The 53,303-nt window shown below is 49.5% G+C and overlaps 1 protein-coding gene, 1 long non-coding RNA gene and 4 pseudogenes across 2 annotated transcripts; all 6 read right to left on the bottom strand.

The window, feature by feature from the left end:
• Positions 1 to 640: 640 nt before the first annotated feature.
• Positions 641 to 2,183, bottom strand: LOC147349689 (myeloid-associated differentiation marker-like). The gene has a single exon (XM_086365010.1). The coding sequence runs from the start codon at positions 2,048 to 2,050 to the stop codon at positions 1,085 to 1,087; it is 966 nt and encodes a 321-aa protein (XP_086221136.1). The 5' UTR covers positions 2,051 to 2,183; the 3' UTR covers positions 641 to 1,084.
• Positions 2,184 to 6,544: 4,361 nt separating this feature from the next.
• Positions 6,545 to 12,164, bottom strand: LOC147349688 (uncharacterized). Its single transcript, XR_015150078.1, has 2 exons — positions 12,030 to 12,164; positions 6,545 to 7,129 (listed from the first exon to the last, which is right to left on the bottom strand). It is a non-coding gene; the product is annotated as an uncharacterized LOC147349688 (long non-coding RNA).
• Positions 12,165 to 13,428: 1,264 nt separating this feature from the next.
• LOC147349687 (myeloid-associated differentiation marker-like) lies at positions 13,429 to 14,584 on the bottom strand (annotated as a pseudogene).
• Positions 14,585 to 19,742: 5,158 nt separating this feature from the next.
• LOC147349686 (myeloid-associated differentiation marker-like) lies at positions 19,743 to 20,742 on the bottom strand (annotated as a pseudogene).
• Positions 20,743 to 34,049: 13,307 nt separating this feature from the next.
• LOC147349685 (myeloid-associated differentiation marker-like) lies at positions 34,050 to 35,093 on the bottom strand (annotated as a pseudogene).
• A 49-nt stretch (positions 35,094 to 35,142) lies between these two features.
• On the bottom strand, positions 35,143 to 51,824 carry LOC147349684 (myeloid-associated differentiation marker-like; annotated as a pseudogene).
• Positions 51,825 to 53,303: the final 1,479 nt, after the last annotated feature.

The following is a 53,303-nucleotide window of genomic DNA, read 5'->3' as shown; positions in this document are numbered from 1 at the left end:
TGATGGACAGGGAAGCCTGGCGTGCTACAGTCCATGGGGTTGCAAAGTCAGACACGGCTGAGAAATTAAACTGAACTAAACAGAACCACTTCAAGACCTTGAGCACATAGCCCCCAGGCCTCCTGGAGGTAAGGACTCATAATCAGAGCATTGCATAGTAGCTGCTCGCTATCCTGAGACCCTCCTCCCTTACCTGGCCTTTAAATATCCTGATACTCTTAGGGGAGTTAGGGCTTTTGGACATGAGCCACCTTTTTCCTCCCATGATCTTGCAGTAAACCTTTTTTTCTACTCCAAACTCAGACATTCCGGTATTGCTTGGCCTTACAGTGCACAAAGCACAAGAGCTTGCTTTCTATTACACTTGTTTGATACCCAGAGAGCAGCTGGGATGGAAGGCATCCACCCCTGGCTTCCTCTAAGATACCCTCTAGGCAGCAGGTATTTAGTGAGCTTGCAAAAGTTCTGGAGCCAGTCTCAGGTGGGCTGAGCAATCCAGGTGGGGTCTCAAAATCCAGGGTCCCTGCTCTAAGCCTTCTGCCCACTGGAAATTATTGACCCCCTGAGTTTTATTTTGCTTTTTTTCAGTTAGAAGGGAAGAGCACTGTACACTGCCCACCACTGGGAGAAAGCAGACACAATCACTAGGTACCCACCACCACCCCAAACCACCCTCCACACACACACCAACTAAGGCACCGCCAAGGGGACAGATGTGCTTTGGCAACAAGGCCCCCCTAGAGGCCCAGGCTGTCAACAGCTGCACAGATGGCTTTGTGCCGTGGAGTCAGCACCTTAGGAGGTGGGAGGGGGCGGTGGGCAGAGAAGGAAGGAGTCTCAGGTCCTGATGGATCAGAAGAAGGAAAATGGGGAGAGGTTGTCAGGACACCAGAGATGAGAAACCAAGGATGACCAGAAAAGGGGCAGAAAGCAAAAAATGTAGGAAAAATGAGAAAGAGGCAAAACGGTGTGGGCAACCACACAGAACAGGAAGGACACAGAGCAGAAGGAGGGAAGGAAACGGAAAGGAGAGTGAAATGAGTGGAGAAGGATGTGATGAGGGAGAGAGGGAGCCAGGGAGACATTAGACGACATAATATCTCCATAAGTATAGGGAATCTGGAGCCCGTGGGTGGAGCCTGTCACTGACCAGGCAGCTCGCGATCACCAGGTCGGCCACATAAAGCAGCAAGTTGATGGCTGTCAGGACGGCCACAGCCAGTCGCTGGTCCCAGTTGCACACGTAAGTAGTGAACTCATCTCTGCAGGTCGTATCACTGGATCGCTGGGACTGGCCGCCCAGCTCCTCATTGAACTGATAGAGCGGCCAGAGGACCAGAGCGCTGATGTAGAGGAGGATGCAAAACAGGGTCAGCCCAAGCTGGGAAACAGGGAAGCGGATGGGCAGCCAATTGTCACAGTAGAGCAAGCCCAGCAGGATGGCCAGGGTCCCCAGGATGAAACAGGTGGAGTACACAGCCACGCACCACACCAGGGCTGGCTGGTGCTGGTACAGGGAGGTGTTGCTGATGAAGGCGAAGATGATGCAAGCCACAAAGTTCTCCAGCAGCTTGAGCAGGCCATGCAGCGTATGCACATAGGTGATGATCCTTCTGGGCCGGTGACCCACCCAGGTCCCGACAAATTCGGTCCCGTAAGCCACAGCAGCGATGCAAGAGAATGCTGTGGCAGTGATGGCGTGGTTCCGGGTGGGGCCCTGAGGCAAGAACGGGACATAAGTAGTGGCAGAGATGATGGAGGTTGAGAAGCAGAAGAGAGCGGCATAGCAGGCGTAGTTGATGGGGAAGTTGTACCAGTGGGAGGAAAAGTGGGACCGGAGGTTACTGTATTCCACAATGATGATGAGGAGGGTCACAACGTAGCAGAAGCACCAGAAGAACATGAACCAGTTATCTACGCCCACCCGCTGAGTGCCCACGCTGGCCACCAGCGAGGAGGCCACACCGGTGGAGAGCAGCTGCAGCAGGCGGACGGAGCAGCCCATGACAGTCCAGGAGCAAAGGCCTGGGGATGACGAAGTGGTGGACATGGTGGTTCATTTGGTCAAATTGGTCACTGTCCCGGGTAAGGCCTGGCCTTCGCTGAGGACCCACGAGAGAAAGATCCAGCTCCGGAGGTGGATTAAGTCAGATACCAGGGAAAGGCTCAGGGTCCTGTGATGGATGAGGCTCAGGGTCCTGTGATGGATGAGGCTCAGGATCCGTAGAGTTAGAACCAGTGGCCCAGACACCTGGGTAACAGTACAGCTGCTCCAGAATGATTCTCCTCACCCATCACCCTTGGCCTTGTCGGGAGACCTGTCTTATCCCAAACCTCACAGCTGGGTTGGGTCTGGCACCAAACCGTGAACGTTTTTCACCTCTTTGTGCTGCGTGCCATTATCTACGGAGACACATGGTCCTTATCTGCAAGACCAACCCTTCAAGGCTCTGGAAAATGTAGAAAATTTTTTAAAAAGTCATTTGAAACAAATTTGATCTGAACAGACATGAGACAATTTATGGCCTTTATTTATTTCACTTAGTGTGAATGTTCAAGTTTGGTTGAAGAAACACTACTGTGTTTGGTTGCAGGATGCTTTCAGACCCCAGTGGGGTGTGAGGTCATATAGAGTAGATGAAACATGCCACCTGCCTAAAGGTGAAAAATTCTGAATTTTGGAGTATATCTGACCCCAACAATTTCATAAAAGGCATTATGGATTGTACTGCTAACTCCATTTTACAGATAAGAAAGCTAATGCTTGAGGGAAAAAAATCTCTACCCTAAGGTCCCATGCCTAGGAAGTGAGAACTTCAGATGAAAATGCCAAAGCTGTGAGTTTGAGCCTTTTGTTCCACTGCGCACATGTCAGCAGGGCCCGCGGGTGGGAGCCCAGGACCAAAGCTCAGGGCTCTGGGACCCAGGACACACCTTCAGGGCCACGGCCTCCTTCCACAGCATCTGAAGACACACGTGTCCTGGCCTCTCCTCCCTGCAGCATCACTAGAAGGAGCTGCCATCTGAGGGGACACAGCCCCACCCGGAGGAGGGCAGCTCCAGGGCTGAACAGGGAGGAGCAATGGGGTGAGAGCAAGGCCGTGGGGACGAGATGACATGGGAAGTAGGAACTGTTGTGAATCCTTCCCACCCTGGGGAATTTTGCCTTAACATGTGACTCTTCCCCACATGGAAAGGGAGACCCCAATCCAGCATGACGCCCAGGTGAGTGTCCTGGAGGAACCAAGAAACAAATATTAAAATGCCAGCTTTATAAGCTCCAAAGCTTCCATCCACGTGAGAATCTAACCCCTTTTAAGAGCAGGAGCTGAAAGAGGAGCTACCTGCTAGACCCCTGGGAGGCCCACCCGGGACCGGGTGGGGGCGGGGGGCAGAGTGGAGATATTGGGGGCAGCTGGGGTTGGGGGGAGGGATTGCAGGGTCCCAGTGGCCCTGAGGCAGCCCAGTAGGTGTCTTCTGACCCAGAAGGGATGCAGGCATGGAGCCAACCTTCCCCGTGGAGGAGGGGCCTGGACTGGAACTGAGAGAGGAAAACAGGGGCCTAAAGGTGTTTCAGGGCTGTGACAGGGACACATGGCCAGAAAGGCAGGAACCCTGGAGACCATGGAATTGCCCAGGTCACCTGCCCAAGACAGTCCCACCAGCCAGGGCTGCAGTCCTGACACACAGGGGCTCCTCCAGGGTCCAGTGTGGGGGAGTGAGGCCCCTCCCAGCCCACCCCCTCCACAGGGACAGCTGCCCTGCTTCCAAGGGACTATTTGCTGAGAGGCCCCCAGGGCAGAAGGGCCAGCAGCCTGAGCCCCAGCCAGCTTCCTGCCATCAGGGGCCTTGTCACCTTTGCTGATAATAAACCCTGGGACAAGCTGAGGCTGGAAAGAGAAACACAGAGCAAACCCAGAGAACCTCTCTGGGCTCACAAAGCTCCTTCAGCCCCAATTGCCAGTGGAGCCCTGGAGCCTGCGGGCCTCCCAGTGGGCACTGCCAGGGTTGGGAAAGGGCACTGGGGTGAGGGAGTCTGGAGGTGTCATGCTGTCTGTTCCCCAACTGTCCCCCGACCAACCTCTCCAAAGTCACCCTTGATTCCACCTAAGGTTAAATGACAGCTTTGGATCCATTTGATGGCACAGAGGGCTTGGGGAAGGAGAGGCATGGGGGTTCCAGCTGTGTGGCCCTGGGTAAGGCCTGTGCCCTCTCTGGGCCCCAGTTCCCCCACCTGGAAATCAGCAGGTTTGCCTGAGTCTCCCAGTAGCACCTCCTCCACTCTAATCCATGAGCCTGTTCATGGTGCCCCTGTCAGAGCACAGCCTGGATGTGGCTGAGCCCTGCCTGCCCAGCAGCCTGGCATGTGGACTGGAAGACAGTGAGCTGGGAAGGTCAAGGCCAGAAAAGGAAGGAAGGAAGAGGTGCCAGAGAAAGGCAGAGTAGGAAGAAGGAAAAATGGATACTCAGAGTTACAAAGAGGCTCTGGAGCTTTGGCAGACACTTATAGCTAAATGATCCTGAAGTTTCCCCACCTGTGCAATGGGCTTAATACCTACTTTGTGTTAAATAATGAATAAAAACATGTAAAGGGCTAATCAGAGGGCCTGACGCATGGCACACTCAATCCAAGCCAGTTCCCGCCTTCAGCTTGAAGCCACTTAACTCCATCTGCGCCTCCACCTTCACGCACTCATCCTCTCTCAACTCTGTGTGTGCAAACCTCTCTGTCCTTCCTCTTATGAAGACACCAGTCACTGGACTTTGGTTTCACACTCCACCCAGGATGTTTTCCATCCCAGAGGCCTTAACTAAATATGTCTCCAAAGACCCTATTTCTAAATGAATGTGTTTTCTGAGTAGAAATGACATTTTCGGAGGACAATCTTCAATCCGTTGTGGTCCTCACTCAGATCTTCCTGTCCTTTTTTCACTGTGTCTTTTCCTGATGTGTCTATCATACTAAGTGAATTTGTTTTCTTTTGCAGATTGTTCTGTGTTCACTGGAGTTCTTGGGACTCACAGTGGGTTGATCCCTTGTGTACTTTGTCATTACACTGTGACACCCCTTCTACAGGATCCCTTTTCCTGGCAGGATCCTGACATCCATGTTGGGAGTTTCACGAAAGTTTCACCAAAGAATAATTGCATTTGCTTCTGCTCAGGACCCTCCACGCCAATCACCTGTTTGGCACCTATTGTGTTAATTTCCCCAGTTTGTAGAGCCACTGGACCTGAGGGATTGAGAACTTTTGGGCCCAAATCCACAAGTGAAGACCTGAAGTTTCTATTTCTCTTGTGGAGACAAAAAAAAAACCTCCCGTGGAGGTAGGTATCAGCCTTGACCTTTCCTCTTTCTGAAGGGCCTGGTTTTCCTTGTCAACCCTTGCTCCGAGGCTGCAGACCACGTGATCCTGGCTTTAGGGAAGTGTCTGAGCTCCAACTCCTCACCTTGTGCCACCCCAAAGTCTCATTCCTGACCCAAGTGGACAAATAGGCCAGCCTCCAGATATCTATGCTCAACTCTCCTTTCTCCTCCCTCCTACAGACAAGCAGGGGCCACATCAGTTCTGCCACTGAAGATTCAGGAGAAACTTGAGCAAATCAATTAATTCTATAGGTTCTTTCTCTCTTCTTTTCCTCCTTAAAGACTTGACTTTTAATCACCCCCTCCAGGAAGGCTTCCAGAATCTCACCAGCTCCACGTCTGATTGCTCCCAGATTGATAGTTTTCGGTCTTTGCCCTTCTGTGAAGCAGCCTGGTGTGGACAGGTCATCACAAGTTCCTGGGTCTTACTTGGGCCAAACAGGTGAAGTGGGGAGGAAGGGAGGTGTTGCAGGGGCAGCAGACAGGGCCCAATGTAGATGGACCTGAACGCCAGAGACATAGGTATTTAGCTGTAAGTGATGAGGCCTCACTGACATTCTCTAGGGAGGGGCTGATCCATCAGAGGCCCACTTTGGAACTGACACTCTGGCTGTAGGAGGAAAATGGAATGGAGGCCAGAGCGTCAGGGAGGCAGCCTGGGTTCCTGCCTCCGCGTCTCCTGGAGGACCCTCCTGACACACGGGCTCTTCCTGCGCCTGCACCTGGAGGCCTGGCTCGTGCACTTCATGAGGGGTGGAGCTGATCAAGATAGGAGAATTCTCAGGCAGACTAGCCCTCCCTGGTGAGTGACCGCACAGTCAAAGGTGACAAGGGTCCTTCACAGGCCCAACTGCCCGGAGCTGCCCAGGCAGCCAGATGCAGCTCCTGAATCTGCCCCTAGTAGAAGGTCAGCACCTCACAGCCTCACTTTGCCCTAGGATGTCTGGCTGAACAGTGACAGGAGCATTTATGATGAAATGTGGGAGGAGAGTCTATGTGGTCCAAGATGACAAGACCTCCACGATCGATTTTTTTTTTAGTAACACAAATGTGTTTCTTTGTAATGTATATCCATATAAAGCTTATTTTTACCTTATCATAATTGTAATATATATTATTTTGTCTTTCCAAACATTATATTTGATTTTTATGTTACCATGTGGGGTTCTTAACTACTTTTTTATGTTAGCTTTTAAAAAACTTCTTTATTTAGATATTATTGATATGAAACTGTTCTGTATACAACTCAATGAGTTTTCAGATAAATATACATTTCATGAAACCATCAACAGTCTCAAGGCCATAAACTGTTCCATCACCACCCAAAGTTTCCTCCCCATCCACTTTATCGTAATAATTATCACTTTGTCTACATGTGATAAGAACACCTCCTTTTCCAATGATCACTGATTCCAGTTGTTCATTTGTCCAAACTATGCCCTGGATGGACTTGGCCCAGAGACCCAGAGGTGACCACAGACACTAGATGCTTATTTGCATGGAGCTCTGCTCCAGTGGGTGTGTCAGATGACAAATCCATAAACTAGTTAAATCCTCTAACAAGGTAACCTCAAGAAGTGACCAGCACGATGAAGAGAACAACGGTCCCGGGACGAAGCAGATGACTTTTGGAAGATCCTCCTACGCAGGTGGCATTTCAGCTGAGAACTGAAGACTGACAAAGAGGTGGCCACGTTGAAGGTAGAGGGAACAGCTTGTGCAAGATCTTGAGCAGGGAACAAGTCGCCATCTCGAGATTACCTATAAGAGAGTTGCGGGATCTGAAGAGTTAAGGGACCATAGAACAACGAGCACTGGAGACCGAATGTCCCTGGAAACATGTGAGGCACCATGTGTGGCTCCACAGCACTTCATCGCAGACAGCCAGGAGCAGGGAAAGTCTGGAGATGGGGGCACAATTGTGGTTGTATGAGCAATCTGGGAAGACTCTATGCACTTCTGCTCTAAACAGTGATTTACCGCATGTTTGCTGTGTGCTGGGCACTGCAGACCCCACAGCAAAGCTAGTTCCTGTCCTGAAGGAGCATCTGGCTTAATGCAGAGACATTTAGTCTAGGGGATGTGAAGACAGAAGATCCAGAGACATAGCAGAACTTTCAGAGGACTCTGAAAAAGAAAAGGGTTGGGTCTATTCTGTTCAAACTCCAGAGAGCAGGGCAAGTGGGCTTTGCACCCCCTAAGGAATTAAAGATGCCCCCAAATGAGATGGGCCACTGTGGGAGGTGATGTTAGAGCATTAGAGCCTTTCCAGCCAGCACTGCTGGATCACTCCCAGCGAAGGCTTGAAACTAATTGTTCCCAAAGGATAGTCCATGGAACACTAGTCCAAGATGCTGCATGGAAAGAGTTCCCTGATTGTGCAAGTAAGTTTGAGAAATACTTCCTGCTATCGGTAATTTTATAATGCATACTGCTCTATAAAAGGTCCTAGGAAGTCCTGCAATAAACAAGTCTGTTTAACTTTTTAATATGGTGTTAAATGTATTTGGCCATATGAAATTTTTGTCTTGCCTTAACATATGAATTTTATTTCATTACTTTTTAAGAATACCTGCCATGGGGATCACCTCCTGGGTGCCCGCCCCATCCACCGCACCTGCCACTGGGTGAAGATCACATGGTTCATCCCAGTATAGGAGTGAGGGGCACAGTGGGGGTCCTTCCACTGCCCTTCCCATAGCTCTGCTTGCCTGGCCCCTCTGGCCCTGGTGACCCTAGAATGCAGGGCTCTGAGGCTTTGTTCTGACACTAGGAGAGGAAGAAGGACTGTGGTGCGTTTCTGGCCACCGGTTACTGTAAAGGGCCATTGATCTCAATGCATGGGTGTGCATAGATGGACACACACACACACACTCTGAGCAAGCACGCAGGCACACAACTTTGAAGACAGGTGTTGAGGTGCTGGCAAGGGACCTTTAAGAGCTACAGGATGAGATGTTGGGCATTGGGGTGGGGCCCAACCCCTAGTTTCCCAGGGATGAGCCCTAAGACTCTGGGCTGGGGAGGCAATAGCAGGGGCTTGTAAAAACCTTGGTTTGGGTAAAGATTGACACCTGCTCAGTTGATTCTGCATTCTAAGCAAATTTGGGTAATCAGGGTCTGTGGATTTTATGGTTTGCCTGTTTGTCTGGTTGGTTTTTTTCTTTGTCTTTCTCTGATCATTAGGAAACATCTGACATAGAAACATGCGCATGCTCTACACATGCAAACGATGCGATTCCTTTCACTGTAGCAGCAGGTTTCAAACCTACCCCTCTGCTTGCCCTCAATCTACCCCTCCACCCCCTAAAAAATTGAAAAGCAACTTCCTGTTTGCCCTCATAACCAGGAAAAAGAAGAAAAAAATCCAGGTTAATGTCAATTTGAAAAAAAAAGCACATACTAAACTTTACAAATTATGTTTTACTCAGGAACCTTATAGAGGACCATAGCCTTGGAGACAGCCTCTAAGACAGTTCTGTGGAACTGTTCCAAAGAGCTAAGGGAAGAGCCAGAATATGCATGTGTTTTTGCTGAAAAAAAAAAAAAAAATAGCATGAAGTTGACCATCAAAAGATTATTGCTAGCCATAAAACCCAGGCACCTCAAGTTAATCATTTTAGTGCTTTCCTATCTATGGGAAGTGAGTGTGAGCTCACTGAAGTTATTAGATGTGCATGTTCACCATCTTGAACTAGTATCCTGTTTTTATCCATTCTGAATTCCTCCCTGGTTGCACTTTTGAGGGTGGCTGCAGTGGCTGATGGATAGATAGAGGGCAACATCCATTGTTTACTGAAATGGCAAACCATGTTCTTTGTCCTTGGCAATTTCTCCTGGTCAAACTTTGACCAAGGTTTGGGAGGCATTTCATAGCCAGTTTGTCTGAGGACACTAGAATTCTTTTGATAGGCCACTTAATAAGCTTATTTTTCATATTAGGTCCTGTTGATAAACCAAAATTCTATGGATCACCTGTCTCACTAGTCTTTTGTGATCCAGGAAATATTTTCTCTTGTTGCTTCTCCTAAAATCTAGAGTTTCAGTATTACAGTTACTCTATGTAGAGTTTTATACATGATAGAGTAACATGTTTAGCCATCATTAATTTTATCGGAGGCTTGGTTACACATTGGGTAAAATAAGAGATAGTAATTAATCTTAGAAGTAGACAGAATGTAAGTAATAGAGCAGTGACATTAGTAAAGTCACAGTACAGCAGAGAGAGGCATGCGGCAAACATAATTTGAGACAACAAATGAAAACAGTGAATAGTGTAACTAGTTGTAATCTGGTCACAGTAAATCATCAAGTCCACAGGAGAGCAAGCTGGATAAGCCAAGTTCTAGAGGGATCAGGTAAAGAGAAAAAGATAAATGTTACATCTTTATTTACAAATGTATACTTTATCAATTTGCTGTAGATCATAGCATAGGAAGAAAGGTTTTCTGAAAACCAAAGATTAAAAACCGTTCTATTTCAGGGCTTCACTGGTGACTAGGTGGTAAAGAATTTGCCTGCCAATGCAGGAAACATGGGTTCGATCCCTGGTCTGGAAAGATCCCACATGCCACGGAGCAACTAAGCCAGTGCGCCACAACTGCTGCGCCCACACACCCCAGAGCCCGTGCTAGGCAACAAGAGAGCCTGCTGCTATGAGAAGCCCGCACACTGCAACTAGAGGGCAGCTCCATGAAGCAACGAAGAGCTGCAATGAAGACCCACCCAAACCAAGAATAAAAGGAGGTGCCACCATAAGAAGGTGCAAAGGACGTAGCCTTCACAAAATGTGGAAAGTTTGCTTCCAAAAATAGTATAAGAAAGTAAAAAGCACATGTATACCTGTGATGGATTCATTTTGATGTTTGGCAAAACTAATACAATTATGTAAAGTTTAAAAATAAAATTAAATTTAAAAAAAATTAAAAAAAATAAATAAATAAAAATAAAGCTCTAAATAGAAAAAAATTAAAAAAAAAAAAAAAAGAAAGTAAAAAGAAGGTTAAGATGACAAAGGACCCTTATGGGTTGGGATCCCTTATGACTAATTTCCCTAAGAGCCAGACAAAAAGTCTCCTTGGAATCCCAGTGTATTTCACTGGCTGCCATATGAATTCCTCTGGATAACAGAGACCAAGCTCTTAAAACACAGGGAAAGGAAAGTGAAGTCGCTCAGTCATGTCCAACTCTTTGCGACTCCATGCACTGTAGCCTACCAGGCTCCTCTATCCATGGGATTTTCCAGGCAATAGTACTGGAGTGGGTTGCCATTTCCTTCTCCAAAAACACAGGGAGGGGTGGGGAAATGCCTAAGATCAAGTACATTTAATCACAAAGACACAGGAAGAGAAATCTAAGTTTTCACTACAGGGCTTTTGTTCCTTTAAGGTAAGAATTTTAAAAGGATGGTTTATCAAGCTGTTTCCTCTAGCTGCACATGCAAAAATATATTAATTTTGCAATGTCAAAAGAACCACAATCTGGCCAATTTAAGGTGAGATTTCCTTTAATTATCAATTAAGCAGATACTTGTAAGTATAAACTCTGTATGAACATAATAAACTATTCCCAGTGTCCTTCAACTGAGAATAATCCAATGTTCATGAAAAAAAAATCATAGTCTATCTAAGAAACAAGTGGAAATTTTTATTTGAGCTAACCTGGAGGATTATAACCCAAGAGACAGTCTTTCAAAAATCTCTCTGAGGACTGTTCCACCTGTTATAGGTCAGAGCACAGTTGTATAAGCTTTTGAGACAAACAGTTATACATTAAATGATATATTATTGTCAGTTTACTCAATCCAAATCTACACAAACAAAGAGAACAATGGGTATGAGTCATCTTGTTCACGCTCAGTCGTGTCTGACTTGCGATCTGGCGACTATAGTCTGCCAGCCTCCTCTAACCATGGGATTTTCCAGGCAAGAATACTGGAGTGGGTTGCGTTTCCTCCTCCAGGAGATCTTCCCAACCCAGGGACTGAACCTGCATTTCTTGCATCTCCTACATTGGTAGGTGGATTCTTTACTGCTGGGAAGAATCTACCTGAGAAGCCTGGGTCATCTTGGTCCCTCACAGAATTAAGAAGGAAGATTATCTCCTAAGAAGCCATGATTCTTGATGAGATCAAGAAAAAATGTTGTCTCCCAAGGAGGCCTAGTTCATGCAGATGCACAATACACAAAAAAGTGAAGGAGGAGACCCAAATGGGCAGAGAAAAGTTTTATGCTTCAATTTTTCTCAACTTGGCATAAGTATGGATTTTATTTCATTACCATTGAGTGTGTTTCAACTGAGCAAAATCTTCCCACATCTTTTAACTGAAGATAGCGTATAGTGTTTGCCTACAATGCAGGAGACCTGGGTTCGATCCCTGGGTCAGGAAGATTCCCTTGGAGAAGGAAATGGCAACCCACTCCAGTACTCTTGCCTGGAAAAATCCCATGGACAGAGAAGTCTGGTGGACTACAGTCCATGGGATTGCAAAGAGTTGGACACAATTGAGCGACTTCACTTCACTTCACTTCAAACCAGTTACTGCTTCTCAAAACTAAGTCTCAAGGAGAACCTACTCCTCCAGAGAGGAGCTTAACATCACAGAATAAAATTTAGGATTATCAGACAATAACAGGAAATCTAAAACCCAAGAGAGACTCACCCCAATTCATCTGGATTTCCTAAGGAGGCAGATAGGCACAAGAGGCCTCTGGGGGTACAAGGCTTGTGCTTCGAAGAGTTCAGGAGAAGAGAAACCTTCCCTGGGTGCGTTCTGTAGTCACCAAAACTGTTGACTGAAAAAAAAAAAAAAGCAAAACCTAAAAGTCACAAATTTATGTTTAATTTGGAGATGTTACTGAGGACTCTAGCCAAGGAGACACTCTCAGATAGCTCTGAGGAACTGTTCCAAAGAGGTCAGGGATGAGTCAGGATATACAGAAGATTTTACTGGGGCTGGGGGAACACATGTAGTTAACATCAGTAGGTTATTGCTCATCACGAAAAACAGATATCTCAAGTCAATGATTTTAATGCTTTTCTATGTATGGAAAGATATAGTGCTTGGGCTCACAAAAATTATTCCTCTGATATGCATCTTAACTTTCTAGGATCAGTACCTTGTTTTTCTCCATCCTGAATTCCCCTCAGGATAGGATATTAGTGCTGAAACAGAGGCTGAAGGCCTGAGAACATGATGGACAAGATAATTCACCATTTTCTGAAAATGCAGGCAACATTCTTTGTCCACATTTGCATCACTTCTAAGGCTGGTGGGTCCATGCTCTTCTCACTGCAGAGGCAGGACAAGCTGTTTTGATCACTGAGGCAGGAGGGCCACATTGCTGCCCCTCACCAACATTGCAGACACGTGTCTTCAAGACCCTGGGGTCCATCACGAGCTCCTTTTTTGATTCCACAGAGAGTAGTTGGGCTGGAAGGCATTCACTTCTGGCTTCCTCTAAAATGTGCTTTAGTCAGTCGATGTTTAGTGAGCCTGCAAAAATTCTGGAGCCAATCTCAGGTGAGGCTGAGCACCAGGTAGGGCCTACGGACCAAAGATCTCTGCTTTGAATATCCTGCCCGCTGGACATTATTAATCTCCAGGTATTTCTTTTTAACTTAAATGGGAGGCACACTGTGCACCCTCCTCTACTGGGAGAAAGTGAGCCCAGTGCCTATCTACCTGCTTCCACCCCAACACATATACACACACACACACACACACTAACTAAGGCACTGCCAGGGGGACAGACACACCTTGGCAATGAGGACCTCCAGAGGCCCAGGGTGTGAACAGATGCACAGAGGGCTGTATGATGTGGAGGAGATGGGAGGGGGCGGTGGGCAGAGAAGGAAGGGGTCTCGGGTCCTGATGGATCAGAAGAAGGAAAATGGGGAGAGGTGGTCAGGACACAGGAGACAAGAAAACCAAGGATGATCAGACAAGGGGCAGAAAGCAGAAAATGTAGAAAAGGTGAAAGCAAAAAGAGAAAACAGTAAAAGAGGGTGTGGGCAACCACACAAAACAGGAAGGAAACAAAACAGAGCAGAAGGAGGGAAGGAAACAGAAAGGAGAGAGAGATGAGTGGGGCAGGATGTGAGGAGGGAGAGAGGGAGCCAGGAAGAAGACATTAGAGGACACCAGAGCTCAGTGAAGATACCTCCTGTGAGCAGAGGGGATCAGGAGTCCCTGGGCTGGTCCTCAGTCCCTAATAAAGACCCAGCGGGCCCAGTACACCAGGTCAGCCACGTAAATCAGCAGGTTGATCACTGTCAAGATGGCTACAACCAGTCTTTGGTCCCAGATGCACACCAAGTGGTGATGGCGGCAGCTCACATCATTGGACTGCTGGGGCTGGCCACCAAAATTCTTGTCGAACTGGTAGAGCAGCCATAGGATCAGAGCGCTGGCATAGAGGAAGATGGAGAACAGGGCCAACCCCAACAGGAAAATGGGGAAGCAAATGGGCAACTTGTTGCTATAGCCTCTCAGATACAGCAGGAGGGCCACGGCCCCCAGGAAGAGGCAGATGGAATATGCGGCCACACACCACACCGGGGCCGGCTGGTGCAGGTACAGGGAGGTATTGCTGATGAAGCCAAAGATGACACAGGCCACGAAGTTCTCTAGCCCCTTGAGCAGTCCTGGCATGGGGAGCACATAGCAAGTGATCTGGCTGGGCCAGGCATAGATCCAGGCTACTTCAGTGGCATAAGTCACAGAAGCGAGGCAGGAGAAAGCAGTAGCAGCAATGGCGTGGTTCCAGGAGCTGCCACGAGGGACGATCTGGAGGTACGTGGTGGGGTAAATAATGGAGGCCGAGAGGCAGAGGAGGGTGGAGTAGGAGGCATAGTTGATGAGAAAGTCATCCCAGGAAAAGGGCCAGAGGAACTGGAGCCCACATAACTCGACTATGAAAGTAAGGAGGGTCACGACGAAGCAGAAGCACCAGATGAACGTGGACCAGTTACCTATGGTCTCCCTCCAAGTGCCAGTGGTAGCCACCAGCGAGAAGGCCAGGCACGTGGAGAGCAGCTGCAGCAGGCGGAGGAAGTAGCCCATGATGGTTGCAGAGGCCAGGCCAGAGGACGAGTTCATGGTGAGCCTGATGGTCAGGCTGGTCTTTGTCATCAGACTGGGTCTTCACTGAGGACCCACCAGAGAAAGATCCAGCTTTGGAGGTGGATTAATCAGACATCTGAAAAGAGCCTCGGGTCCTGCGACAGCTGCTACTCAGGATCTACGGAGTTGGAACCAATGACTCAGACACTTGGGTAAAGGCACAGCTGGTCTAAGACAATTCTCCCCACCCATAACCCTTGGCCTGTCACAAGACTTGTCTTATCCCAAAGCTCAGAGCAGGGTGGGTCTGGCCTCAAACCAGGAACATTTTGGATCCCTCTGAGCTGTGTGTCATTATCTACAGAGACACAGGGTAGGATGGTCCTTTCTACAGTTCCAACCCTTCAAGTGCGTCAAAATTGAAGAAAAAAATTTTTTTAATTATTTGGTAACAAAATTAGATGTGAACAGACATGAGACAAATTATGATCTCTATTTCCCTTAGTATGAGTGTTTAAAAGTTCAATTTCAGAAACACTAATGTGTTTGATTACAAGTGCTTTCAGACCCCAGTGGGGTGGGGTGGGATGTCCTATAGAGTAGACACACTACATGTAACTGGAGTTGAAAAATCCTGAATTCTGGAGCATATCTAACTCCATGGATTTCATAAAATGGACTGTGCATGTATGCTAACCCCATTTTAGAGATGAAAAAACTAAAGTGAAAGTCGCTCAGTCGTGTCCAACTCTGCGACCCAGAGAATACTTCAGGCCAGAATACTAGATTGGGTAACCATTCCTTTCTCCAGGGGATCTTCCCAAGCCAGGGATCAAACCCAGGTCTCCCACATTGCAGGCAGATTCTTTACCAGCTGAGCCACCACTGCTAATCCCATTCTAGAGATGAAAAAACTAAGGCTTGGTGAATCAAGGGCCTTCTCTAAGGTCAAAGTTTAGGAGTAGTAACCTCATATAAAAATGCCAAAGCCATGGATTTGAACACTTTCCTCTACAACCCAGCATGTCAGCAGGGCCTGTGGGTGGGAGCCCAAGACCAAAGCTTGCATCTGTGGGATCCAGGACCCGCCTTCATGGCCGTGGCCTCCTTCCACAGCAACCTGAAGACCCACGTGTCCCGGCCTGTCCTCCCTGCAGCATCACTGGAAGGAGCTGCCATCTGAGGGACACAGCCCCACCTGGAGGAGGGCAGCTCCAGGGGTGAACAGGAAGGAGCCATGGAATGAGAGCTAGGCCATGGGAATAAGATGACATGGGAAGTAGGGACTGTTCTGAATCCCCTCCCCTCAACTTTGCCTTAACATGTGACTCTTCCTCACTGGGACAGTGGACACCAACCCAGTATGACTCAAGATGGAGTGTCCTGGAGGAACCACAGTATAAATAACATAATGTTTGGCTCAAGCTCCAAACCTGCCATCCAGGTGGGAGTCTGGAAAGATCTAGGAGTAATCCCACGTGAATGAGGATTTCTGTGACCTGAGAGACTGGATGGCAGTTTCCAAGCTGGGAAGAAGAGGTTGAAAATGAACAAGGATTTTGTGTCTGTATGCTGATGTGGAGCCTTTGAATCCATTTAATGGCACAGAGGGAGGATTTAGGAAGGAGAGGCATGGGGGTTGCTGAAAGCAGCAGGTTTGTCTGAGCTTCCCAGCAACCTCTCCTCCACTCTAATCTGTAAGCCTGGACATGATGCCCCCATCAGAGGACAGCCTAGATGTGGCTGAGTCCTGCCTGCCCAGCAGCCAGGCATGTGGACTGGAAGACAGTGAGCTGGGAAAGTCACAACCAGGACAGAGGAAGGAAGGAGGAGGTGAGATGGACAGTAAGAATTTCAGGGAGGATGTGGGGCATGGAGGAACCTGGCACGTTACCCACTGAGCCTCAGTTTTTCCATCTCTGCAGTGGGCTTAATACCTGTGCATGTATGCTGTTATGTTCGACTCTTTACAGTCCCTTGGACTGGAGCCTGCCAGGCTACTCTGTCCATGGGATTTTCCAAGCAAGAATTTCCAGACTGGTTTGCCATTTCCTTTTCCAACAGCTCTTCCTGACCCATGGATTAAACCCACATTTCTTCCACTTCCTGCATTGCAGGTAAATTCTTTACCACTGGGCAACCAGGGAATGTGTCAATTAAGTGAATGAAAGATTGTGAAGGGCCTATCAGAGGGCCTGGCACACAACATACTCAATCCATGCCAGCTTCCTGTTCCCCTCTCCCTGCTGCTCTAAGAGGACCCAGAAGGCTCTGCCCCTGGACACAAACACGTGCAAGCTTGATTTGCTCCAGATCAGGCAAACCTGTGTGTCCTGGAAGTGACCCAGGGATGTGTTTGTTTTTCCTTCCCAGTATTTTCAGGAAGAGATGGTGTAGAATCAGTTTTGTTTCTTCTTGAACTATTTGGTAGATGCACTGTGTTTTCATCTCTCGTGAAAATCCAGATTTCTAGCTCCTTTAGAAGTCTCATGAATCAGTTGCTATGCCCTTTACTTTATATTGTTTTCCATTGTCATCTCTGTTTAGCACATTCTATATTTTCTTCTTCTCATATGTAATTGGCATAAAGCAGGACTATGATCATCTACACGTGCCCAGTTTCCCCTCTTGTGCGTGGCCAGGCTTCCTGTCTGCTCACACGAGCATCCACCCATCCTTCCAGGGAGCATCTGTGTCCTCAACCTCATGTACAGCCTTCAGCACATTTCACATGCTCTGACATCATATGGAGACATATATGTACATGTATGTAGGGCACATCTGTAGATTGTTTTCCTGTTTTATAAACCTGAGACCCTGTCATGCACAGGCATCTCGCTTTTCCACCACCCCCGACAAGTACAGCTGGTCCTCTCTAGGGGCCTTAGTCCTCTCCACCACCTTTACTTATTTCCTTCCCTCCTGGCTCCTGTGAGCATTTGGACTGACCACCTTTCTCTAAAGACTCCCCTCTGAGTCTCAGACATGGGGGACACAGGATATGACAAGAGGCTTGGGATCCATGTGATCACCATGTTCTACGGCAGAAGGCTGGTTTCTCTGTAAACTTAAGAAATATCTTCATTTCTGGAAACTCATCCTAGTTTCCTAGGGCTACTGGAACAATTTACTCTAAGTTTGATTGCTTAACACAGCAGGAATTTATTCTCCCACAGTACTGGAGGCCAGAAGTCTGAAATCAAGGTGTCAGGGGGACCATGCTGTCTCCAGCGCTCCAGGTGAGGCTCATTCATTTCCACTAGTAATATTTCAAACCCCTCAGCTTGTGGCCACTTATTCCATCTCTGCCACAGCCTTCGTGTTGTCATCTTCTCTCAGTGTGTGCAAACTTCTCTGTCCTTTCCCTTATAAGGCCACCAGTCACTGGATTGCCAGCCCACCCTCCATCCTAGATGATTTTCATCTCAAGATCCTTAAATAATTATGTCCTACTTCTAAATAATGCCATAAACATGGGTATTTTTTGGGGGGGTGAGGGTCACTCTTCGACTCATTAAGGTTCTCTCTCACATTTTCCTGTACTTTTTTCATGATGTCTTTTCTAATGTGTTTAATCACACGTGTACCCGTTTGCTGTCTCTTTCAGACTGGTGTGTGTTCACTGGAGTTCTTGGTACTCACAGTTGATTTTTCCCTCGGGTACTTTGTCATCACACTGTGAGCCCTTGTACAGGAGCCCTTTTCCTGGGAGGGTCCTGCCGCCTGGGTTGGGAGCTTCAGCCAGAATAACAGCACCTGCTTCTGCTCAGGACCCTTCAGGCCAGTCGCTTGTTGGTCCCCACTTGCGTAAATTTCCCAGGTTGGAGCTGTTGGATCTCAGGGATCAGGTACACTTTGGTCTAAATACACCAGAAGTGAAGACCTGAGAATTCTATTTCCCCTGTGGAGACTTCAGAGAAATCTCAAATTCCTTTGGAGGCAGATATCAACTTTGTCCTTTTATCTTCCTGAAGGGCATGCTTTTGTTTTTGTTTGTTTGTTTTTAAACTTTTTTATTTTGCGTTGGGGTATAGCTGATTAACAACGCTGTGATAGGTTCAGATGCACACCAAAGGGACTCAGTCATACATATACATGTATCCATTCTCCCCCAAACTCCCCTCCCATCCAGGTTCCACATAACATTGAGCAGGGTTCCATGTGCTATATGTCCTTCTTGGTTATCCAGTTTAAATAAAACAGGGTATACAGGCAACCATAAATTCATTCTCTAAGTCTGTGAGTCTCTTTCTGTTTTGTAAGTTCATTTGTATCATTTCTTTTTAGATTTCACATATAAGGGATGTCATATGATATTTATCTGAAGGGCAGCCCTTTCCTTGCCTACCCTTGCTCTGAGGTTGCAGGCCCCATAGTCCTGGCTTTAGGGAAGTGTCTCAGCTCCAACTCCTCACCTTGTGCCACCCTAAAGCCTCATTCCTGACCCAAGTGGGCAAATAGACCAGCCTCCAGACGGCCAGGCTCAATTCTCCCTTCTCCCTCCTCCTTCCTCCCTGCTGCACACGAGCTGCAGTCACATCAGCTCTGCCGCTGAAACTTCATGAGATCCTTGAGCAAATCAATTAATTCTAAATATCCTTTCTTCTTTCCTGTGAGCCTGAACTTCTCCTTAAAGGCTTGACTCTTAGTCATCTCCTACCAGAAGCCTCCCTGGATCCCACCAGCTCCATGCCTCATTGCTCCCAGACTGACAGTTCTCAGCCTTTGCCCTTCTGTGAAGCATCCTGGTGCGGGCAAGTCATCACAAGCTTCTGAGTCTGGGCAAGACAGGTGAGATGGGGAGGAAGGGAGGTGCTGCCGGACCAGCAGACAGGGCCCACTGTGGATGGATCTGAATACCAGAGACATAGGTTGGATTTTAGCTGTAAGTGAGGAGGCCTCACTGCCATTCTCTAAGGAGGGACTGATCAGTCAGAAGCTCACTCTGAAACTGACACTCTGACTATAGAAGGAAAATGGATGGAGGCTAATTCTGTAGTCAAGGTATGTGATGATGGGCCTTGAGCAAAGACACTCCAGGAGGGGGCAGGGGCAGATTTATGAAAATATTTAGGGAGCAAACATTCAGCCGGTCTTGATGAGAGAAGGGGCAGCAATTACCAGATATTTGGTGCCCCCAAGGACAGCTGCAACCCCACCTCTCCCTCCTGCTCCCTTTACATCTCAGACCCCATCCCAGCTGTTCCTAGCACCCTACCCTTCCTCTGGGCACCTGAGCACTGAGTGCTTTGGGAAGGGAGAAATGGGGAAGGATATGAGGAGACAGAGAGAGAGGCCAGGAAGAGGACATCAGAGGATGTCAGAGCTTGGTGAGGATACCTTTGTGAGCAGAGGATCAGGAGTCCCTGGGCTAATCCTCAGTCCCTACAGAAACCTGATGAGCCCAGTACACCAGGTCGGCCACGTAAACCAGCAGGTTGACGGCTGTCAGGATGGCCACAGCCAGGCGCTGGTCCCAGGCGCACATGTCGTAGGTGAGCTCGTCCCTGCAGTCCCCATCACTGGGCCTCTGGGGCTGCCCGCCGAGCTCCTCACTGAACTGGTAGAGCGGCCAGAGGACCAGAGCACTGATATAGAGGAGGACGGAGAGCAGGCTGAGCACAAGCTGGTAAATGGAGAAGGGGACTGGCAGCCTGTATTCACGTTCACCCAGGTTCAGCAGGAGGACCACAGCTGCCAGGATGAAGCAGATGGAGTACACGGCCACACACCACTCCAGGGCCGGCTGGTGCAGGTACAGGGAGGTGTTGCTGAGGAAGGCAAAGATGACACCGGCCACGAAGGTCTCCAGCACCTTCAGCAGGCCTGGCACAGTGTGCACATAGCAGGGGATATCACTGAGATCATACCAATCCCACACCCAGGCCACATCCAGGGCATAAACCACAGACGCGATGCAGGAGAACGCAGTGGCAGCGATGGCCCGGTCCCGGGAAGGACCATAAAGCAGGAATTGGACGTAGGTGATGGAGTAGGTGATGGAGGTCGAGAGGCAGACGAGGGCAGCGTAGCAGGCATAGGTGACAGGGAAGTTGTACCAGTAGAAAGGAAAGTGGGACGGGAGCCTCCATAACTCGACCATGACTATGATGAGGGTCATGGCGAAACAGAAGCACCAGATGGACATGGACCAGTTACCTATGTCCCCTCTCGCAAAGCCCATGTCAGCTACCAGGGAGAAAGCCACGCAGGTGGAGAAGAGCTCTGGCAAGCGGAAGTACCAGAACCCTGCCCAAAAGTCATCATAGTCTGGGGATGATGCCCTAGTGGGCATGATGTTTCGATGTCCAGGCATGTCACTGTCACCGGTACAGCAGTGGTCTTTGCTGAGGATCCACCAGAGAAAGATCTGGCTCCGAAGGTGGGTTAAGCCAGACGCCTGGAAGTGACACAGGGCCCTGTGACCGCTGAGGCTCAGGATCTGTGGAGTTGGAACCAATGGCTCAGACAACTGGGTAACAGCACAGCTGCTCCAGAATGGTTCCCCCCACCCATCACCCCTGGCCTTGTCAGGAGACTTGTCTTATCCCAAGCCTCACAGCTGGGTGTGGTCTAGCCTCAAACCACGAACATTTTGGGTCTCTCTAAATAGCTGTATGCCATTATCTATGGAGACACAGGGTAGGATGGTCATTATCTGCAATCCCAACCCTTCAAAGCTGTCAAAATTGAAAACAAATTTTTAAAAAATTGTTTGGTAACAAAATTTGACATGAAGAGACATGAGACAATTTATGATCTCTCTCTCTCTTTTTTTTTTCACTTATTGTGAATGTTCAAAAGATGAGTTGCAGAAGCACTAATGTCTTTAATTACAACATACTTTCAGACCATAGTTGAATACTATGTCCTACAGAGTAGATGCACCATGTCATCTATCTGGAGCTGAAAAAGTCTGAATTCAGGAGCAGATCTGACACTAAGGATTTCGAAAAAGGGATTGCAATGGTAGCACTAACCCCATTTTATAGATGAGAAAATAAAGGCTGGAGGTATTAAGTCCTTCCCTAAGGTGGCATGACCATAAAGTGGAAACTCCAGATAAACATACCAAAGCTGTAAGTGTGAACCCTTTGCTCTACATCCCACATGTCAGCAAGGCCTGCGGGTGGGAGCTCTGGAACCCAGGACCCGCCTTCAGGCCTCCTTCCACAGCAACCTGGAGACACACCTGCCCTGGCCTCTCCTCCCTGCAGCATCACTAGAAGGAGCTGCCATCTGAGGGGACACAGCCCCACCCAGAGGAGGGAGGCTTTAGGAGTGAACAAGGAGGAGCCATGGGGTGACAGCAAGGCTGTGGGGAAGAGATGACATGGGAAGTAGGAACATTTTGAATCTTTTGCTCAATTTTTCCTTCACATGTGACTCTTTCCCACTGGGGAAGGGAGACCCCCCAACTCAGCATGACTCCAAGGTGGAGCATAACAGAGGAATCATTAAAATTAAATTAACATACTGTTTGGAATAAATTAACATACTGTTTAATACAGTATATTAATACAGAATAAATTAACATACTGTTTGGCTCTTAAGCTCCAAAGCTCCAAAGCTCCCATCCAGATGCGAGTCTGGAAAGATCTAGGAGTAGTCTTAACCTGAGCAGGACTTTCCTGGCCTGGGAGACCGGTTAGCAGCTTCGAAGCTGGGAAGAAGGGATTGGAAATGAACAAGGATGCTGTGTCTGATGCTGACGTGGAGTCTTTCAGGGCAACCCAGGGAGGGGGGTAGGGATGGACGGATGATCACCCCCTTTCAAGGGCAGGAGCTGAAAGAGGAGGCCCCTGCAGGACCCCTGGGAGGGGCCAGCCCTGAGGATGCTCCTGGGACTGGGGTGGGGGCGGGGGGCAGAGTGGAGATGACTGGGGGGATCCCAGGGTCCCAGGGGCCCTGAGGCGGCCCAATAGGTGTCTTCTGACCCAGAAGAGATGCAGGCATGGAGCCAACCTTCCCATGGAGGAGGGGCCTGGACTGGAACTGAGACAGGAGAACAGGGGCCTGAAGGGGTTTCAGGGCTGTGACAGGGACACGTGGCCAGAGTGGCAGGACCCTGGAGACCACGGAATTGCCCAGGTCACCTGCCCAAGACAGTCCCGCCAGCCAGGGCTGCAGTCCTGCTCACACAGGGGCTCCTCCAGGGTCCAGTCTTGGGGGAGTGAGGCCCCTCCCAGCCCGCCCCCTCCTCAGGGACTGCTGCCCTGTTTCCAAGGGACTATTTGCTGAGAGGTCCCCAGGGCTGAAGAGCCAGCACCCTGAGCCCCAGCCAGCCTCCTGCCATCAGGGGCCTTGTCGCCTTTGCTGATAATAAACCCTGGGACAAGCTGAGGCTGGAAAAAGAAACACAGAGCAAACCTGAGAACCTCCCTGGACTCACAAAGCTCCTTGAGCCCAATTGCCAATGGAGCCCTGGAGCCTGCAGGCCTCCCAGTGGGCACTGCCAAGGTGGGGGCAGGGCCCTGGGGGTGTCACACTATCTATCTTCCACTTTGTTCCCATAACCTCTCTGAATTTACTCTGTATATGCTACTGGAGAAGAAAATGGCAACCCACCCAAGTATTCTTGCCTGGAGAATTCCATGGACAGAGGAGCCTGACAGGCTACAGTCCATGGGGTTGCAAAGAGTAGGACACAACTGAGCTACAAACATGCACACATGCTGCTTCAGGGTAAACAACAAGTTTGGATCCTTTTCATGCCACAGAGGGAGGGCTTGGAGAAGGAGAGGATGAGGTTCCTTCTGTGTGACCCTGGGTCAGGCCTGTGCCCTCTCTGGGCCTCAGTTCCCCCACCTGGAAAGCAGCAGCTTTACCTGAGTCTCCCAGCAGCCCCTCCTCCACTCTCATCTGTGAGCCTGGACATGGTGCCCCCGTCAGAGCACAGCCTGGATGTGGCTGAGCCCTGCCTGCCCAGCAGCCAGACGTGTGGACTGGAAGACAGTGAGCCGGGAAGTCTGGAAGACGGTGAGCCAGAAAGGTCATGACCGGGACAGAGGAAGGAAGGAGGAGTTGCCAAAAGGGCAGAGGAGGAAGAGGGAATATGGACACCAGAGTTACAAGGAGGCTGTGTGTCATAGAGGAACCTGGCAAGTTACTTAACAGAACCACAGTTTCGCCATCTGAGCAATGGGCTGAATACCTACTCTGTGTCAGTCGATGAATAAAAAGTATGTGATGGGCTCATTAGAGGGCCTGGCACATGGTACACTCAGTCATCCCAGCTACCTGTTCCCGTCCCCCTCCCCCTCAGAGAGGATCCAAAAGGCCCTGCCCCACTCTGAACATAAGCTCATGCAAGACTGGTTCGCTCCTGATCAGGGGCCATAAAGGAGTTTGTACTGGAGGCGGTCTCTTAATGCGTTTAGTTTTCCCTCACAGTGTTTTCTGGAAGAGATGTAGAAAAGGTATTATTTCTTCCCTAAGTGTTTGGTAGCTGCCCATTGTTTTAATTTCACACAAAAATCCAAATTTCCTGCTCCTTTAAAAGCCTCAGGAGATCCGATGTCACGGGGCTGTGTTCCCTTGGGGGAGGTGGCTGGAGCTGAGCATCTGCTATATCCTCTATATTGTTTTCCAGTCATATTTTTGTGTAGTTTTCCATATTTCTCTTATTCTAGTGTATAACTGACATAAAGCCAGACTATGATCATCTCGCACGTCCCAGTTTCCCCTCTTGGGCATGGCCAGGCTTCCTGCCTGCTCACAGGAGCATCCAGCCCTCCATCTGTGTCCTCAACCTCATGTACAGCCTTCAATACATTTCATGTGCTCTGAATCATATTTAGACATGTGTGTACCTCCATGCACATGTGTTTGTAGGGAGTATCTGTATCTTTTTTCCTGTTTTATATGCATGAGCTCGTGTCATGCACAGGGCATCGTTTCCACCACCCCTGACAGCTGCAGTTCATCCTTTCCAGGGCCCTAGTCCTCTCCATCCCCTTTACTTATTTCCTTCCCACCTGGCTCCCGTGGGCATTTGGACTGACCCCCCTTCTCTAGATCACCAGACCCCCCGCTGTGAGTCTCAGACACTGGGGAACCCCATTGTATGACCCTCTAGAAGGTGACTGTTGAAAACTTTGCAAATGTGCATTGCTTTGTATTTTCCAATATTTGGATTAAACCCTTTTCAGAGAGTGGACTGGAATTTGGCGGGTGCACCCTGAGGAAATGAGGGGCTCCTGAACCAGGGCTGTGCTACGGGAGGGGCACTTACTGTGGTAAGGGGCAGAAGACAGGGGGCAGGCGGTCTGAGCAATGAGAGCAGAGTCTGGCAGGGACAGGCCAATCCAAGCCTTGGGCACCACATTAAGCATTTGGGACTCAGTGGGAAGCCCATGTTGGTATCATTCCTTTACATAGACTCCTCTGGGAATCCTTCCCCCTCCCCACCCACCCCTGCTCCGCAACCAGGATAGGAGGGTGGCAGATGTCTAACAAGAGGGATTAAAAAAGTGAGGAACACTGAACCCAAACCCACAGACTGAGCAGGCTCCCTCAAAGCCCTGGGAGGGGCTAGCATGTGCTGGGGGCTGGGAGCTCACTAGGGTACAAGAGCCCAGGGAGACAGACTGGACATTAGGAACTGTGACCAAATGTGTATATTATCACACAGATAATATACACATCTGGCCCTTCTAGCTCAGTTCAGTTCAGTCATTCAGTCGTGTCCGACTCTTTGCAACCCCGTGAACCACAGCACACCAGACCTCCCTGTCCATCACCAACTCCCGGAGTCCACTGAAACCTAAGTCCATTGAGTCGGTGATGCCATCCAACCATCTCATCCTCTGTCGTCCCCTTCTCCTGCCCTCAATCTTTCCCAGCATCAGGGTCTTTTCAAATAAGTCAGCTCTTCGCATCAGGTGGCCAAAATATTGGAGTTTCAGCTTCAGCATCAGTCCTTCCAATGAATATTCAGGACTGATTTCCTGTAGGATGGACTGGTTGAACCTCCTTGCAGTCCAAGGGACTCTCAAGAGTCTTCTCCAACACCCCAGTTCAAAAGCATCAATGCTTCAGCGCCCAGCTTTCTTTATAGTCCAACACTCACATCCATACATGACCACTGGAAAAACCATAGCCTTGACTAGACAGACCTTGTTGACAAAGTAATGTCTCTGCTTTTCAATATGCTGTCTAGGTTGGTCATAACTTTGCTTCCAAGGAATAAGCGTCTTTTAATTTCATTGCTGCAATCATCATCTGCAGTGATTTTGGAGCCCAGAAAAATAAAATCAGCCACTGTTTCCACTGTTTCCCCGTCTATTTCCCATGAAGTGATGGGACCAGATGCCATGATCTTTGTTTTCTGAATGTTGAGCTTTAAGCCAACCTTTTCACTTTCCTCTTTCACTTTCATCAAGAGGCTCTTTAGTTCTTCTTCACTTCCTGCCATAAGGGTGGTGTCATCTGCATACCTGAGGTTATTGATATTTCTCATGGCAATTTTGAATCCAGCTTGTGCTTCTTCCAGCCCAGCATTTCTCATGATGTACTCTGCATGTAAGTTAAATAAGCAGGGTGATAATATACAGCCTTGACGTACTCCTTTTCCTATTTGGAACCAGTCTGTTGTTTCACATTCAGTTCTAACTGTTGCTTCCTGACCTGCATATAGATTTCTCAAGAGGCAGGTCAGGTGGTCTTGTATTCCCATCTCTTTCAGAATTTTCCACAGTTTGTTGTGATCCACACAGTCAAAGGCTTTGGCATAGTCAATAAAGCAGAAATAGATGTTTTTCTGGAACTCTCTGGCTTTTTCCATGATCCAGCAGATGTTGGCAATTTGATCTCTGGTTCCTCTGCCTTTTCTAAAACCAGCTGGAACATCTGGAAGTTCATGGTTGACATATTGCTGAAGCCTGGCTTGGAGAATTTTGAGCATTACTTTACTAGTGTGTGAGATGGGTGCAATTGTGTGGTAGTTTGAGCATTCTTTGGCATTGTTTTTCTTTGGGATTGGAATGAAAACTGACCTTTTCCAGTCCTATGGCCACTGCTGAGTTTTCCAAATTTGCTGGCATATTGAGTGCAGTACTTTCACAGCATCATCTTTCAGGATTTGAAATAGCTCAACTGGAATTCCATCACCTCCACTAGCTTTGTTCGTAGTGATGCTTCCTAAGGCCCATTTGACTTCACATTCCAGGATATCTGGCTCTAGGTGAGTGATCACACCATTGTGATTATCTTGGTCGTGAAGATCTTTTTTGTACAGTTCTTCTGTGTATTCTTGCCACCTCTTCTTAAAATCTTCTGCTTCTGTTAGGTTCCTACCATCTCTGTCCTTTATCGAGCCCATCTTTGCATGAAATGTTCCCTTGGTATCTCTAATTTTCTTGAAGAGATCTCTAGTCTTTCCCATTCTATTGTTTTCCGTATTTCTTTGCATTGATTGCTGAAGAAGGCTTTCGTATCTCTCCTTGCTATTCTTTGGAACTCTGCATTCTAGCTCAGTGGATGTTTTATGAATCACCTGCTCTGGGCCACTCTGGACCACAGGCTGAGGACCTGGGTGAACAAGGCCTGGCCTGTCCTTGAGAAGGTGGAAGGGAGGGTGACCCATTACCTGACCATCAGCACATCTGGAAGTTGTGTTCACAGAGGAGAAGGCAGGCGTCCTGAGCAGGGACGGAGGATGGGGGCAGACAGGACATCAGGTCTGAGTGGAGGGTGAAGATTGTGTCTTAGTGGAGGAGCAGGGGGCCGGCTGCGGAGAGGACAACTGGAGCCCCAGTCTGAGAAGTGGGGGCAGCTTGTCTGGGGAGCAGGAGGCAGGGGATGGGCCTGAGTTTGGGCCCTTCTATAGGGTTTGTGGCACCAGGGACCCAGGACAGAGTGTCAGCTCCTGGGTTCACTGAAGAGCTCTATTCTCAATGTGCTGAGCAAGCAGCACTGTAGAAACATCTGTGTCCATGTTCCCCACGCACTGGGCTCCTGTGAGAACTGCTCCAGCCCCTCTGGGTCTGAGACCAAGTCTGCAGCGCCCTAGTCCCACTCAGTGGATGGGAGCCCCTGGAGGGCACACCTGGCCTCAGGACCTGGATTCAGTGCCTGGCCCTGCCTGGGCCCTGGGCTCATGGGTGAAGCCACGCCTGCTCCAAACACCTGCTGAGTCCAGGGTGTCAGGGGCCTGGGAGACTCACCTGACCCACTTCAGCCCTGGACACCAGGGTGTGAGCTGGGAAGGCCCGGATCCCATGGCGCCTGGATTCAGCCCCCTGTCTCCTCTCTGTCCTGTGTCTGCAGGACAGCGGGGTGGGACACAGCTCAGTGGAGGGCGCCAGGGCAGCCATGGAGCTTCACCACATCTCCAGGAGAATCAAGAGCAGTGAGGGCTGCACGCCTGGTGGTATCAGCCCTCCCCAAGGACCAGAGGCCTTCATCTCTTCAGGACAAAAACTCTCTTGCTTTTGGAAAATGCATTTTTAGCAGTAAAATAGATTTATATTTTCTCTACTCTTTAAGATTCTTCCCTTTCTCCTTCTCCTCTCTGATCTGGGTGTTGGTGGACACCACCCAGCACTGAGAGGGCAAGGAACACTTGATCTGGGATGGGGCAAGTGTCAAATTCCTTAACACCCTGAATCCTGTGAGTCCAGGATGAAACCTCACCTTCCTTTCCCAACTACCTCTATGCCCAGGCAGGAGGCATTATTTCCTGAGGTGATACCCAGCTCTGAGGTCCATTCATCACCTCTTGAAGTTGATGCCGCAGCACTAGGGAGCTTCCAGGCAAAAGTACAGCGGGAGTGATGGGTGCCCCGCATGGTGACCTTCAGCACCTCATTCCTGCTCTTGTTGTACAAAAAGGAAGCAGAAGTGGTAGACTCTGGAGTCTGAGAAAAATAGGTTGGAAATCTGATTCTGTCATTTAGTAGCTGTGTGACTAAGGACTTAACCTCTCTGTGCTTCAGTTTTTAGATCTGTAAAGCAGGAAATTCTAACAATTCGCTGGGCTCTTCTGAGATATTACATACAAGTCATCCAGCACCATGCATGTCATAGCTCAAGCTACCACTAAACGTCAATATCTGGTGATTATTCTCTGCACAGTCCAGTGACCTAGCAGAGCGCACCTGTCCTATGCTGCAGGGCCTGGCCTCTACAGGAAGAGCATGCACAGTGTACGTAAGGAAGTGTCCATACCAGAGCAGTGACTCACATTAGGATCAGCTGCATGTTGCTATTTAGATCTGTGTCTGGGTCCTGCTTCAGCTCCAAGGAACCAGAATCCCTGGGGGTGGGGAGTGAGGCAGATGGGTGGGGGTAGGGTGGCCCTGTTGACCTTCAGATGTTTCCAGTGCCTAACACCCTGGAATGCCCTGAGGAGCTTTCTCAGCACCTTGGTACCTGAGCACCATGTTCTCACACTGGACCAGGATCAGCATCACCTGGGGGGCTGCTGGGCCCCATCCCAAAGCTTCTGACTCAGCAGGTCTGGGGTGGAACCCAGGAATCTGTATTCCAAATAATTTCCTGTTGATATTCTGCTGCTGGTCCGAGGACCACACTTTGAGAAGCACTGTCCACATCAGGCAAGCGTGATATGCAGCCACGGAGGAGCCAATGGCCTAAGAACTGGGCATCTCCAGAAGGATTCTGGTCACTGGTCCAGCCTCGCCCCTGCCATCTCCCTGGGCTGCCTGTTCATGCAGAGAGGGGGCACAGCTCCATAGGACGTGTCCCAAATAGCCCAATGCAGGGATGAGGGGCCCCAGGTAAGGTCAAGAACCCAAGGGATTCAAATCCAGGCCCATCTGACAGCAATGCCAGTGCTTTTTATTCAGACAGGTTTCCAGAGCCAGTGCTTTACATCCCAGCTATGACACCTGGGAACCAGTGTGAGAGGGCAGGGAGGTGCAGCTTGACTTCTCAGAGGTCTCTGCTGGAGGTGGCTCTGTGTCTGGCTGTGGAGTGGCCACCAGGTGGAGGCCTTGGACCATCTCTCCCCCAGGCTGACTTGCAGGGAGAACCAGCCTGAGGGACACTCTGGCAGGAGGCATGAGGGGCTGGGTCTCCAACTTGGTTAGGGGGTGGCTCTAGGGGGCAACTCCAGGGGGCAACTCCAGGGACCTCTAGATGCCCTCTCTCAGCCAATGAGCTGAGGTTGGGAGAGGCCTGGGGCAGTGTTGCAGCCTGGTGTGGAAGGTGACCACAGGATTCCTGCCTCTCAGCCGGGATTTCTTCTAGGGTTTTAGGCTTTCTTGGAAGGAGTGGAACCAGGATTCCCAGAGGAAGAGCTTTCAAATCTCTAACCTGGCCTCCTGCTTCTGGCTTAGTGTAGGGTCAGTTATCCTTGGCAGGTGCCTTTCAGCCCAGCTGCTCATGTCTGTGAAGAACCACCGCCCTCTGTTCCCAGGTCCTGGAGCTCCAGGGACGCTTATCAGGATCTTGTTTAGGGCCCTGAGCTGGTCCCTCGGTCAAGATTGAGTGTCTTCACCTCTTCATGTCCACCTATCCCCAGGGTTTAGGGCTGGGATAGAGAGACAGGGGGCTTCCCTGATAGCTCAATTGGTAAAGAATCTGCCTGCAATGCAGGAGACCCCGGTTTGATTCCCGGGTCAGGAAGATCTGCTGGAGAAGGGATAAGGTACCCACTGTAGTGTTCTTGGGCTTCCCTTGTGGCTCAGCTGGTAAAGAATCTGCCTGCAATGTGGGAGACCTGGGTTCGATCCCTGGGTTGGTAAGATCCCCTGGAGAAGGGAAAGGCTATACCTACTCCAGTATTTTGGTCAAAGAGAATTCCATGGACTGTATAGTCCACGGGGTCGCAAAGAGTCAGACACGACTGAGTGACTCACTTTCACTATAAGGACAGGGGTGCAGAGACCACCCTGCCAGTCAGTCCCAGCTTCTCATCCACGGGGTCCTCAGTGGAGGCTGGAGTTGTTCCACTTGACGGACCTCCCCCACCCAGGAACCTCTGTCTAAAGAGCTCAGGCTAAGGGGGAGCTGGCAAGCCTAGTGGTTCAGTCCCACTGCACCGGGACTCACTGGAGTCTACAGAAGGAAGGGTGGCTTTGTAATAAGAATTCTCTCTATGTGACTAGCATCTGTCCTCTAAGTAAAAGAAAGGCTGGACGACAGAGACCACAGCTGGGGCTCCCCTGCTGTTTGGAAGCCCCAGGAGCCTGGCCTGAGGTGCAGCCACAGGAAGGACAGGACCTGGTGGGCAGAGACTGGAGACCAGGCCCTGCTCAGTGACTCCAGGGCTGGGAGGTCCTGAGCTCTAGCCCTGTTGAGGTTCTAGTTCCTCCTGTAGATTGGAGATTATATAACTCTCCTAAGGCTGGTGTGAAGGTCATAGACAATGATGTGAGGGGCCAGTGACAGAGGGGGTCCCAGTGAAAGGCAGCTTTGAACAAAGATGAACCTGAGATCCATCCATCCCCTCACCTGCACTCCTGCCATCACTTCTAGCTGCTTTGTCTATTTCCATTCTTTTCCTCAATGTCTGCTTGTGCTGAATGCAAACTGAAATAACTCTGGTGGGTTCTCTTTGTTGCCTTAAGATGAAACACAAACTTTTAAAATGTCACCTCCAAAGCTTTGCAAGCTGAGACCATTTTCTACCTCTCCAACCTCATCACCTCCTTCTCTGGGAGGGAGTTTGTGTTTCGTCTGATTCAGGAAAATATAAGAAAATGAGAGTTCTTGCACTGAACTTGCAAGAGATAAATGCATACATGCTCATATCAGTAAAAAAAAAAAAAAAAAAATTATCAGTTGTCAACTCAAAAAGAAGTGAAAAGTTTTACTCAAGTCAACAAAAAATTATAACCAGGGAGACAGTCTTTCAGAAAGCTGTGAGAACTGTGCTGAAGAGTTAAGGGTTGGAGACAATATGTGTGTGATTTGGAGAAGAGTACATGCAACCAAGCATATATCTTAGCCAAGTAATTGTTCTTTAAAAGGGTCAGATAGCAGAGTTAAGGATTTAGTGCTTTTCTAAGTATGGGAAGATGCAAGAAACTGGGTTCATAAAAATTTCTCCTAAAAATATCTATCTGAGGACCGGTTCTGCCAGTTTTGCTACAACATAAAGTGCTTCTTCCTGATTTCCACCCTGAATTCATTTCAGGGTAGATTACTTTCAGGATAGGTCAGTGACTGCAGTGGTTAATGACTTGATTCTTGTAGAACCCAGTGGTGGGCAACATTTTTTACTACTCAATATTCTCCATTTGTTTCTGTCTTATTTCAGCTAAAGTTTAGGAGGTGTTTTTGACCAATTTGCCCCAGGATGCTAGGAATGCTCATTCCCTGGTCAGGTAAAGATTTCATTGATAGGCTACTCAGCAAGCAATTACTCGTCTAGTCTTGGTAACAGTAGCCAAAATCCTCTGGACCAACTGTCTTACTAGTCTGTCAGCTCCAGGAAATGATTCCCTCCTGTTGCTTCTTCCCATATCCAGAGTCACACTATTACAATCAGTGATCTTAGAATTATACATCAGGTCAATCGTTTCAAGTCAGTTAATCATTAGTTTTTTCAGGGGCTCAATAACACATGGTGAAAGCAAGAAACAAGAATCTTGTCAAACAGGAAGAATAGAAGTAATAAAGTAGTGACATTAATAAGGTCATTTGTAAGCAGTAGTATTTTCTAAGGAGTTACATGGCTGGGCCCAGAACAGAAATATTGATCTTTATGGTGGAGCAGGTATTTCTGCCCTTGTGAAGGTAGGTTTTATACACAATGCAAATACACAATGCACACCAGAGGGGAGGGAGAAGGTTCAAATGGGCAGAGAAAATATTTATGTTTAAATTTTTCTTGTCTTGTCTTAAAATAGCAAGTCTTTTTCATTGCTTCTTAAGTTTTACCGGCCATGGAAACTGCCTCCTGGGAGCCCTCCCCCTCCACCGCACCTGCCTGTGGGTGAAGATCCCAGGCTTCCTCCCAGCACAGGACTGAGGGGCAGCAGCGGGGGTCCTTCCCCGCCCCTCTCCCACAGCTCTGCTTGCCGGGTCCCTCTGGGCCTGGTGACACCAGGATGCTGGGCTCTGAGGCTTTGCATTTGAGAGGAAGAGAGGAAGAGGCCTTTCGGTGCCTTCCCAGTCACCAGTTCCTGTAAAGAAACTGCTACTGGCCTCAGTGCTGTGGAACCCATGGGCACATATACAGGTACACACAGAGACACACAAACACCCACTGAGCCTGCACACAGACACACACCCTTAAAGAGAGGCGTCCAGGTGCTTTCCTGGCCCCTTTAAGGGTTCAGGCACAGGAAGCCGGCACTGGGGTGGGCCTAACCTCTTGTGTCCCAGGCTGGGCCACCTGTGACCCAGGGTCTCGTCCAGGTGTAGGTGGGGCATCAGTGGAAGGGGCTCCACGAAACCCAGGTTTGGGTGAGGGTGGAAATTGGATAGGATCCTTCTGAGCCCTAGGCAAATTTGGGGCAATTGGAATATTTGGATTTTGTGGAAGTTTTTCTTTGTTTTCCTTCATCTTTATATTGAACTTGAAAAGGACACTATAAATGTGGGAGGGGGTACAAGTCTTTCTCTGTGATTGAGAAAGAGACAATGTGATTGAGCAGAGACAATGATGGACACGAAAAGCTCTGTGGAGTTTTTCTAAACTATATGTATTTACATAGACCACATTATGCTTCAGCATATGTGTGTGCACCACACACCCAAGCCATGCAGTTTCTATGACAATGACATCAGCATTGTCAATGCTGTCAAATGCTACCCCCTCAAACTGCCCACTGAAGAAAATTTGAAAAGAAACTTTCCCCTTTACAAATAGGGTCACCTACTAATTTTTGCTGTCTTGATCAGAAAAAAGAAAAGAATAGGAAAAAAGAATAGCAAGCTCACATCCCCTTTAAGGCTGGCAGGACCATGCTCTTCTCCCTGCAGAGACAGGACCTACTGCTTTGATCACGGAGGCAGGAGGGCTGTATTACCGTCCCTCACCAACACTGCAGACAGGTGTCTGCAAGACCTTGTGGTTTTTTCCTAGATCCTTTTTAGTTTGCCCAGAGAGGAGCTGAACTGGTTAAGACACTTCTGTTAAGACACCCTCTAGGCAGCAGATAATTAGTAAGCCTGGGAAAATTCTCCAGTCAATCTCTGGTGGGGTTGTGCAACAGGTTGGGTCTCAATCTAAGGTCTCTGCTTCAAATTTCCTGCCCACTGACATTATTGACCTCTAGAGATTTTATTTAACTTAAAGGGGAAGTGCATTGTACAGCCCCCTCCACTAACAGAAATGAGGACCTACCTACCCCCAACACTCATACACCCCCCATAAACACACCAACTATTACCCACAGCGGGACAGACACGCTTTGGCAATGAGACCCCTCTGGAGGCCCAGGGTGTGAACAGCTGCACAGAGGGCTGTGTGCTGTGGAGTCCGCACCTTAGGAGGCGGGAGGGGCGGTGGACAGAGAAGGAAGGAGTCTCAGGTCCTGATGGATCAGAAGAAGGAAATTGGGGAGAGGTGGTCAGGACACAGGAGGCAAGAAAACCAGAAAAGGGCCAAAAAGCAGAAAATGTAGAAAAAATGAGAGAAGCAAAAGAGAATGTGGGCAACCACACAAGACAGGAAGGAGACATTGCAGAAGGAGAAAAGGAACAGAAAAGAGAGTGAGATGCATGGGGAAGGATGTGAGGAGGGAGAGAGGGAGCCAGGGAGAGGGCATCAGAGGATGTCAGAGCTCAGTGAGGATACCTCCTGTGAGCAGAGGATCAGGAGTCTCCAGGCTGGTCCTCAGTCTCGATAGAGACCCGGTGGGCCCAGTACCCCAGCTCAGCCACGTAAACCAGCAAGTTGATGGCTGTCAGGACGGCCACAGCCAGGCGCTGGTCCCAGGTGCACATGAGGCCATCAACGCAGCTCACATCGCTGGACCGCTGGGGCAGCCCGCCCAACTCCTCATAGAACTGGTAGAGCGGCCAGAGGACAAGAGCACTGGTGTAGAGGAGGACAGAGAACACGGTGAGCACAAGTTGGAAAATGGGGAAGGGGATGGGCAGCCTGTCCTCCCATTTGCCCAGATTCAACAGGATGGTTACTGCTTCTGAGATGAAGCAGATCGTGTACACAGCCACGCACCACACCAGGGCCGGCTGGTGCAGGTATAGGGAGGTGTTGCTGAGGAAGGCAAAGATGACACCAGCAACAAAGGTCTCCGGCACGTTCAGCAGGCTGGGCACGGTGTGCAGGTAGCAGGGGATCTCCTTGAGCTTGTAGAAGTTCCACATGCCTGCCATTTCTATGGCATAAAGCACTGACGCGATGCAGGAGAATGCAGTGGCAGTGACGGCCCGGGCCCACTCAGGGCCATAAGGCAGGAACTGGACGTAGGTGACGGAGCAGATGATGGAGGCTGAGAGGCAGATGAGGGCGGCGTAGCAGGCGAAGGTGACGGGAAAGTTGTACCAGTAGAAAGGAAAGCGAGGCTGGAGATCGTTTAACTCAATTATGACTATGAATAGGGTCACAATGAAACAGATGCACCAGAAGGACATGAACCAGTTACCTATGTCCCCTCTCAAAATGCCCATGTCAGCCACCAAGGAGAATGCCACGCAGGTGGACAAGAGCTGCGGCACGCGGAGGAGCCAGAACACTCTGTTCACGTAGTGCTGGTATGGCAGTGTCGCCCTGGTGGGCATGGTGTTATGAATGTCTGGCAAGTCACAGTCACTGGTCTGGCAGTGGTCTTCACTGAGGATGCACCAAAGAAAGATCCAGATCCAGAGGATCAGACGCCGACAAACAGCTCCGGGCTCTGTGACGGCTGAGGCTCAGCATCTGTGGAGATGGAACCAATGGCCTCAGACAATCAGGTAACAGCACAGCTGCTCCAGAATGACTCCCCCCACCCATCACCCTTGGCCTTGTCAGGAGACTTGTCTTATCCAAAGCCTCACAGCTGGGTGTGGTCTAGCCTCAAACCACGAACACTCTGGGTCTCTATATGTGCCATTATCTATGGAGACACAGAGACAGATAGTCCTTATCTTTAATCCCAACCCTTCAAGTCTCTCAAAATTGTTTGGTAACAAAATTTGACCCAAAGAGACATGAGACAAATTATGATCTTTTTTTATTTTACTCAATGTGACTGTTCAAAAGTTCAGCTGCCAAAACACTAATGTGTATGATTACAAGGTGCTTTGAGACCCCAGTGGGGTGTGATGTCATGTAGAGTAGATGTACTATGTCACCTGTATGGAGCTGAAAATTCTGAATTCTAGAGAATATCTGACCCCAAGTGTTTCAGAAAAGGGAATATGGAGTGTCCTTTTGACTAACCCCATTTTACAGATGAGAAAACTAAGGTAGGGGAATTAAGTCCTTCCCTAAGATGGCATGACCATGAAGTTGGAACCCCAGATAAATATACCAAAGCCGTGGGCATGAACTCTTTGCTCTACAGTGCACATGGCAGAAATCCCCTTAGGTGGAGCCCAGGACCAAAGCCTAGAACACACCTTCAGGGCCAAAGCCTCCTTCCACAGCAACCTGAAAATACATGAATCCTGGCCTCTCCTCCCTGCAGCCATCACTAGAAGATGCTGCCATGTGAGGGGACACAGCCCCACCCGGAGGAGGGCAGCTTCAGAAGTGAACAGGGAGGAGCCATGGAGTGAGAGCAAGGCCATGGGGACAGGATGAAATGGGAAGTAGGGACTATTGTGACTCCCCTCCCCAATTTTGCTTTCACATGTGACTCTTTTGCATTGGGTCAGGGGACCCCAACCTAGCATGATTCCAAGGTGGAGCATCATGGAGGAACCAAGGAACGAAATGTTAAAATGCCAGCTTTTTAAGCTCCAAAGCAGCCATCCACGTGCAAATCTAATCCTTTTAAGGGCAGAAGCTGAGAGAGGAGGCCCCTGCAGGACCTGTGGGAGGGGCCAGCCCTGAGGATGCATCCAGGACTGGGGTGGGGGACCGGGGGCAGAGTGGAGATGACTGGGGGGATCCCAGGGTCCCAGGGGCCCTGAGGCAGCCCAGTAGGGGTCTTCTGACCCAGAAGGGATGCAGGCATGGAGCCAACGTTCCCATGGAGGAGGGGCCTGGACTGGAACTGACACAGGAGAACAGGGGCCTGAAGGGGTTTCAGGGCTGTGACAAGGACACCTGGCCAGAGTGGTAGGGACCCTGGAGACCATGGAATTGCCCAGGTCACCTGCCCAAGACAGTCCCGCCAGCCAGGGCTGCAGTCCTGCTCACACAGGGGCTCCTCCAGGGTCCAGTCTTGGGGGAGTGAGGCCCCTCCCAGCCCGCCCCCTCCTCAGGGACCCCTGCCCTGTTTCCTAAGGACTATTTGCTGAGAGGTCCCCAGGGCTGAAGGGCCAGCACCCTGAGCCCCAGCCAGCCTCCTGCCATCAGGGGCCTTATCGCCTTTGCTGATAATAAACCCTGGGACAAGCTGAGGCTGGAAAGAGAAACACAGAGCAAACCTGAGAACCTCCCTGGACTCACAAAGCTCCTTGAGCCCCAGTTGTCAGTGGAGCCCTGGAGCCTGTGGGCCTCCCAGTGGGCACTGCTGAGGTTGGGGACGGGCACTGAGGTGAGGAAGGCTGGGGTGTCGTGCCTTCTGTACCCCAGTTTGTCCTCATCAACCTCCAGGAACTGAAGAGAGAGTTCCATAAAGAAGGTTGAGTGTTGAAGAATTGATGCTTTCAAACTGTGGTGTTGAGAAGACTCTTGAGATTCCCTTGGACAGCAAGGAGATCAAGCCAGTCAATCCAAAGGAAATCAACTCTGAATATTCATTGGAAGGACTGACGCTGAAGCTGAAGCTACCATACTTTGATCACCTGATACAAAGAGACAACTCACTGTAAAAGACCCTGATTCTGGGAAGAATTGAGGGCAGGAGGAGAAGAGGGCAACAGAGGATAAGATGGTTGGTTGGCATCATGACTCAATAGACATGACTTTGAGCAAACTCCGGCAGATAGTGAAGGACAGGGAAGCCTGGCGTGCTGCAGTCCAAGGGGTCACAAAGAGTCGGATACCACTGAGTGACTGAACAACAACAACAACTTTGCATACAAGTTAAATAAGCTGGCTGACAATATACAGCCTTGACGGTACTCCTTTCCCTATTTTGAACCAGTCAGTTGTTCAATGTCTGCTTTTTTGCTTCTTGATATGTAAACAAATTTCTCAGGAGACAGATAAGGTGGTCTGATATTCCCATTTCTTTAAGAATTTTCCACAGTTTATAGTGATCCACACAGTCAAAGACTTTCTCGAGTCAGTGAAGCAGAAGTAGATTTTTTTAGAATTCCCTTGCTTTTTCTATGATCCAACAGATGTTGGCAATTTGATCTCTGATTCCTCTGCCTTTTCTAAACCAGCTGTACATCTGGAAGTTCTCGGTTCACGTATTGCTGAAACCTAGACTGGAGGATTTTGAGCATAACCTTGCTAGCATGTGAATTGAGCACAATGGTACTGTAGTTTGAACACTTTCTGGCATTGCCCTTCTTTGATACTGGAATGAAAACTGCTCTTTTCCAGTCCTGTGGCCACTGCTAAATTTTCCAAATTTGCTGCCACACTGCGTGCAGCAATTTTACAGCATCATCTTTTAGGATTTGAAATACCTCAGCTGGAATTTCATCACCTCCACTAGCTTTGTTCATAGTAATGCTTCCTGGAGAAGGCAATGGCACCCCGTTCCAGTACTCTTGCCTGCAAAATCCCATGGACGGAGGGGCCTGGTAGGCTGCAGTCCATGAGGTCGCTAAGAGTCAGACACAACTGAGCAACTTCTCTTTGACTTTTCACTTTCATGCATTGGAGAAGGAAATGGCAACCCACTCCAGTGTTCTTTCCTGGAGAATCCCAGGGACGGCCGAGCCTGGTGGGCTGCCGTCTATGGGGTCACACAGAGTCGGACAAGACTGAAGCGACTTAGCAGCAGCAGCAGCAATGCTTCCTAAGGCCCACTTGACTTTGCATTCCACGATGTCTGGCTCAAGGTGAGTGCCCATCATGGTTATCTGGGTCATGAAGATCTTTTTGTATAGTTCTTCTGTGTATTCTTGCCACCTCTTCTTAATATCTTCTGCTTCTGTTAGGTCCATACCATTTCTGTCCTTTATCGAGCTCATCTTTGCATGAAATGTTCCCTTGGTATCTCTAATTTTCTTGGAGAGATCTTTAGTCTTTCCCATTCTATTGTTCCTCTAGTTCTTGAGAATATGACTATCCTAGAAATACACATGCACGTACCCTCAGATGTTGCATTCAGTTGCAGGGCTCTTGTAGACTTCCTAGAACCCATCCCAGGACGTCAGGGCTCAGGGTTGAAAGCCTCCTTGGAAGAGTAAGTCAGGTGGCTCCTGTTCCACATTTCCCTCAGGTGTGGGTGATCACAGTCCTGGGCTCATACTCAGCACTCCCCATTGTAGTTCCCGCACAAATGCCAGAGGTCTCCAAACAGACAACCCAGTCCTCTGGAGCAGTGGTCCCCAAACTCTTTGGCACCAGGGACCTGTTTCATGGAAGACGATTTTTCCCTGGAAGGGGGTATGGGGAATGGTTTGGGGATGATTCAAGTGCATTACGTTTATTGTGCACTTGGCTTCTCTTACTATTACACAGTGATATATAATGAAATATGAAATGATTTTACAGCTCACCATAACGCAGAATCAGTGGGAGTCCTGAGCTTATTTTCCTGCAACTACACAGCTCTATCTGGGGGTTATGGGAGACAGTGGCAGCCAGTCTCTAGTGCTAGCATCACTGCCTCAGCTCCACCTCAGACTACCAGGCATTAGATTCTTATAAGGAGCACGAAGCTAGATCCTCCCAGAGGCAGAGATGACTGAGCAACGTTTATGAGAGGGAGAGACAGAGACTCACAGAAAGAGATACAGAGTCTGGCAGGGACAAACATTCACAGCATTGGGCACCTCATGAAGCATTTAAGACTCAGTAGGAAACCACTGTTGAGATGTAACCAGGGGACTAACATTCACTTACAGAGAAGCCTCTGGGATTTTCACTCAGGAAATTGGCCCCATGACGAGGTTGCAAAAGTGAGAGACCCTGAGCTCAAACTTGCAGGCAGAACAGACCCACAAAAGCCCCAGGTGGAGGCAGGCATGTGCTGGGGGCTGGGACCTGGGAACTCACTGGGGCAGAAAGGCTCAGAGAGCAGGCTGGATGCTAGAAGCTGTGTCGACTCAGGGTCAGCAGATGTTTATGAAGCACCTGCTCTATACCCAGCTGGACAAATACTGAGGATCCGGGTGAGCAAGGTGCGGTCCGTCCTTGAGAAACTCTTTATTGAAAGGAGGGTGGCCTGTGACCTGACCATCAGCACATCAGTGGGGTGTGTCCACAGAGGGAGAGCAGGTGTTCTGAGCAGGGATGGAGGGCAGGAAACAAGCAGGACACCAGGTCTGAGTGGAGGGTGAAGGGTGTGTCTTAGTGGAGGAGGCAGGAGATGGGGGCCAGGGAGATGAGAACCCAACCCCAGTCTGAGGGATGGGGGACAGCTTGTCTGGGAGCAGGAATGTTCAGGAGGAGGGAGATGGGCCTGAGTTTGGGCCCCTCTGCAGGGCTTGTGGCACCAGGGACCCAGGACAGAGTGTCAGCTCCTGGCCTCAATGAAGAGCCCTGTTCTCAACATGCTGAGCAAGGAGCACTCTAGAAACATCTCTGTCCCCGTTCCCCGGTCCCTGGGCTCCTGTAGGAATTGCTCCAGCCCCCCTGGGTCTGAGGCCAAGCCTGCAGCACCCCGCCCCCACCCAGCCGATGGGAGCCCCTGGAGGGCACACCTGGCCTCAGGACCTGGATTCCTTGCCTGGGCCTGCCTGGGCCCCAGGCTCATGGGTGAAACAAGGCCTGCTCCAGACACCTGCCAAGTCCAGGGTCTCAGGGGCCTGGGAGACTCACCCCTGACCCACTGCAGCCCTGGACTCAGGAAGTGAGCAGGGAAGGCCCGAGTTCCATGGCGTCTGAATTCAGTCCCAGTCCCCTCTCTGTCCTGTGTCTGTCTGCAGGACAGCGTGCTGGGACACAACTCGGTGGAGGATGCCAGGGCAGCCATGGAGCTCTACTGCTTCTCCAGGAGGATTGAGAGCAGTGAGGGGTGCCCTCCTAGTGGTATCAACCCCTCCCCAAGCCCTTCATCTCTTCAGGAAAAAATCTTTATTGCTTTTGTAAAATGCATTTTTAGTGGTAAAATGGACCTATATTTTCTCTACTCCTTAAGATCCTCCTCTTTTTCTTTCTTCTCTCTGGGTGTCAGTGGACACCACCCAGCATTGAGAGGGCAAGGAACACTTGAACTGGGACAGGGGCAAGTGTCAAATTTCTTAACATCATGAATCCTGTGATTCCAGGATGAAATCCTTGTGACTTAATTAATACTCCACCTCACTTTCCTTTTCCAACTCCATCTATGCCCAGGAGGGAGGCATAATTTCCTGAGGGTGACACCCAGCTCCGAGTGCCATTTGTCACATCTTGAAGTTGCTGCCCCAGCACTGGGGAGCTTCCAGGCAAAGGTACAGCAGAAGGGATGGGTGCCCCCGCTGGTGACCTTCAGCACCTCATTCCTGCTCTTGTTTGTAAAATGAGGAAGCAGAGGTGGTGGACTCTGGAGTCTGAGAGAACTAGGTTGGAATTCTGATTCTGTCCTTTAGTAGCTGTGCGACAAAGGTGAGTTACTTAACCTCTCTGTGCTTCAGTTTTTCTGTCTGTAAAGCAGAGAATTCTAACAATTCACTGGGCTGTTCTGAGATGTTACATGCAAACCATTGAGCACCATGCATGTCATAGCTCAAGCTACCACTAAACGTCAATATCTGGTGATTATTCTCTGCACAGTCCACTGACCTAGCAGAGAGCAGCTGTCCTGTGCTGCAGAGCCTGGCCTCTAAAGGAAGAGCGTGCATAGTATATGTAAGGAAGTGTCCATACCAGAGCAGTGACCCACATTAGGATCAGCTGCATGTTGCTATTTAGATCTGCGCCTAGGTCCTTCTTCAGCTCCAAGGAGCCAGAATCCCTGGGGGTGGGGAGTGAGGCAGACGAGTGGGGGTGCGGTGGCCTCTGTTGATCTTCACATATGTTTCCGATGCCTAACACCCTGGAATGCCCTGTGGAGCTTTCTCAGAACTCTGGTACCTGAGCACTGCGTTCTCATACTGGACCAGGATCAGCATCACCTGGGGGGCTGCTGGGCCCCATCCCAGAGTTTCTGACTCAGCAGGTCTGGGATGGAACCCAGGAATCTGCATTCCCAGTAACTTCCTGTTGATGTTCTGCTGCTGGTCCGAGGACCACACTTTGAGAAGCACTGTCCACATCAGGCAACCGTGATGTGCAGCCACGGATGAACCCCTGGTCTAAGAGCTGAGCACCTCCAGGGCGACTCCTGTCACTGGTCCGGCCTTGCCCCTGCCATCCCCCTGGGCTGCCTGTTCATGCAGAGAGAGGACACAGCCCTGTACGACGTGTCCCAAATAGCCCACTGCAGGGATGAGGGGCTCCAGGTAAGGTTAAAAATCCAAGGATTACAAAGCCAGGCCCATCTGACAGCAATGCCAGTGCTTTTCATTCAGACAGCTTTATAATGGCAGTTTTCCCATTCCCAGCTATGACACCTGGGAACCAGTATGAGAGGGCAGGGAGGTGCAGCTTGACTTCTCAGAGGTCTCTGCTGGAGGCGGCTGTGTGTCTGGTTGTGGAGCGGCCACCAGGTGGAGTCCTTGGACCATCTCTCCCCCAGGCTGACTTGCATGGAGAACTAGCCTGAGGGACACTCTGGCAGGAGGCATGAGGGGCTGGATCTCCAACTTGTTTAGGGGGCGGCTCCAGGGACCTCTAGATGCCCTCTCTCAGCCAATGAGCTGAGGTTGGGAGAGGCCTGGGGCAGTGTTGCAGCCTGCTGTGAAAGGCGACCCCAGGATTCCTGCCTCTCAGCCCAGGTTCCTTCCAGGGTTTCAGGCTTTCTTGGAAGGAGAGGAACTAGGATTCCCAGAGGAAGAGCTTTCAAATCTCTAACCCTGCTTTCTGCTTCTGGCTCAGTGCAGGGTCAGTTACACTTGGCAGGTGCCAATCAGCCCAGATGCTGGTGTCTGTGAAAAACCATTGCCCTCTGTTCCCAGGTGCTGGAGCCCCAGGGACGCTTGTTGGGATCCTGTTTAGGGCCCTGAGCTGGTCCCTCACTCAAAACTGAGCATCTTCACCTCTTGATGTCCTCCTATCCCCAGGGATTAGGGCTGAGGTAGAGGGACAGAGGTGCAGACACCGCCCTGCCAGCCAATCCCAGCTCTTCACCCCTGGGGTCCTCAGTGGAGGCTGGAGTTTTTCCACTTGACGGACCCCCACCCAGGACCCTCCTTCAGGAGGAGCTCAGGCTGAGGAGGAGCTGGCATTCCTGGTGGTTCAGTCTAACTGCACCGGGACTCACTGGAGTCTATAGAAAAGAGGGGTGGATTTGTAATAAGAACTCTTTCTATGTGACTAGCATCTACCCTCTAAGGGAAGGAAAGGCTGGAAGACAGTCACCATGGCTGGGGCTCCCCTGCTGTTTGGAAGCCCCAGGAGCCTTGCCCTAGGTGCAGCCTCAGGTAGGGAGGACCTGGTGGGCAGAGACTGGACCTGACAGGCCCTGCTCAGTGGTTCCCAGGCTGGGAGGTCCTGAGCTCTAGCCCTGCTGAGTTCCTGATGTGTAGACTGGGGATAATAATCAACTCTCCCAAGTTAGTGTGAGGGTCAGAGATGATGATGTGAGGGGCCAGGGGCAGAGTGGGCCTGGTGAAAGGCAGCCTTGAACAAAGTCGCACCTGTGATCCTTCCATCCCCTCACCTGCACTCCTGCCATTAGCTTCTAGCTGCTTCCTCTATTTCCATTCTTTCCCTCAATGTCTGCTTGTGCTGAACTCAAACTGAGATAACTTTGAAGGCTTCTCTTTGCTGCCTTGGGATGAAGCACAAACTTTAAAGTATCACCTCCAAAGCCCTATAAACTCACACCCCTTTCTTCTTCTCCAGCCTCATCACCTCCCTCCCTCCAGCCACTGAGAACTTCTTCCAGTTCCTCTTGGTCACCTCAGGGCCTTTCCCTGCACATGTCTATGTGCTCCTCAACCCTGAACTGAGACCAAAGCTCACCCTGGCACACAGTCATCCTGGGCTCAGTCTATGCTACTCTAAGCCTCAGTTTCCTCATCCAGAAAGTGCAGTTAATAGCACCTGCTTTTAGACATGAAGGCTTTTGATTACACCATGAAGAGAACATTTCTGGAATCCTAAGCAGAGAAGAGCTGTACTAGAAGGACGCTGGATAACTTGGAGAATCACTGGGAAGGGACCAGCCTGAGATCAGGCAGAGACCAAGAAGGTGGGAGCTGGGCAGCCAAGGGCAGCTGGTCCAGGCACCTTGGCCATTGGAAGCCACGCTGAATGCTACTGCAGGCCCCGCAGAAGGGATTCTGATCTGTCCTGGTATCTGTGTGTCACCTGCTCCTTAGGTGTGCCCAGTTGTGGGGCAGTTCAAATATTTATCTGGCCTTTTAAGTTTCTTACTGAGGGTGAGGCCCAATCTCTCACTGAGACTCACAGAAGGAGGACATCCTCAAATATAGTGGGGAGTTCAGGTTCAACGAATCTGTGCAGGGAGGTGTCTGTCACACAAGGCCACAGGGCAGTTGGGAAGATTAAAATGAGATAACACGCAAATCAGTGATTCTCAAACATTTCCCCTAAAGGCAGAAGAAATGGAATGGATCCTGGTCAGGAGATCCAAGCTGAAGCCTGAGGCTTCAGTCTTATGCTGTATACAGTCAGCAGGTATCTGTCATTTGCCAGGGCCTCAGCATGGGGACTACAACAATGAACAAAGGACATGATATCCCTACTCAGTGGATCTGTATTCCAGGGTTTATCTTGGAAACCTCTTATTTTCCTTGAAAGTGAATGCAGAATTTTCCCTTCCATTTTGTAACAGGACCATAATGCTAATAATACACCCATAACATGTCAGGCATATTTCAGTACAAAAGTTATGAATGAACTGGTTCCTGCGCTGCCCTATTTGCTTGAAGATACAGAAAACGGTGTCTTCAAGTGCCTATATTTCAGCAAGTTATGGTTGATACTCCTCCTCTGGGTGATGGGGGAGAAACTGGGTCCTGTGGGAGAGGAGGCAGAGTGTAAGAGAGATGATGGAGGGACTGGCCCCCTGATAGCCTCTGCAGGCTCTAGGAACAGAATATTCTGGAAGTGCCTCCTTCTCCCTGAAACATCAGAAAGAACCACACTCCCTTTATTTTTAGAAATTTGAATAAGGAGTGGTCCCACACTAACAATAAGAGTATTACTGGGGGCAGTGGTCTGGGCTGATGGGCAGCTGGCCCCGGCTCAGCATGGACACGGACCACTGCAGTCACCAGGTGACCTGAGGGATGGCGTGCTACGGGCAGCAGTGGGCAGCCAAGAGCCCAGAGGGCGGGGGGGCTGCAGCTGGGACCAGGGAAGTGACTTCCCTTGACAGTAGTGCTGAGAGGGTGTCATTGGCCCTAAGGCTTGTCAGGGTCAATGTAGGGAGGGGAGGAGGCCTGAGGGACCCCCCACACCATGAGCAGCCTGGTGGCCCAGATGGGTGCTTTGGAGGAAATGTGTTACATGATAAAACTTACTCTCCTTCCAGGCAAAGCACTGGAGGGATTTATGGAAAGAGATGCTGGTTGGAGTGGGGGTGAGGGGCTAGGCTTGAACTGAGCTCCTCCTCCTCACATCTTCACCCCTGGTCAGAAGCAGACCCAGAAAAGACCAACTGAAGCAAATCCTCACGCTCCCAGCCTGGCTTCAGAAGAGACCTCAGGTGACAGCTCACAGGTTCTGTCGGCTGAGAAAGGGGCCCTGAGGACTTGGGCCACAGCAGGGCTGCTGTGGACACAACAGTTACAAGAGGTCGTATGTGTCGTGCTCACTGCAGGTTGAGTTCTGCTCCGATTCATTTGCTCCTCCCAGCAGCCCCTGAACTGTGCACTCAGTGTCTCCATTTTCCAGGCACAGAGAGGTCAACTGGCCAAGATCACAGGGGTTTAGGTGGCAGAGCTGGATTTGAATCCAGTCATGTGGGTTTAGGATCTTAAATTCTCCTTGGCATTCACCTTGCAACTTATACCCAGAGGAAGAGAGTAGCCAATATTTTTTTTGTAACAGCTGTCTTTTTGGTAAGACTTATTACCTCTAAGTCTTTTGGTAAGACTTGTCTACCTCAACTGACTTATTACCTCTGTTTCATTTTATCTTCAGGGAGATTATTCTTGTCATCCCCATTTTATAGATGATGAGACTGTAATTTAAACAAAGTCACACAGTTACTCCCTGACAGAGCCTGGATTTGAATACAGGTCTATCTCTCTGCAAAACTCAGCAGGTAATAGAATCTCAGGAAATGCAGAGCCCCTTCCCTGTTCTCTTGAATCCAGGAAATCATCTCCTGGCTCCTGGTGTCTTGCTCTGACCGCAGTGCTCCACCTAGAGGTCCTGCAACAGCCAGACCACTTCCTGTTGGAAAGCCAGTCAGAAAACACCAGAGAATGTTGAGATCCTAGGCAGGGGCTGTGTGTGTGTGTGTGTGTGTGCTCAGTCGTGTCTGATTATTTGCAACCCCATGGACTGTAGCCTACCAGGCTCCTCTGTCCATGGGATTCTCCAGGCAAGAATATTGGAGTGGGTTGCCATTTCCTTCTCCAAGGCAGGGGCTAATGGAGCATAACTATTCTCTTTCCACCCACCAGCCTCTCCACAGGGACCTTTGAGAGGAGCCAGCCTCACAGACAAGGGCTGCATGGATTGGCAGCCATCACTGCTGCCCCCACAAGGGTGGACAGGCAGGTGCCTGAGGCTGCAGGAGAGAAGGGTTCCTCTTCTCTCCACTCAAAGTTGGATTGAGGAAGTCATTGCCACGATTTTCCAAGAAAAGCCAGAGAATGGGAACATCTGTGCCCCAAGGTCTGTTCTGGATGTATCTCAGAACACAGTCTGGGGGAGCATCATCTGGAAACACCCTGCATGGAGGAGGCCAGAGGAGCCAGCGTAGGGCCGCTGTCCTGGGAGACAGGGAGCCCAGGCCAGGCAGCAGAGAGCAAGAGAAGGGCCTGAGGCTTGGGCACCAGAGGGCTTCTCCATCAACTGTTTCTGCTAAAGGGCCGGGGGAGGCCCTGGGGATCCAACAGGTGGGCTTCAGGGCCACAGCTCCCCCTCTCCAGACCCCTGGACCCAAGGCACCTCCCTCCCCTCTGCCTTTGGAGACAGGCCCATGCAGGCATCGCTCAGCTCCTTCCCCAGCCTGTCCATCAAGGCTGCAGGGAACATGCAGACCGTTTGCCAACCATCCCTCTTCTGACCTTCCTTCTCCACTTGGTCTATTTCTCAAACTGAAATATTGTTTTCTTAAAGGTAATTTACTTACATGTTTCAAAATCAAATTGCTCTAAAAAGCCACATATTGAGAAACCTCCCATCCACATGTGGCTCCGTGCCCTCTCCCCTCAGCTGCCCTCTCTCATCAGTGCCAGGTAGTGGCTGCTCCATTGCGCTCATGGGAGCCCTTCCCGTGCTCCATGATACAGAGCAAGTACATGCAGATTTATTTTCTATTTCTCCCACTCTCTTTACATTAAAAAAGGATATAATATGTTGTTCTTTATCTTACTATTTTTACTTAGGGTATATTGAACATTTTTCTTTATCATTATTTTGAAAGCATCATCATTTTTCCCAGTTGTATAGTATTCCCTCTTCTGTCTACACCTTGGTTTATTAACCAGCATCATAAACATGACCATATGAGTTGTTTCCAATCTTTCCAACCTTATTTTCAATTGAGATCTTGAGTAGGATCTTGATTCTCACCAGGCTGCTCTAGTTAGAAAAAGTGGTGGGTGAGGCCAATACCCTATTTTCAACTCCCATCACCTCACCTCACCAGAAACCATGATTTTAGCCCAATCTGCTTATTTTATCAATGGGAAACTGAGACTCAGATCAGGGACAAGACTCATCTGTTATATGGTGGTGGAACTAGAACTAAAAACAAGATTTCTTGGATTCTGCTCTCCATACTCCTCATGGTTCATCCCTAAGGGAACCAGCCCACAGCGGTGGGGCCACTGGACTGGAGGCAGGACCAATGTGGCTGTGAACCCAGACGTGGACCCCAGATCTGCCTCTCTCTTACTCTGGGATTCCACTAAGCCATCAAGGAAGTCTGGGGAGGTTTATGCATGCTTCCTTTCCTTGATGAAAAATGAATCATTAGTCTATCTAAGAAAGAAGTAGAATTTTTATTTGAGTTCAGCCGTAAAGAATCCACCTGCCCATGCGGAGGGTGCAGGTTCAATCCCGGGGTCGGGAAGATCCCCTAGAGAAGGAAATGGCAACCCACTCCAGTATTCTTGCCCGGAAAATCCCATGAACAGAGGAACTTGGCGGGCCACAGTTCATGGGGTTGTATAAGTTGGACATGACTGAGCAAGTAAACAACAACAATGAGGAATATGACCTGAACAACAATCTTTCTAGAAGCTATGAAACTGTTCTGAAGAGGTAAGGGGAGAGGCCAGCATGTATGTGACTTCAGGGAAGGGGCACACGCAACCAAGCACGTAGTTTTGGTGGAATGTTTCCGCTCTTCATGAGGAATAGCTCCCCTACTTAACAGTTTTAGTGCTTTTCTAGGTATGGGAAGATGCAAGAAACTGGGATCATAAAAATTTCTCTTGAAAAACTCTTGCTATCTGAGGTCCAGTTTTATAGATCACAGTGTTTCATCCTGATGTTCGAGCTAAATTCCTTCCAGGGTAGATTGTAGGTCAGTGACTGTGGTGGCTAATTACTCGATTCTTGTAGAACGGGGTGGTGGGCCACATTTTTTATTTCACAGTCTTCTCCTTTTTGGTCTTAATTTTAACCAGAGTTTGGGAGGCATTTTGTGGCCATTTTGTCACAGGTCACTAGGAATGTCTATTCCTGGTCACTTAAGGTGCTATTACTCATCCAGTCTTGGTAACAGTAGCCTTAATCCTCTGGACCACCTGTCTTACTAGACTGTCAGCTCCAGGAAATGGTTCCTTCCTATTGCTTCTTCCCATATCTAGAGTCACACTATTACTATCATGGATCTTAGCGAGTATACAATCAGGTCAATCATTTCAGGTCAACATTATTTTTTACCAGAAGCTCAATCACACATTTGTTAGTGCAAGAAGCAATAATCTTGTAAAATAGGCAGAATACAAATAATACATCTATGACATTAAAAGATCATAAATTGTGTTAATCTTCTGAGGAGTTATATGCCTGGGGCCAAAAGAAGGAAAGTTCATCTTTATGGTTGAGCGGGTATTTCTGCCCCCAGAGAGGTTGGTTAACACATACTGCAGATGCATAATGCTCACTGGGAGGGAGGAGGCTCAAATGGGCAGAGGAAATTTTATGTTGAAATTTTTCTTGCCTTGTTTTATAATATGAACTTTTTTAGTCCTTCTTAAGATTTCCCCACGATGGGGATCACCTACTGGGAGCCCTTCCCATTCACCCCACCTGCCACTGGGTGAAGATCAAATGGCTTCCTCGCAGTACAGGAGTGAGTGGCAGCGGCCAGGGTGGGGTGGGGGACTTGGGAGGGGAGGGCAGTCCTTCCCCTGCGCCTCCCCCACAGCTCTGCTTGCCTGGCTCCTCTGGCCCTGGTGACATAAAGGATGCTGGGCTCTGAGGCTTTGTATCTTAGAGTAAGAGAGGAAGAAGGCTTGGGGTGACTTCACAGCCACCAGTTATTTAAAGGGCTGCTGGTCTTAATGCATGCCTGCCCATTGACATGGACAAGCACACACAGTCGTATGCACGCACCTTTAGAGAGAGGCATCTAGGGGCTGGCAGGGCCCCTTTAAGACCTAGGCGGCTTCTGACTTCTAGTCAAATTTAGGCAGTTAGGACCTGTGGACTTTGATGGTTTTGTTTTCATTTTATCTTTATATTGAGGTTTTTAAAAAAGAACATTGTGGATGTGGAAGAAAGGACAAGATTTCTCTCTATGGTTGACAGCAAGGACTGATGGGGATCAGAAACTCTAGGTAGTTAAAAGAAACCATACATATTTTTTTCTACATTTATACAGATCACTTTATGCCTGATTCTCAGAGAAGCAGAAAGCAGTGGCAAAAAGCCACTGACATGCAGAAACACATGTGTGTGTGCACCACACACTCAAGTACTGCAATTTGTTTGACTACAGCAGCTGAAATCGCCAGTCAACCCACCTTCCCCAGAAAAATAGAAAAGAAATTTCATCTTTAAGAACAGGTCCATTCAGTCAATTTTGTCCTCATGACCAGGAAAAGAAAAGAAAAAAATCCTAGGCAGGCTAACATCACCTTTAAGGCTGCAATGGCCATGATCTTCTCCCTGCAGAGACAGGACCTGCTATTTAGATCACTGAGGCAGGAGGGCCACACCACTGCCCCCCATCAACACTACAGACAGGTGTCTTCAAGACTCTAGGATTCTTTACCAGCTCCTACTTTGATTCCCCAAGAGTAGCTGAGATGGGGAGGCATTCAACCTTTGCTTCCTTTAAGATAGCCTCTGCAGGCAGTGGATTTTAAGTAAGCCTGGAAAATTTTTGGAGCCAACGTCAGGCAGGGTTGAACACCAGCCTAGGGATCAGGGTCTCTGCTTCAAGACTTCCACCCACTGGAAATTACTGACCTCCAGAGATTTTTTTTTAACTTAATGGGGAGGCACAGTGTATACTCCCTCCCCCGGGAAAAAGAGGGCCCAATGCTTAGCTACCCGCCCCACCCCCAAACTCATCACACATATATCAGGGAATAGGCATGTTTTGGCAATGAGGTCCCTCCAGAGGCCCAGGGTATGAACAGCTGCACAGAGGGCTATGTGCTGTGGAGTCAGCACTTTAAGAGGTGGGAGGGGGTGGTGGGCAGAGAAGGAAGGAGTCTCAGGTCCTGATGGATAGGAAGAAGGAAGATGGGGAGAGGTGACCGGGACATAGGAGATGAGAAATCCAATGATGATCAGAAAAAAAAGAAAAAAGCAGAAAATGTAGAAAAGATGAGAGCAGCAAGAGAAAGATGCAAAACAGGATACTGGCAACCATACAAACAGGAAGAAGACAGAGCAGAAAGAGGGAAGGAAACAGAAAAGAGAGTGAGATGAATGGGGAAGGATGTGAAGAGGGTGAGAGGGAGCCAGGAAGAGGACATCAGGAGACCACAGATCTCTGTAAAGACACCAGATGGGACCAAACAGAATCTGGAGCACTGGGGACATCCTCAGACTCTACAGAAACCTGATGGGCCCAGTACACCAGTTCGGCCACATAAACCAACAGGTTGATGAATGTCAGGATGGCCACAGCCAGTCCCCGGTCCAAGCTGCAAATGGTGTAGGTGAGCTCATTGCTGCAGTTCACAACCCTGGACTGCTGGGGCTAGCCCCCGAATTCCTCATCCAACTGGTAAAGCTGCCAGAGGATCAGAGCACTAAAGTAGAGGAGAATGTAAAACAGAGTGAGTACAACAAGCTGGAAAATGAGGTACAGGATGGGCAACGGGTATTCCCATTCAGCCAGCTTCAGCAGGAGGGCCATGGCTCCCAGGATGAAGCAGATGGAGTACACGGCCACACACCACTCCAGGGCCAGCTGGTGCAGGTCCAGGGAGGTGTTGCTAATGAAGATGAAGATGACACAGGCCACGAAGGTCTCCAGCACCTTCAGCAGGCCTGGCATGGTGTGCACACAGCAGGTGATATCATCCAGCTTGCAGCTGTTCTACATGAAGGCCACATCCATGACATAAAACACATACACGAAGCTGGAGAATGCAGTGGTGGTGATGGTCTGGTCCCAGTAAGGACCACAGGCAGGAACTGGATGAGTGAAATGGAGTAGATGATGGAGGCTGAGAGGCAGATGCGGGAGGCATAGCAGGCATAGGTGACAGGGAGATTGTACCAGAAGAAAGGAAAGCTGGATGGGAGCCTACATAGCTCTACGATGGGGATGATGAGGGTCACAGTGAAAGAGAAGCACCAACTGAACATGGACCAGTTACCTATGTCCCTGTTCTCAACGCCCATGTTGACCACCAGTAAGAAGACCACACAGGTGGAGAGAGCTGTGGCAGGCTGGGGAGGCAGCACGCCTGGGCCCAGCCGTCCAGGTCTGGGGATGTCCACCTGGTGGACATGGCGCTGTGATGGTCAGGCAGATCACAGCCACTGCTATAGCAGTGGTCACTGAAAACCCACCAAAGAAAGATCCAGCTCTGGAGGGGGAATAAGTCACATGCCTGGAAAAGGCTCAGGGCCCTATGATGGCTGAGGCTCAGGATCTGTGGAGTTAGAATCAGTGACTCAGACGGTCAGGTAACAACACAGCTGCTCCAGAATGGTTGTCTCCACCCACCACCCTTGGCCTTGTCAGGAGACCTGTCTTATCCCAAAACTCATAGCTGGGTTGAATCTGGCCTCAAACTATGAATATTTTGGGATTGCTTTGACTGTGTGTCATTATTTACAGAGGCACAGAGTAGGACAGTTGTTATCTGCAATGCTAACCCTTCAAGTCCTTCAAAATTGAAAGCAAAATTAAAAAAAATTATTTGGTAACAAAATTTGACCTGAACAGACTTTTTACTTAGTGTGAATGTTCAAAAGTTCAGTTGATTAGCTGAGATTAAGGGAAAAAAAAAAAAGTTCATCAAAAGTTCAGTTGAGAATATACTAGTATGTTTGTTTACAAGGTGCTTTCAGACTCCAGGGGGGTGTTGTTATGTCATACGGAGTAGGTACACCATGTCACCAGTCTGAAGCTGAAAAATTATGAGTTCTGGCCCTTATCTGACCCCAAGAGTTTCAAAAAACAGACTGTGGATTGTACTGCTAAACCATTTTATATATGAGACAACTAAGGCTGGGGGATGTTGAGTCCTGCCCCAAGGCCACAGGTGCAAGATAAAGGCCAGAAGCGTAGCCGACACCCCAGGTCGCCTCAGAAGCTGACTGAACCCCTTTGTCACCATGGCCAAAAGACTCCAAGATCATCACCAGCAGGCTTTCTGACCCCAAATGAGGCAAAAAAAGCCCACCCTGGTAGTCACCCTATAGCACCCTAACCAGTCGCCTAACACCAACTTTCCAGCAGGAATTTTCTTTGTCTTGAGGCTATAAAAACTGGCTACTGTCGAAAACTGTCAACTCTCCCTGGTCTGTCAGGTCAGCCTGCTGTGCTTGCAGCGCCCAATTTGTTATCTCTGCTCTTTCTTTTTAATAAACTCACTTCCTTCTGAAATGCTCTGTGTCCAGAAATTCTTTTCCAATCTGCACTTAGACTGCCTCAACAGGGATCTTAAGTGCCGTCCTTAAGGTTGAAAGGCTAGGAAGTGGGAACCCAGATAAAAATGCCAAGCTGTGTGTGTGAACACTTCACTCTACAGCCCACGTGTCAGCAAGGCCCGTGGGTGGGAGCCCAGGACCAAGCCTCAGGGCTCTGCGACCCAGGACATGCCTTCAGGGCCACGGCCTCCTTCCACAGCAAACTAAGACACAGTGTCCTGGCCTGTCCTCCCTGCAGCATCACTAGAAGGAGCTGCCATCTGAGGGGATGCAGCCCCACCCGGAGGAGGGCAGCCTCAGGGGTGAACAGGGAGGAGCCCTGGGGTGAGAGCAAGGCCATGGAGACAAGATAACGTGGGAAGTAGAGACTGCTGTGAATCCCCTCCACCCAGTTTTGCCTTCACATGTGACTCTTCCGCATTAGGGAAGGGAGACCCCCACCCAGCATAACTCCAAGGAGGAGTGTCCTG

The sequence above is a fragment of the Bos grunniens genome, chromosome 21 (genome assembly GCF_055505025.1).
Source record: "Bos grunniens cultivar Pamir isolate PY7600 chromosome 21, Bosgru_T2T1.0, whole genome shotgun sequence".
In the NCBI taxonomy this organism is placed as follows: Eukaryota; Metazoa; Chordata; class Mammalia; order Artiodactyla; family Bovidae; genus Bos; species Bos grunniens.
Note: the sequence above shows the minus strand (reverse complement) of the source record. Positions and strands in the feature narration are given on the sequence as shown.

Excerpts from the sequence above, each read along its gene's own strand:
- LOC147349689 (XM_086365010.1), bottom strand. The coding sequence starts at position 2,050 with ATGTCCACCACTTCGTCATCCCCAGGCCTTTGCTCCTGGACTGTCATG.